Genomic DNA, 72,089 nt, shown 5'->3' with positions numbered 1-72,089 from the left:
AAAAAGAATGGGGCACAGTAGGAAGACTTCTGTGGGAAACTCTCATTAGGTTAAATGGTGAAAACTTGATGACAGATTGGAGAAGCAAATGAACCAAAATGAACCAAAAAATCCACTGGGATAAATTGTAAAAACTATTTCTTTATTTCTTCTTTATAAAACCAGTAACAGACACAATGGCATATTCAGAGAGTTATGGATGCACAAAATTTTGGATGTGCTGCTAGCACTTTAGCCTTTGGAACCGTGCATTGCCAGGTGAGCTGGATTATCTACTCAAATGTTTGATGACAGATTCCCTTTAAAAAAATAAAAAATGTTAGAAAAAAATGAAATTCTCTGTATCGCTATATTCTGACACTCATAACTTTTTGATACTTCGGTCTTTGGACCTGTGTAAGTTGTAATTTTCTCATTCCTATGATCATGGGTCATGTATGATAGTTTCAAGACTTTTAATTCAAATGTTGGAAAAGCATACTTTAGCAAGTTTTCTTCTGTTGTGATGTTTACGGCATGGGAAAAAATTTATATTTTGATATTTTGTCCATTTTTAGTCATGAGGACACAGTACTTGACATGCTTTTAAATTTGTTTGTTTATTTATACATGTGTTCAAGGGAAAAGCATTTGAAGTTTTAAGGTTTTTATTTTTTTAACTTTAAAAAATGTCTTTACTTTATATTGAGGCCTCTTATGGTCTTTGAACCTTAGAGTATCTGATGGCTCATAAAATTCTACTGTCATCTCTCCGGGCCTTGCCCCTGTTTGTTTACAGGGGCACAGAAGCTGCGCCTCGTCCACCCATCACCATATCCCAGCACTATATCAGGCGCTTAGATATGGGGTTAGGTGGGCATGACCAGAAGCTGGTGTGACAGAAGCTTCCATGCCCCTGTAAACAAACAGGGGCATGGCCTGGAGAGCCATGCATGGGGCAACAGGAGAGAACCTGGAGTTAAGTATGTGTTTATTTTTTTAGGAGCCTGCTTCTGACCACACAGCACTTTTTTATAGGTCTCGGGCAACCCCTTTAATATATATATATATATTAATTTATTTAGTTTTATTTATTGATAGACTCTCTTTGGCAATATTATTCTAGATAAATACAGAAGCTTAGTACTTTTTCTTTAATCCTTTAAGAGGACCTGACACCCATAAAAAAAACCCTAGGAGCTGCTTACTACTTACTTACTGCTCAGATGCAGCAGTGTTACATTGCTAGCATTATCAGAACTAGAGATGAGCGAAAATACTCGTCCGAGCTTGATGCGTACTCGAAACTGCTCATTGCTCGGACGAATACTTCGCCCGCTCGAGAAAATGGCAGCTCCCGCCGTTTTGCTTTTTGGCGGCCAGAAACAGAGCCAATCACAAGCCAGGAGACTCTGCACTCCACCCAGCATGACGTGGTACCCTTACACGTCGATAGCAGTGGTTGGCTGGCCGGATCAGGTGACCCTGGAATAGACTAGCCCCTGCCTGCTCTGCTCGGATCATTCTGTGTCTGGATGCCGCTAGGGAGAGAGCTGCTGCTGGTCAGGGAAAGCGTTAGGCTGTTCAATTAGAATAGTGTTAGGCAGGAGTGTTTCTACAAGAACCCAACAGCCCTTCTTAGGGCTACAATAACATTATACTTTTTTTTTTTTTTTATTTGCAGCTAGTACCATATTGTGAGGAATTTGCAGGGGGACTTGCTACCGTTGTGTTTAGCTCTTAGTGACACACATATCCACCTCAAACACCAAAGTGGAAAAATTTATTAGGGTTTGATTTCAATTAGGCACAGTCTGCCATTTACTTTTTATTTTACGTTTATTTTTTCATAACTCAGCGTCATCTCATCTGGCATAGCAGTGTGCTTTCATACTTGGCTAGAAAATAGCCATAGGAGAATCCAAACGGCTTACTTACGCCTACAATAGCGTTATATATATTTTATTTCTGGTTGATCTGCTGGTGGCTGTCCTTGCTGCAGTGCATCTACTACTATATTGTGAGGAATTTGTAGTGAAACTTGCGACCGTTGTGTTTAGTGCTTAGTGACGCACATATCCATCGCAACGACCGAAGTGGGAAAATTTATTAGGGGTTGGATTTCAATTAAGCACAGTCTGCCATTTCCTTTTTATTTTACGTTTATTTTTTCATAACTCAGCGTCATCTCATCTGGCATAGCAGTGTGCTTTCATACTTGGCTAGAAAATAGCCAAAGGAGAATCCAAACGGCTTACTTACGCCTACAATAGCGTTATATATATTTTATTTCTGGTTGATCTGCTGGTGGCTGTCCTTGCTGCAGTGTATCTACTACCATATTGTGAGGATTTTGTAGTGAGACTTGCGACCGTTGTGTTTAGCGCTTAGTGACGCACATATCCATCGCAAAGACCGAAGTGGGAAAATTTATTAGGGGTTGGATTTCAATTAGGCACAGTCTGCCATTTCCTTTTTATTTTACGTTTATTTTTTCATAACTCAGCGTCATCTCATCTGGCATAGCAGTGTGCTTTCATACTTGGCAAGAAAATAGCCATAGCAATAGGATAGCATTGTTTGGTTTTAAAAACTAAAAAACACAAAAAAAAACTAAAAAACACAAAAAAACACAAAAAAAAGTAAAAAAAAAATTAAAGTTATAACTTTCATTTTCAAAATGTTTAACCCTAGGGCTAGGGGTAGAGGACGAGGGCGGGGACGTGGGCGTCCAACTACTGCAGGGGTCAGAGGCCGTGGTCCTGGGCGGGGTGAGACACCACCTGCTGATGAGGGAGCAGGGGAACGCCGCAGAGCTACACTCCCTAGGTTCATGTCTGAAGTTACTGGGACTTGTGGTAGAGCACTGTTGAGGCCAGAACAGTGCGAACAGGTGATGTCGTGGATTGCCGACAATGCTTCGAGCAATTTGTCCACCAGTCAGTCTTCCTCGCAGTCCACCCATGTCACCGAAATCGGCACTCCTCCAGATACTGCACCTCAGCCTCCTCCCCCCCAGTCTGCCCCCTCCCAGGAAAATTTGGCATTTGAACCGGCATACTCTGAGGAACTGTTTTCTGGACCCTTCCCACAGTCACAAACCACTTGTCCGGTTGCTGCTGAGCAATTTTCCGATGCCCAGGTTTTCCACCAGTCGCAGTCTGTGGGTGATGATGACCTTCTTGACGTAGTGGAAGAAGTGTGTAAAGAGGTGTCGGACGATGAGGAGACACAGTTGTCAGACAGTGGTGAAGTTGTTGTCAGGGCAGGAAGTCCAAGGGGGGAGCAGACTGAGGGATCGGAGGATGATGAGGTGACAGACCCAAGCTGGGTTGAGAGGCAGGGTGAACACAGTGCTTCTGAGACGGAGGAGAGTCCTCGGCCAGAACAGGTTGGAAGAGGCAGTGGTGGGGCCAGACGGAGAGGCAGGGCCAGAGCAGGTGCATCAGCGCCAAATGTTGCCCGTAGTCAAGCTCCCGTGGCGAGGGCTAGATTTTCAGAAGTCTGGAGGTTCTTTAAAGAAACACCGGATGACCGACGGACTGTGGTGTGCAACCTTTGCCAAACCAGGATCAGCAGGGGTTCCACCACTACTAGCTTAACTACCACCAGTATGCGCAGGCATATGAATGCTAAACACCCCACTCAGTGGCACCAAGCCCGTTCACCTCCGGCCGTGCACACCACTGCTCCTTCCCCTGTGTCAGCTGATAGTCAGCCCCCTGCCCAGGACCCTGCCACAAAAACCCCATCGTCGCCTCCACGATCCTCCACAGCATCCACCAGCGTTCAGCTCTCCATACCCCAGACGCTGGAGCGGAAACGGAAATATAGTGCAACCCACCCGCACGCCCAAGCCCTTAATGTCCACATCTCCAGATTGCTTAGCCTGGAGATGCTGCCCTATAGGCTAGTAGAGACCGAGGCCTTTCGCAACCTCATGGCAGCGGCCGCCCCTCGGTATTCGGTCCCCAGCCGCCACTGCTTTTCCCGATGTGCCGTCCCAGCCCTGCACCAGCACGTGTCAGACAACATCATCCGTGCCCTGACCAACGCCGTTTCTGACAAGGTCCACCTGACCACGGACACGTGGACGAGTGCTGCCGGGCAGGGCCACTATATATCGCTGACGGCACATTGGGTTAACTTGGTGGAGGCTGGGACCGAGTCTGACCCTGCAGCTGGTCACATACTGCCGACGCCGAGGATTGCGGGGCCTACCTCGGTCCAGGTCTTTCAGGCATACTATGCCTCCTCCTCCTCCCACCCCTCCTCCACCTTCTCCTCCGAACTAGTATCCGTGGGCATGGCGCCATCAGTCGGTAGCTCTAGGCACAGCAGCAGTGCCGTCGCTAAGCGACAGCAGGCGGTGCTCAAACTGCTGAGCCTTGGCGATAAAAGGCACACCGCCCAAGAACTAATACAGGGCATCACAGCGCAGACTGATCTGTGGCTGGCACCGCTGAACCTGAAGCCAGGCATGGTTGTGTGTGACAACGGCCGTAACCTGGTGGCGGCTCTGCAACTCGGCAGACTGACACATGTGCCATGCCTGGCCCATGTGTTAAATCTGATAGTTCAGCGTTTCCTCAAGACATACCCCAATCTGTCTGATTTGATCACGAAGGTGCGCCGCATCTGTGCGCATTTCAGGAAGTCCAGCACAGATGCTGCCACTCTCAGGGCAGCGCAGCGCCGCCTCCAACTGCCCGCTCACCGACTGTTGTGCGACGTGCCCACGAGGTGGAATTCAACATTAACCATGTTATCCAGAGTTTACCAGCAGCGCAGAGCGATTGTAGACTGCCAGATGTCAACTTCCACCAGAACTGGTAGTCAGGTCAGTCAGCTTCCTCAAGTCTACAATGAGGAGTGGACGTGGATGTCTGATATCTGTCAGGTGCTGAGTAACTTTGAGGAGTCAACACAGATGGTCAGTGTAGATGCCGCCATCATCAGTCTCACCATCCCGCTGCTTGGCCTGTTGAAAAACTCTCTGATCAGCATGAAGTCGGAAGCTTTGCGCTCGTCACAAGAGACGGGGGAAGAAGATTCCCTTGTTGATAGCCAAAGCACCCTTAGGTCTGTTTCTCAGCGCATATCGGAGGAGGTGGAGGTGGAGGAGGATGAGGAGGAAGAGGAGGAGAATGTTGGCGAGACACAAGAGGGGACCATTGTTCAGTCCTTCACTGTTCAGCGTGTATGGGCAGAAGAAGAGGAGTTGGAGGAGTTGGAGGAGGAGGAAATGGACAGTCAGGCCAGTGAGGGGAGTGAATTCTTACACGTTGGTACTCTGGCGCATATGGCAGATTTCATGCTAGGCTGCCTATCCCGTGACCCTCGCGTTCAAAGAATTTATTCCAGCACCGATTACTGGGTATTCACTCTCCTGGACCCACGGTACAAGCAAAATCTTTCCATTCTCATCCCTGGAGAGGAAAGGAGTGTGAGAATGCATGAATACCAGCAGGCCCTGGTGCACAAGCTGAAACAGTATTTCCCTTCTGACAGCGCTAGCGGCAGAGTGCGTAGTTCTGCGGGACAAAAGCGAGGGAGAGTAGGTGAGCAGGCAGCTTGTCCAGCACTGGCAAGGGTACGCTTTACAAGGCTTTTGCCAGCTTTATGTCACCCCAGCAAGACACTGTCACCTGTCCCCAGTCTCGGCAGAGTAGGGCTGATCTTTACAGAAAGATGGTGAGAGAGTATGTAGCTGACCATACCATCGTCCTAAATGATCACACAGCTCCCTACAACTACTGGGTTTCAAAGCTGGACATGTGGCACGAACTGGCGCTGTACGCCTTGGAGGTTCTTGCCTGCCCTGCCGCTAGCGTCTTGTCCGAGCGGGTTTTCAGTGCAGCTGGTGGCATCATCACCGATAAGCGTACACGCCTGTCGACTGACAGCGCTGACAGGCTGACGCTTATTAAGATGAATAAAGCCTGGATTTCTCATAATTTCCAATCTCCACCAGGTGAAGGAAGCTCAACCTGAATAATTTATGCACTCCTCCTCCTCCTCATTTTCCTCCTTCTCCTCCTCTTTGTACACTAAAGCAGAGGAAACTGGCTATTTTTTGACAGGGCCCACTGGCTCTAGCTATAGTACTTTATGCATTTAATTTTTCTGGAGGGCCACCTACCCGGTCCTCTGTTTTAAACAATTTTTGGGAGTGCCACATACAGGCACTCAATCTATTCAATTTTTCTGGAGGGCCACCTACCTGCTCCCCTGGTTTGAAAACTTTTTTGGACTGCCACATACAGGCACTCAATCTATTCAATTTTTCTGGAGGGCCACCTACCTGCTCCTCTGGTTTGAAAACTTTTTTGGACTGCCACATACAGGCACTCAATCTATTTCATTTTTCTGGAGGGCCACCTACCTGCTCCTCAGGTTTGAAAACTTTTTTGGACTGCCACATACAGGCACTATCCAAATTAAATTGTCTCCATAGCAGCCTCCAAACGTTATCTCCATTGCTACCTCCAAAAGTCGTCCATATAGCTGCCTCCATACATCGTCCCCTTATCAAACGAGGTGTGTCAGGCAGAAATTTGGGTTGTTTTCATGGATTCCACATCAAAGTTGTTAACTTTGTCGCCACCCTGCTGTGTTATCCACAAAATATACTGGCAAACTTTTACCATTTACGGATATTTTTTCAGCGCTTCTTGCGCATCTGTTTACATTCCCATCACCCACCATATCCCAAACTTATAAGAACGCTACTACACTTAACTTGGTGCAGGCTGGGACCGAGTCTGACCCTGGGGCTGGTCATATACTGCCGACGCAGAGGATTGCGGGGCCTACCTCGGTCCAGGTCTCAAAGGCCTACTATACCTCCTCCTCCTCCCACCCCTCCCCCACCTCTTCCTCCTCCGAATTACCATCCTTGGGCGTGGCGCCATCAGTCGGTAGCTCTAGGCACAGCCGCAGTGCCGTCGCTAAGCGACAGCAGGCGGTGCTCAAACTGCTGAGCCTAGGCGATAAAAGGCACACCGCCCAAGAGCTATTACAGGGCATTCCACATCAAACTTGTTAACTTTGTCGCCACCCTGCTGTGTAATCCACAAAATATACTGGCAAACTTTTATCATTTACCGATATTATTTCAGCGCTTCTTGCGCATCTGTTTACATTCCCCTCACCCGCCATATCCCAAACTTATAAGAACGCTACTACACTTGATCTTATACAAAAGGTTCTTAGAAGTGCTGTTTGGGGAGTAGCCTAGAGACAGGGGCTTGGATTGGCGAAAGCTCGCCTGGAATCGGAGCGCCAGCTCCATCCCAAGATCCAACTAACATAGTTTTAACTGCAGCACCTTTAATCTACTACTAGTTCACTGCCTCCATAATAATAATAATAATCTTTATTTATGTAGCGCCATCATATTCCGTAGCGCTTTACAAATCATAGGAAACAAATACAAATGTAATGTAACAGAGCACAACATTTGTATGGAACAACAGGAGTGAGGTCCCTGCTCGCCAGAGCTTACGGTTTATGAAGATGATGGGGTAACACGAGGTAAAAGAATATTTAATGGTCAAGCCATTCTTCTTAGGGAATAGAACAAAATATAATAAATGGAATTGCTGTCGCTTGAACCACTCAGCCGTCATCTTATATACCAGGTCCAGGGTGAATGGGACTGCAGAGAAGTCTGGTGCCTGTTGGTTGCTGGATAACAGATGGGAGGACGACACAGGACGGGTTAGTAGAAGAGTTAAAACTTCATGCAGTTAATGAGTGTTATAGGCTTGCCTAAATAAATGGGTTTTAAGAGCACGTTTGAAACTTTGGAGGTTAGGTATTAGTCTGATAGTCCGGGGCAGAGCATTCCATAGAATTGGTGCAGCTCTAGAGAAGTCTTGGAGACGTGAGTGGGAGGTCCGCACTAGGGTAGAGGTTAATCTAAGATCACTGGCGGATCTAAGAGCACGGGTTGGGCGATAGACTGAGATAAGAGAGGAGAGGTAGGGGGTGCAGCATTATACAGAGCTTTATGGATGAGGGTTATTATTTTAAACTGTATTCAAAAGGAGACTGGCAGCCAGTGCAGCGACTGGCATGAACTGTAGGCATACATGGTTCTCTTATCAAACGAGCTGTGTCAGGCAGAATTTTGGGTTGTTTTCATGGCTTCCACAACAAACTTGTTAACTTTGTCGCCACCCTGCTGTGTAATCCACAAAATATACTGGCAAACTTTTATCATTTACCAATATTATTTCAGCGCTTCTTGTGCATCTGTTTACATTCCCCTCACCCGCCATATCCCAAACTTATAAGAACGCTACTACACTTGATCTTATACAAAAGGTTCTTAGAAGTGCTGTTTGGGGAGTAGCCTAGAGACAGGGGCTTGGATTGGCGAAAGCTCGCCTGGCAGCGGAGCGCCAGCTCCATGCCAAGATCCAACTAACATAGTTTTAACTGCAGCACCTTTAATCTACTACTAGTTCACTGCCTCCATACATGGTCCCCTTATCAAACGAGCTGTGTCAGGCAGAATTTTGGGTTGTTTTCATGGCTTCCATGTTAACTTTGTCGCCACCCTGCTGTGTAATCCACAAAATATACTGGCAAACTTTTATCATGTACCGATATTATTTGAGCGCTTCTTGCTCACCTCCTTTGGTTCCTCTCTGCCACCCATTGGTTTGAAGCCTGAGTCCATTTAGGGTATGTCGCCATGCCACTCTCTAGCCTGCCGCTGCCTCTGCATGCTGTCCCCTATAGTGTCAGGGTCAATTATTGGATGTTTTAGATGCTATCTAGCTTCATTCTGTCACTCTGTCATGGCCATGCTGTTGCCCATAATTTTGGCATAATGGTGCATTTAAGCAGCCTCAGAGGCATCCATTCATGCTGCCCCTGCTGTTTCCTGTCCATTTCCGTGGTGTTTCCATCCTTTTCTGAGGTTCCCAGGTGTTTGGCCAAGCTTCCCTGTGCAGAGCCTTGGTCCCCTTGAAAAATGCTCGAGTCTCCCATTGACTTCAATGGGGCTCGTTATTCGAGACGAGCACTCGAGCATCGGGAAAAGTTCGTCTCGAATAACGAGTACCCGAGCATTTTAGTGCTCGCTCATCTCTAATCAGAACCCTTCAATAAAGCTAGCTGACACTGCTGCGAAGAACAATAGAAATGCTGGACCACGCTCAAAGCGGTCTAACGTATTTATGAGGGGGCTGGACTATAAGGCGGGGAAGCCCCGCAGTCACCGCTGGCCTATGGAGTGGGCAGGGAGGTCCATGGAAGAGGCAGTGCCTCGGACCGCTGCCTCATGAAATGCCGGAGTACTTTGATTGTTGTCCGGCGTTCCTATTGTACAGCGCAGTGGTATCTGCTAGCTTTATCGGAGAGCTCTGGTTATCGGAGGTAACACTGAAACATCTGAGATAGCGCTTTAGTAAGCATCTTCTAGTACTTTTTTTTATGGGTCACAGGACCTCTTTAAAGTCCAGTTGATTGATAGATGTTACCTGCAAGTTGAACAGCTCTGCAATTTGCCATTTATTTAATTGATTATCTATCCTTGACAGATCATTGAGCTTCTCTTCCTGTTTGCAGGCCTTTGCCATGTCTATCGGTCACTTGGCATTGTTTTAGCTCAATCCCAGAGTACACAACTTCTTTAAGTAATATTTAAGTAATCACATGGAAATTAATTTGAATGCTATCATGGTAAGTGCAATTGTATGTTGTTTAAAGTATGCAACTAAATGTTATAAGATTTAGAGATCAATTCTTTTTTTTTTTTTGATCACAGACCCTAAAATATCTATTGAACTGTTATCTCCTCTTTAATCAGATGACTGAACCTTTTCTATTACCTCTCCATCCAGCAGTAGTAGTTTTTCTTAGTGTGACATATTTTAAAATGCAGTAATGAAAATATATGATGCAAATCTCTCACATATTCGTTACCTTTTTTATTGAAGTGTAATGATCATGGTAACATTTGTTAGTCCTCTTTAATTCAGCTAAAATGACTCTTTTCTGTTCCCCACTAATGGTGTTTTTCTGACACATTGGCTGCCAGTGTGACAGATGGTGTGTGAGATATCAGATTTTAGTAGCTTCATAGTATGTACCTGTTTTATTTTAGCTTGTACTGTAGACACTTTACATCAGTGATTTTCAACCTTTTTTGAGCCGCGGCACACTTTTTATACTTGGAAAATCCTGGGGCACACCACCAACCAAAATAGCACAAAATGACACTAAAACAGTCATATTATACATATAGTTAATAATATAGATTCTAAATTTATTTTACTCACTCAGTGTGAAACCTGGGCCTGTCTCAATAAACACAAAAGGGATATCCTGGCAGGAATGGTGGAAAGACACACACAAAGCTCTTCCTCAACAGTTCTCAGTTTCTCCCTGTTTTTAGTTTATGGTGCTGATTATTATGTGGCTCATATACTGCAAAATAAAGGGGTACAATGAGAAGTACTATGGCCATGAGGCCAGAGTACAAGTGCCAGCTCATATACTCAGCATATGAGCTGGTACTTGTAGTACTTCAGCCTCATAACTATAGTATTGCTCATTTTACATTTCTCATTGTTATATGCAGTATACTGGTGGAGTACTAAAAGTACCAGCTCATATGCTGAGTATTCTGCCAACAGTTCATATACTCAGGCTCATATAGTCAGCGTTATTGGTGGGCATTACCTTGGCGGTGAGCAAATGCGAGAGTCTCTCTGCTCTCAGGATGATGCGACGGCCTCGGTGATGTCATTTTGTCGCACGAGGTTCAAAGCTTGCGCATGTGTTATTGTACACGTCTCCTACATTGTAAGAAGCCGTGACTGCGGATCACTGCGCATTGCCGGGAAACAAAAGGGGGCACCATAGATTGGGGAACTTTCCCTGCGGCACACCCGACCATGTGTCGCGGCACACTAGTGTGCCATGCCACACTGGTTGAAAATCACTGCTTTTCATGATGCAACATACAGTTCAATTTTAAAAATGTAATTCTGAGCGATTATTTAGGCAAACTAAACTTGGAGAAGCAGCATATGAATGATGGGTGGCTTAATAAATATTAGTTGTTGAAATGTCAATGGTTTACAATATAACAACCTACTTTCTGGTATTTGAGATATGTTTTTTTTCATAATAGTCAAAAATGCATCAATGAATAATAATTAAATTCCAACACTTGTTTTACTGTGTGAAGGACAATTCTGGAATCTGCAACAAATACTTGCCAAATGCATAATTTTTCAATTACAGGATATCTCTATTGCTGTAAATATTCTATTTTAACTGGTAATATCTAGTTGTAAATGCAGAGTTCTAAGAATACACAGATCTGAATATTTATATTATTGAAAATACAATTATTTACTGCAACAATCATGTCAGGAGAATCAAAATAAGACTAACATTTTGTCCAATTTCAAAAGTAGATATAATAATAAAAGATTTTGTTCTGTCGGAGAAGTGCACCAAAGGGATCGGCAGGAAGTCTCTATGTGTTTGTTTTTGAGCTCGTCTTGGAATGCAAGCAGAGGGACCAATGCAGGGAGGAGCACAGTGCAGAGTCAGACAGGAGAACAATTTGTCCTGCCCGGTGCTAGACCTCTGATTTACGGTCGGATCTGGGACTACTGAAATTGTACACATCGGACTGATAGATACAGGTGGTAATTATATCTGTGAAATACTGTTAATTACAGTGAATTAGAGAATGTGTTATTTTGTTATCCTGAGTATATTTAAGTCTTGAGTATTTCATGGGAATATCCTTTAAGGTTCTTCTTAGCAAACTGTCCACATTATTTTCCTTTTTTGTCTGAAAAACAAACCAGCATGCCTTGCTAGAAGCATGCTGCACCACACAAAAGCACAGGGAGAAAGGTTTGTTTCTGTACTTTTTGCAGATGTAAATGGAGTGTGGCCAGAAAACTTGCAGCAAACTCTCACAGGATAGCGGGTGCACGATCTTAGTGAATTGTGGCAGAGTGTATTATAGTCGGAGTGAAAAAAAAAACACAACAACTTGTTAAACTGTGGGCTTCAAGGGCTTTAAAATGTTACACTGTAAGGGTGCAAAAATTGTTGGTATTTTCAGCCAGAACATTATTCACTAACCAGATAATTATTTGGGAATTGCATGCACTATTTTATAAGTTGCATATATACTGATGGTATAGCTATTATGCTATCAAAGAGTACTAAAGAATTATTCTAATTGTTTAGTCATTAAAACTAGCTATTTCGCTAGCAGGGATGAACAAGCAGTTTCCCCTTAAGAGAAAAAAATATTCTTAATTATTGCTTAGAGTTTGGGCCATTAGATTTGAAAGTATAAAATGCTAATAAATTTGCACAGACAAGAATAAAGCACTTTAATAAATTATAAATTCTCTGCCATGAGGATTAGTGCTATACAAAAGAATCAATTATCTGATAGGCTTCTTAGACACTACTTGACGAAGAAAGCTAAAGCATAACAGGTTATGAAATATTAGTCCAAACAATGATCTAATGAGGTACGCTTAAACAAGATTTTTATTTAAGCCTGAATCTGCTGCAGGAGGGCTGTTAATTTAGCATATACTTCTAAATTTAAAATATATACATTTTGCTCTTAAAAATACCTAATATAGACTATATTTTGAGACAAGTTCATTTTAGTTAAAGTATACAGTTTGGTCTAGGACCCCATTCAAGCAAAATTCAATGTAATTGTTTTGAGATCCTCTATCATAGAGTGCATCTCTCAGTATGAGGCTGGTGGCATAAGGTTATTTGTACAGTGTCCAGGTGTCAGAGTCAGGTGTCAATCTCAAGTGCTAGCAATCAAATATGCCATTATGTGATCTAAGACTATGACTTCTGACTATGTCCTAAAATGGACACTGTTTGATGCAGCGTAGCACAAACCTGTATCTATTTTTGTCTGCTTGCCTGTAAATATATTTGCTTAAAAAGTGTTTATTTGGATAAAGTAATGGATTGTTTATAAAGAGGCAGCTTCCAGAGAGCATAATGGGACAGTCACTGAAAAAACTAGTCTTTAAGAGGACCTTTCTCAAGGGGGATCTCTTTTTTGAAGGTTTTTGAATCTAAATTTTTATTCTACTCCTAGTCTTGGCTTTCTGTGTTACAATTTTAATAGTTTTTATCTATAACAATTTTGAATAAGGAATAGTTAAAATGGCAATAAGGTGTACAACAATAAATAAATTTAGGGTAAAAGCTAGGGGATTTTCTAGAGCCATAAGCCAGAAGAGTGTGTGCACAGGTAGGGAAAGGGTGTCTCTTTGAAAGTATTGAGGTGGAGTTGCAGCGTCAGGCCCCAGAGCTGGATCGTGGTCCAGATGAGATATGGAGATCAGGGAAAGAAAAAACGGGGTCAAATGGATAGACGCGCTACATCCAAATAAGGGTGATAGTATTATGACATTATCACCCTTATTTGGATGTAGCGCGTCTATCCATTTGACCCCGTTTTTTCTTTCCATGATCTCCATACAACAATAAATAATGGAATAAAACACAGCCAAAAAGATACCTCACAAAATCTGGAGTTTCCTTTTACTGTAATATTGGTTGGAAATTGAATAAATATGGAGCTTTACAAAGGATTTTCACTCCCTTCTTGTACTCTCCAGCTCAATGTTTGAATCATTTAAAGGGGTATCCCCATGAAGACAAGTTTCTTAAAAATACTCAGGATAACAAAATAACACATTCTCTAATTCACTATTAACAGAACTACAGCATTTCACAGATGTAATTCCAACCTGTCTCTATCAGTCTTGGTGTGTACAATTTCAGTTGCCCCTGGTTACCGACCTTGTACCTTCTGACTTTCGGGTGAGCAGCCATCTTGTCTGACGCTGTGGAGCTGAGCTGTTCTCTGCTTCCTGCAGCAGCTTCCTGCAGTGGCCTCTGGTGAGCTCACACAGATAGACACACATTGACATCCTGCCAGCAAACAACAGCAGCAGCAAGAGGAGAGCTACAGGCTACAGGCAGATAAGTTCTTTATCCGGGGAGGAAGATCTGACAGTGTCATTGTGTGTAGTATGCATCTCATCTCTCTTTCTATGTGTTACATACAAATAAAATGTTCAGAAACTAAGTGAAACTGTATATAAACCTGTAGCCTGATAATCTAACCACATTTTCAGCACACTGTATCTCACAGCACTACAGGGATCATGCAGTGTCTGCTTAAAGAGTACCCGCCCACACTCTTGGATTTTACACTGGCCATCACTGAGCAGCTAAAACAGCAATAAAATTGTAAATAGAGATGAGCGAGCACTAAAATGCTCGGGTACTCGTTATTCGAGACGAACTTTTCCCGATGCTCGAGTGCTCGTTTCGAGTAACGAGCCCCATTGAAGTCAATGGGAGACTCGAGCATTTTTCAAGGGGACCAAGGCTCTGCACAGGGAAGCTTGGCCAAACACCTGGGAACCTCAGAAAAGGATGGAAACACCACGGAAATGGACAGGAAACAGCAGGGGCAGCATGCATGGATGCCTCTGAGGCTGCTTAAATGCACCATTATGCCAAAATTATGGGCAACAGCATGGCCATGACAGAGTGACAGAATGAAGCTAGATAGCATCTAAAACATCCAATAATTGACCCTGACACTATAGGGGACGGCATGCAGAGGCAGCGGCAGCAGCGGAAGGCTAGAGAGTGGCATGGCGACATACCCTAAATGGACTCAGGCTTCAAACCAATGGGTAGCAGAGAGGAACCAAAGGAGGTGAGCAAGAAGCGCTCAAATAATATCGGTACATGATAAAAGTTTGCCAGTATATTTTGTGGATTACACAGCAGGGTGGCGACAAAGTTAAAATGGAAGCCATGAAAACAATCCAAAATTCAGCCTGACACAGCTCGTTTGATAAGGGGACGATGTATGGAGGCAGTGAACTAGTAGTAGATTATAGGTGCTGCAGTTAAAACTATGTTAGTTGTTTCTTGGCATGGAGCTGGCGCTCCGCTGCCAGGCGAGCTTTCGCCAATCCAAGCCCCTGTCTCTAGGCTACTCCCCAAACAGCACTTCTAAGAACCTTTCGGATAAGATCAAGTGTAGTAGCGTTCTTATAAGTTTGGGATATGGCGGGTGAGGGGAATGTAAACATCTGCGCAAGAAGCGCTGAAATAATATCCGTAAATGAAAAAAGTTTTCCAGTATATTTTGTGGCTTACACAGCAGGGTGGCGACAAAGTTAACAAGTTTGTTGTGGAAGCCATGAAAACAACCCAAAATTCTGCCTGACACAGCACGTTTGATAAGGCGGGCATGTATGGAGGCAGTGAACTAGTAGTAGATTAAAGGTGCTGCAGTTAAAACTATGTTAGTTGTTTCTTGGCATGGAGCTGGCGCTCCGCTGCCAGGCGAGCTTTCGCCAATCCAAGCCCCTGTCTCTAGGCTACTCCCCAAACAGCACTTCTAAGAACCTTTTGTTTTTAAACCAGAGGAGCAGGTAGGTGGCCCTCCAGAAAAATTGAATAGATTGAGTGCCTGTATGTGGCAGTCCAAAAAAGTTTTTAAACCAGAGGAGCAGGTAGGTGGCCCTCCAGAAAAATGGAATAGATTGAGTGCCTGTATGTGGCAGTCCAAAAAAGTTTTTAAACCAGAGGAGCAGGTAGGTGGCCCTCCAGAAAAATTGAATAGATTGAGTGCCTGTATGTGGCAGTCCAAAAAAGTTTTTAAACCAGAGGAGCAGGTAGGTGGCCCTCCAGAAAAATGGAATAGATTGAGTGCCTGTATGTGCCAGTCCAAAAAAGTTTTTAAACCAGAGGAGCAGGTAGGTGGCCCTCCAGAAAAATTGAATAGATTGAGTGCCTGTATGTGGCAGTCCAAAAAAGTTTTTAAACCAGAGGAGCAGGTAGGTGGCCCTCCAGAAAAATGGAATAGATTGAGTGCCTGTATGTGGCAGTCCAAGACATTTTTCAAACCAGAGGAGCAGGTAGGTGGAGCTCCAGAAAAATTGAATAGATTGAGTGCCTGTATGTGGCACTCCCAAAAATTGTTTAAAACAGAGGACCGGGTCGGTGGCCCTCCAGAAAAATTAAATGCATAAAGTACTATAGGTAGAGCCAGTGGGCCCTGTCAAAAAATAGCCAGTTTCCTCTGCTTTACTGTACAAAAAGCAGGAGAAGGAGGAAAATGAGGAGGAGGAGGAGGAGTGGATAAATTATTCAGGTTGAGCTTCCTTCACCTGCTGGAGATTGGAAATTAGGAGAAATCCATGCTTTATTCATCTTGATAAGCGTCAGCCTGTCAGTCGAGAGGCGTGTACGCTTATCGGTGATGATGCCACCAGCTGCACTGAAAACCCGCTCGGACAAGACGCTAGCGGCAGGGCAGGCAAGAACCTCCAAGGCGTACAGCGCCAGTTCGTGCCACATGTCCAGCTTTGAAACCCAGTAGTTGTAGGGAGCTGTGTGATCATTTAGGACGATGGTATGGTCAGCTACGTACTCCCTCACCATCTTTCTGTAAAGATCAGCCCTACTCTGCCGAGACTGGGGACAGGTGACAGTGTCTTGCTGGGGTGACATAAAGCTGGCAAAAGCCTTGTAAAGCGTACCCTTGCCAGTGCTGGACAAGCTGCCTGCTCGCCTACTCTCCCTCGCTACTTGTCCCGCAGAACTACGCACTCTGCCGCTAGCGCTGTCAGAAGGGAAATACTGTTTCAGCTTGTGCACCAGGGCCTGCTGGTATTCATGCATTCTCACACTCCTTTCCTCTCCAGGGATGAGAGTGGAAAGATTTTGCTTGTACCGTGGGTCCAGGAGAGTGAACACCCAGTAATCGGTGCTGGAATAAATTCTTTGAACGCGAGGGTCACGGGATAGGCAGCCTAGCATGAAATCTGCCATATGCGCCAGAGTACCAACGCGTAAGAATTCGCTCCCCTCACTGGCCTGACTGTCCATTTCCTCCTCCTCCAACTCCTCCAATTCCTCTTCTTCTGCCCATACACGCTCAACAGTGAAGGACTCAACAATGGTCCCCTCTTGTGTCTGGCCAACATTCTCCTCCTCTTCCTCCTCATCCTCCTCCACCTCCACCTCCTCCGATATGCGCTGAGAAACAGACCTAAGGGTGCTTTGGCTATCAACAAGGGAATCTTCTTCCCCCGTCTCTTGTGAGGAGCGCAAAGCTTCCGACTTCATGCTGACCAGAGAGTTTTTCAACAGGCCAAGCAGCGGGATGGTGAGGCTGATGATGGCGGCATCGCCACTGACCATCTGTGTTGACTCCTCAAAGTTACTCAGCACCTGACAGATATCAGACATCCACGTCCACTCCTCATTGTAGACTTGAGGAAGCTGACTGACCTGACTACCAGTTCTGGTGGAAGTTGACATCTGGCAGTCTACAATCGCTCGGCGCTGCTGGTAAACTCTGGATAACATGGTCAGTGTTGAATTCCACCTCGTGGGCACGTCGCACAACAGTCGGTGAGCGGGCAGTTGGAGGCGGCGCTGCGCTGCCCTGAGAGTGGCAGCATCTGTGCTGGACTTCCTGAAATGCGCACAGATGCGGCGCACCTTCGTGAGCAAATCAGACAGATTGGGGTATGTCTTGAGGAAACGCTGAACTATCAGATTTAACACATGGGCCAGGCATGGCACATGTGTCAGTCTGCCGAGTTGCAGAGCCGCCACCAGGTTACGGCCGTTGTCACACACAACCATGCCTGGCTTCAGGTTCAGCGGTGCCAGCCACAGATCAGTCTGCGCCGTGATGCCCTGTAATAGTTCTTGGGCGGTGTGCCTTTTATCGCCTAGGCTCAGCAGTTTCAGCACCGCCTGCTGTCGCTTAGCGACGGCACTGCTGCTGTGCCTAGAGCTACCGACTGATGGCGCCATGCCCACGGATGGTCGTTCGGAGGAGGAGGTGGAGGAGGGGTGGGAGGAGGAGGAGGCATAGTAGGCCTGAAACACCTGGACCGAGGTAGGCCCCGCAATCCTCGGCGTCGGCAGTATATGACCAGCCGCAGGGTCAGACTCGGTCCCAGCCTCCACCAAGTTAACCCAATGTGCCGTCAGCGATATATAGTGGCCCTGCCCGGCAGCACTCGTCCACGTGTCTGTGGTCAGGTGGACCTTGTCAGAAACGGCGTTGGTCAGGGCACGGATTATGTTGTCTGACACGTGCTGGTGCAGGGCTTGGACGGCACATCGGGAAAAGTAGTGGCGGCTGGGGACCGAATACCGAGGGGCGGCCGCCGCCATGAGGCTGCGAAAGGCCTCGGTCTCTACTAGCCTATAGGGCAGCATCTCCAGGCTTAGCAATCTGGAGATGTGCACATTAAGGGCTTGGGCGTGCGGGTGGGTTGCACTATATTTGCGTTTCCGCTCCAGCATCTGGGGTATGGAGAGCTGAACGCTGGTGGATGCTGTGGAGGATCGTGGAGGCGACGATGGGGTTTTTGTGGCAGGGTCCTGGGCAGGGGGCTGACTATCAGCTGACACAGGGGAAGGAGCAGTGGTGTGCACGGCCGGAGGTGAACGCGCTTGTTGCCACTGAGTGGGGTGTTTAGCATTCATATGCCTGCTCATACTGGTGGTAGTTAAGCTAGTAGTGGTGGAACCCCTGCTGATCCTGGTTTGGCAAATGTGGCACACCACAGTCCGTCGGTCATCCGGTGTTTCCTTAAAGAACCTCCAGACTTCTGAAAATCTAGCCCTCGCCGCAGGAGCCTTCGCCACGGGAGCTTCAGTAGTTGACACATTTGGCGCTGATGCACCAGCTCTGGCCCTGCCTCTCCGTCTAGCCCCACCACTGCCTCTTCCAACCTGTTCTGGTTGAGGACTCTCCTCCGTCTCAGAAGCACTGTGTTCACCCGGCCTCTCAACCCAGCTTGGGTCTGTCACCTCATCATCCTCCGATCCCTCAGTCTGCTCCCCCCTTGGACTTCCTGCCCTGACAACAACTTCCCCACTGTCTGACAACCGTGTCTCCTCATCGTCGGACACCTCTTTACACACTTCTTCCAGTACGTCAACAAGGTCATCATCACCCACAGACTGCGACTGGTGGAAAACCTGGGCATCGGAAAATTGCTAATCAGCAACCGGACAAGTGGTTTTTGACTGTGGGAATGGTCCAGAAAACAGTTCCTCAGAGTTTACCGGTTCAAATGGCAAATTTTGCTGGGAGGGGGCAGACTGGGGGGGGAGGAGGCTGAGGTGCAGGAGCTGGAGGAGTGCCGATTTCGGTGACATGGGTGGACTGCGTGGAAGACTGACTGGTGGACAAATTGCTCGAAGCATTGTCGGCAATCCACGACATCACCTGTTCGCACTGTTCTGGCCTCAACAGTGCTCTACCACGAGTCCCAGTAACTTCAGACATGAACCTAGGGAGTGTATCTCTGCGGCGTTCCCCTGCTCCCTCATAAGCAGGTGGTGTCTCACCCCGCCCAGGACCACGGCCTCTGACCCCTGCAGTAGTTGGACGCCCACGTCCCCGCCCTCGTCCTCTACCCCTAGCCCTCGGTTTAAACATTTTGAAAATGAGAGTTATAACTTGAATTTTTTTTTTAACTTTTTTTTTTTTTTTTTTTTGTGTTTTTTAGTTTTTAAAACCAAACGATGCTATCCTATTGCTATGGCTATTTTATAGCCAAGTATGAAAGCACACTGCTATGCCAGATGAGATGACGCTGAGTTATGAAAAAAATAAACGTAAAATAAAAAAGGAAATGGCAGACTGTGCCTAATTGAAATACAACCCCGGGCCCTAATAAATTTTCCCACTTCGGTCTTTGCGATGGATATGTGCGTCACTAAGTGCAAAACACAGTGGTCGCAAGTCTGACTCCAAATTGCTCACAATTTGCTAGTAGATGCACTGCAACAACTACAGCCACCAGCAGATCAACCAGAAATCAAATATATATAACGGTACTGTAGGCGTAATTAAGCCGTTTGTATTCTCCTATGGCTATTTTCTAGCCAAGTATTACAGCACACTACTATGCCAGATGAGATGACGCTGAGTTATGAAAAAAATAAACGTAAAATAAAAAAGGAAATGGCAGACTGTGCCTAATTGAAATACAACCCCGGGCCCTAATAAATTTTCCCACTTCGGTCTTTGCGATGGATATGTGCGTCACTAAGCGCAAAACACAGTGGTCGCAAGTCTGACTCCAAATTGCTCACAATTTGCTAGTAGATGCACTGCAACAACTACAGCCACCAGCAGATCAACCAGAAATCAAATATATATAACGGTACTGTAGGCGTAATTAAGCCGTTTGTATTCTCCTATGGCTATTTTCTAGCCAAGTATTACAGCACACTACTATGCCAGATGAGATGACGCTGAGTTATGAAAAAAATAAACGTAAAATAAAAAAGGAAATGGCAGACTGTGCCTAATTGAAATACAACCCCGGGCCCTAATAAATTTTCCCACTTCGGTCTTTGCGATGGATATGTGCGTCACTAAAACACAGTGGTCGCAAGTCTGACTCCAAATTGCTCACAATTTACTAGTAGATGCACTGCAACAACTACAGCCACCAGCAGATCAACCAGAAATCAAATATATATAACGCTACTGTAGGCGTAAATAAGCCGTTTGTATTCTCCTATGGCTATTTTCTAGCCAAGTATTACAGCACACTACTATGCCAGATGAGATGACGCTGAGTTATGAAAAAAATAAACGTAAAATAAAAAAGGAAATGGCAGACTGTGCCTAATTGAAATACAACCCCGGGCCCTAATAAATTTTCCCACTTCGGTCTTTGCGATGGATATGTGCGTCACTAAAACACAGTGGTCGCAAGTCTGACTCCAAATTGCTCACAATTTACTAGTAGATGCACTGCAACAACTACAGCCACCAGCAGATCAACCAGAAATCAAATATATATAACGGTACTGTAGGCGTAATTAAGCCGTTTGTATTCTCCTATGGCTATTTTCTAGCCAAGTATTACAGCACACTACTATGCCAGATGAGATGACGCTGAGTTATGAAAAAAATAAACGTAAAATAAAAAAGGAAATGGCAGACTGTGCCTAATTGAAATACAACCCCGGGCCCTAATAAATTTTCCCACTTCGGTCTTTGCGATGGATATGTGCGTCACTAAGCGCAAAACACAGTGGTCGCAAGTCTGACTCCAAATTGCTCACAATTTGCTAGTAGATGCACTGCAACAACTACAGCCACCAGCAGATCAACCAGAAATCAAATATATATAACGGTACTGTAGGCGTAATTAAGCCGTTTGTATTCTCCTATGGCTATTTTCTAGCCAAGTATTACAGCACACTACTATGCCAGATGAGATGACGCTGAGTTATGAAAAAAATAAACGTAAAATAAAAAAGGAAATGGCAGACTGTGCCTAATTGAAATACAACCCCGGGCCCTAATAAATTTTCCCACTTCGGTCTTTGCGATGGATATGTGCGTCACTAAAACACAGTGGTCGCAAGTCTGACTCCAAATTGCTCACAATTTACTAGTAGATGCACTGCAACAACTACAGCCACCAGCAGATCAACCAGAAATCAAATATATATAACGCTACTGTAGGCGTAAATAAGCCGTTTGTATTCTCCTATGGCTATTTTCTAGCCAAGTATTACAGCACACTACTATGCCAGATGAGATGACGCTGAGTTATGAAAAAAATAAACGTAAAATAAAAAAGGAAATGGCAGACTGTGCCTAATTGAAATACAACCCCGGGCCCTAATAAATTTTCCCACTTCGGTCTTTGCGATGGATATGTGCGTCACTAAAACACAGTGGTCGCAAGTCTGACTCCAAATTGCTCACAATTTACTAGTAGATGCACTGCAACAACTACAGCCACCAGCAGATCAACCAGAAATCAAATATATATAACGGTACTGTAGGCGTAATTAAGCCGTTTGTATTCTCCTATGGCTATTTTCTAGCCAAGTATTACAGCACACTACTATGCCAGATGAGATGACGCTGAGTTATGAAAAAAATAAACGTAAAATAAAAAAGGAAATGGCAGACTGTGCCTAATTGAAATACAACCCCGGGCCCTAATAAATTTTCCCACTTCGGTCTTTGCGATGGATATGTGCGTCACTAAAACACAGTGGTCGCAAGTCTGACTCCAAATTGCTCACAATTTACTAGTAGATGCACTGCAACAACTACAGCCACCAGCAGATCAACCAGAAATCAAACATATATAACGGTACTGTAGGCGTAATTAAGCCGTTTGTATTCTCCTATGGCTATTTTCTAGCCAAGTATTACAGCACACTACTATGCCAGATGAGATGACGCTGAGTTATGAAAAAAATAAATGTAAAATAAAAAAGGAAATGGCAGACTGTGCCTAATTGAAATACAACCCCGGGCCCTAATAAATTTTCCCACTTCGGTCTTTGCGATGGATATGTGCGTCACTAAAACACAGTAGTCGCAAGTCTGACTCCAAATTGCTCACAATTTACTAGTAGATGCACTGCAACAACTACAGCCACCAGCAGATCAACCAGAAATCAAATATATATAACGGTACTGTAGGCGTAATTAAGCCGTTTGTATTCTCCTATGGCTATTTTCTAGCCAAGTATTACAGCACACTACTATGCCAGATGAGATGACGCTGAGTTATGAAAAAAATAAACGTAAAATAAAAAAGGAAATGGCAGACTGTGCCTAATTGAAATACAACCCCGGGCCCTAATAAATTTTCCCACTTCGGTCTTTGCGATGGATATGTGCGTCACTAAAACACAGTGGTCGCAAGTCTGACTCCAAATTGCTCACAATTTACTAGTAGATGCACTGCAACAACTACAGCCACCAGCAGTTCAACCAGAAATCAAATATATATAACGGTACTGTAGGCGTAATTAAGCCGTTTGTATTCTCCTATGGCTATTTTCTAGCCAAGTATTACAGCACACTACTATGCCAGATGAGATGACGCTGAGTTATGAAAAAAATAAACGTAAAATAAAAAAGGAAATGGCAGACTGTGCCTAATTGAAATACAACCCCGGGCCCTAATAAATTTTCCCACTTCGGTCTTTGCGATGGATATGTGCGTCACTAAAACACAGTGGTCGCAAGTCTGACTCCAAATTGCTCACAATTTACTAGTAGATGCACTGCAACAACTACAGCCACCAGCAGATCAACCAGAAATCAAATATATATAACGGTACTGTAGGCGTAATTAAGCCGTTTGTATTCTCCTATGGCTATTTTCTAGCCAAGTATTACAGCACACTACTATGCCAGATGAGATGACGCTGAGTTATGAAAAAAATAAACGTAAAATAAAAAAGGAAATGGCAGACTGTGCCTAATTGAAATACAACCCCGGGCCCTAATAAATTTTCCCACTTCGGTCTTTGCGATGGATATGTGCGTCACTAAAACACAGTAGTCGCAAGTCTGACTCCAAATTGCTCACAATTTACTAGTAGATGCACTGCAACAACTACAGCCACCAGCAGATCAACCAGAAATCAAATATATATAACGGTACTGTAGGCGTAATTAAGCCGTTTGTATTCTCCTATGGCTATTTTCTAGCCAAGTATTACAGCACACTACTATTCCATATGAGATGACGCTGAGTTATGAAAAAAATAAACGTAAAATAAAAAAGGAAATGGCAGACTGTGCCTAATTGAAATACAACCCCGGGCCCTAATAAATTTTCCCACTTCGGTCTTTGCGATGGATATGTGCGTCACTAAGTGCAAAACACAGTGGTCGCAAGTCTGACTCCAAATTGCTCACAATTTGCTAGTAGATGCACTGCAACAACTACAGCCACCAGCAGATCAACCAGAAATCAAATATATATAACGGTACTGTAGGCGTAATTAAGCCGTTTGTATTCTCCTATGGCTATTTTCTAGCCAAGTATTACAGCACACTACTATGCCAGATGAGATGACGCTGAGTTATGAAAAAAATAAACGTAAAATAAAAAAGGAAATGGCAGACTGTGCCTAATTGAAATACAACCCCGGGCCCTAATAAATTTTCCCACTTCGGTCTTTGCGATGGATATGTGCGTCACTAAGCGCAAAACACAGTGGTCGCAAGTCTGACTCCAAATTGCTCACAATTTGCTAGTAGATGCACTGCAACAACTACAGCCACCAGCAGATCAACCAGAAATCAAATATATATAACGGTACTGTAGGCGTAATTAAGCCGTTTGTATTCTCCTATGGCTATTTTCTAGCCAAGTATTACAGCACACTACTATGCCAGATGAGATGACGCTGAGTTATGAAAAAAATAAACGTAAAATAAAAAAGGAAATGGCAGACTGTGCCTAATTGAAATACAACCCCGGGCCCTAATAAATTTTCCCACTTCGGTCTTTGCGATGGATATGTGCGTCACTAAAACACAGTGGTCGCAAGTCTGACTCCAAATTGCTCACAATTTACTAGTAGATGCACTGCAACAACTACAGCCACCAGCAGATCAACCAGAAATCAAATATATATAACGCTACTGTAGGCGTAAATAAGCCGTTTGTATTCTCCTATGGCTATTTTCTAGCCAAGTATTACAGCACACTACTATGCCAGATGAGATGACGCTGAGTTATGAAAAAAATAAACGTAAAATAAAAAAGGAAATGGCAGACTGTGCCTAATTGAAATACAACCCCGGGCCCTAATAAATTTTCCCACTTCGGTCTTTGCGATGGATATGTGCGTCACTAAAACACAGTGGTCGCAAGTCTGACTCCAAATTGCTCACAATTTACTAGTAGATGCACTGCAACAACTACAGCCACCAGCAGATCAACCAGAAATCAAATATATATAACGGTACTGTAGGCGTAATTAAGCCGTTTGTATTCTCCTATGGCTATTTTCTAGCCAAGTATTACAGCACACTACTATGCCAGATGAGATGACGCTGAGTTATGAAAAAAATAAACGTAAAATAAAAAAGGAAATGGCAGACTGTGCCTAATTGAAATACAACCCCGGGCCCTAATAAATTTTCCCACTTCGGTCTTTGCGATGGATATGTGCGTCACTAAGCGCAAAACACAGTGGTCGCAAGTCTGACTCCAAATTGCTCACAATTTGCTAGTAGATGCACTGCAACAACTACAGCCACCAGCAGATCAACCAGAAATCAAATATATATAACGGTACTGTAGGCGTAATTAAGCCGTTTGTATTCTCCTATGGCTATTTTCTAGCCAAGTATTACAGCACACTACTATGCCAGATGAGATGACGCTGAGTTATGAAAAAAATAAACGTAAAATAAAAAAGGAAATGGCAGACTGTGCCTAATTGAAATACAACCCCGGGCCCTAATAAATTTTCCCACTTCGGTCTTTGCGATGGATATGTGCGTCACTAAAACACAGTGGTCGCAAGTCTGACTCCAAATTGCTCACAATTTACTAGTAGATGCACTGCAACAACTACAGCCACCAGCAGATCAACCAGAAATCAAATATATATAACGCTACTGTAGGCGTAAATAAGCCGTTTGTATTCTCCTATGGCTATTTTCTAGCCAAGTATTACAGCACACTACTATGCCAGATGAGATGACGCTGAGTTATGAAAAAAATAAACGTAAAATAAAAAAGGAAATGGCAGACTGTGCCTAATTGAAATACAACCCCGGGCCCTAATAAATTTTCCCACTTCGGTCTTTGCGATGGATATGTGCGTCACTAAAACACAGTGGTCGCAAGTCTGACTCCAAATTGCTCACAATTTACTAGTAGATGCACTGCAACAACTACAGCCACCAGCAGATCAACCAGAAATCAAATATATATAACGGTACTGTAGGCGTAATTAAGCCGTTTGTATTCTCCTATGGCTATTTTCTAGCCAAGTATTACAGCACACTACTATGCCAGATGAGATGACGCTGAGTTATGAAAAAAATAAACGTAAAATAAAAAAGGAAATGGCAGACTGTGCCTAATTGAAATACAACCCCGGGCCCTAATAAATTTTCCCACTTCGGTCTTTGCGATGGATATGTGCGTCACTAAAACACAGTGGTCGCAAGTCTGACTCCAAATTGCTCACAATTTACTAGTAGATGCACTGCAACAACTACAGCCACCAGCAGATCAACCAGAAATCAAACATATATAACGGTACTGTAGGCGTAATTAAGCCGTTTGTATTCTCCTATGGCTATTTTCTAGCCAAGTATTACAGCACACTACTATGCCAGATGAGATGACGCTGAGTTATGAAAAAAATAAATGTAAAATAAAAAAGGAAATGGCAGACTGTGCCTAATTGAAATACAACCCCGGGCCCTAATAAATTTTCCCACTTCGGTCTTTGCGATGGATATGTGCGTCACTAAAACACAGTAGTCGCAAGTCTGACTCCAAATTGCTCACAATTTACTAGTAGATGCACTGCAACAACTACAGCCACCAGCAGATCAACCAGAAATCAAATATATATAACGGTACTGTAGGCGTAATTAAGCCGTTTGTATTCTCCTATGGCTATTTTCTAGCCAAGTATTACAGCACACTACTATGCCAGATGAGATGACGCTGAGTTATGAAAAAAATAAACGTAAAATAAAAAAGGAAATGGCAGACTGTGCCTAATTGAAATACAACCCCGGGCCCTAATAAATTTTCCCACTTCGGTCTTTGCGATGGATATGTGCGTCACTAAAACACAGTGGTCGCAAGTCTGACTCCAAATTGCTCACAATTTACTAGTAGATGCACTGCAACAACTACAGCCACCAGCAGTTCAACCAGAAATCAAATATATATAACGGTACTGTAGGCGTAATTAAGCCGTTTGTATTCTCCTATGGCTATTTTCTAGCCAAGTATTACAGCACACTACTATGCCAGATGAGATGACGCTGAGTTATGAAAAAAATAAACGTAAAATAAAAAAGGAAATGGCAGACTGTGCCTAATTGAAATACAACCCCGGGCCCTAATAAATTTTCCCACTTCGGTCTTTGCGATGGATATGTGCGTCACTAAAACACAGTGGTCGCAAGTCTGACTCCAAATTGCTCACAATTTACTAGTAGATGCACTGCAACAACTACAGCCACCAGCAGATCAACCAGAAATCAAATATATATAACGGTACTGTAGGCGTAATTAAGCCGTTTGTATTCTCCTATGGCTATTTTCTAGCCAAGTATTACAGCACACTACTATGCCAGATGAGATGACGCTGAGTTATGAAAAAAATAAACGTAAAATAAAAAAGGAAATGGCAGACTGTGCCTAATTGAAATACAACCCCGGGCCCTAATAAATTTTCCCACTTCGGTCTTTGCGATGGATATGTGCGTCACTAAAACACAGTAGTCGCAAGTCTGACTCCAAATTGCTCACAATTTACTAGTAGATGCACTGCAACAACTACAGCCACCAGCAGATCAACCAGAAATCAAATATATATAACGGTACTGTAGGCGTAATTAAGCCGTTTGTATTCTCCTATGGCTATTTTCTAGCCAAGTATTACAGCACACTACTATTCCATATGAGATGACGCTGAGTTATGAAAAAAATAAACGTAAAATAAAAAAGGAAATGGCAGACTGTGCCTAATTGAAATACAACCCCGGGCCCTAATAAATTTTCCCACTTCGGTCTTTGCGATGGATATGTGCGTCACTAAAACACAGTGGTCGCAAGTCTGACTCCAAATTGCTCACAATTTACTAGTAGATGCACTGCAACAACTACAGCCACCAGCAGATCAACCAGAAATCAAATATATATAACGCTACTGTAGGCGTAATTAAGCCGTTTGTATTCTCCTATGGCTATTTTCTAGCCAAGTATTACAGCACACTACTATGCCAGATGAGATGACGCTGAGTTATGAAAAAAATAAACGTAAAATAAAAAAGGAAATGGCAGACTGTGCCTAATTGAAATACAACACCGGGCCCTAATAAATTTTCCCACTTCGGTCTTTGCGATGGATATGTGCGTCACTAAAACACAGTGGTCGCAAGTCTGACTCCAAATTGCTCACAATTTACTAGTAGATGCACTGCAACAACTACAGCCACCAGCAGATCAACCAGAAATCAAATATATATAACGCTACTGTAGGCGTAATTAAGCCGTTTGTATTCTCCTATGGCTATTTTCTAGCCAAGTATTACAGCACACTACTATGCCAGATGAGATGACACTGAGTTATTAAAACAATAAACGTAAAATAAAAAGAAACTGGCAGACTGTGCCTAATTGAAATACAACACCGGGCCCTAATAAATTTTCCCACTTCGGTCTTTGCGATGGATATGTGCGTCACTAAAACACAGTGGTCGCAAGTCTGACTCCAAATTGCTCACAATTTACTAGTAGATGCACTGCAACAACTACAGCCACCAGCAGATCAACCAGAAATCAAATATATATAACGCTACTGTAGGCGTAATTAAGCCGTTTGTATTCTCCTATGGCTATTTTCTAGCCAAGTATTACAGCACACTACTATGCCAGATGAGATGACGCTGAGTTATGAAAAAAATAAACGTAAAATAAAAAAGGAAATGGCAGACTGTGCCTAATTGAAATACAACCCCGGGCCCTAATAAATTTTCCCACTTCGGTCTTTGCGATGGATATGTGCGTCACTAAAACACAGTGGTCGCAAGTCTGACTCCAAATTGCTCACAATTTACTAGTAGATGCACTGCAACAACTACAGCCACCAGCAGATCAACCAGAAATCAAATATATATAACGGTACTGTAGGCGTAATTAAGCCGTTTGTATTCTCCTATGGCTATTTTCTAGCCAAGTATTACAGCACACTACTATGCCAGATGAGATGACGCTGAGTTATGAAAAAAATAAACGTAAAATAAAAAAGGAAATGGCAGACTGTGCCTAATTGAAATACAACCCCGGGCCCTAATAAATTTTCCCACTTCGGTCTTTGCGATGGATATGTGCGTCACTAAAACACAGTGGTCGCAAGTCTGACTCCAAATTGCTCACAATTTACTAGTAGATGCACTGCAACAACTACAGCCACCAGCAGATCAACCAGAAATCAAATATATATAACGGTACTGTAGGCGTAATTAAGCCGTTTGTATTCTCCTATGGCTATTTTCTAGCCAAGTATTACAGCACACTACTATGCCAGATGAGATGACGCTGAGTTATGAAAAAAATAAACGTAAAATAAAAAAGGAAATGGCAGACTGTGCCTAATTGAAATACAACCCCGGGCCCTAATAAATTTTCCCACTTCGGTCTTTGCGATGGATATGTGCGTCACTAAAACACAGTAGTCGCAAGTCTGACTCCAAATTGCTCACAATTTACTAGTAGATGCACTGCAACAACTACAGCCACCAGCAGATCAACCAGAAATCAAATATATATAACGGTACTGTAGGCGTAATTAAGCCGTTTGTATTCTCCTATGGCTATTTTCTAGCCAAGTATTACAGCACACTACTATTCCATATGAGATGACGCTGAGTTATGAAAAAAATAAACGTAAAATAAAAAAGGAAATGGCAGACTGTGCCTAATTGAAATACAACCCCGGGCCCTAATAAATTTTCCCACTTCGGTCTTTGCGATGGATATGTGCGTCACTAAAACACAGTGGTCGCAAGTCTGACTCCAAATTGCTCACAATTTACTAGTAGATGCACTGCAACAACTACAGCCACCAGCAGATCAACCAGAAATCAAATATATATAACGCTACTGTAGGCGTAATTAAGCCGTTTGTATTCTCCTATGGCTATTTTCTAGCCAAGTATTACAGCACACTACTATGCCAGATGAGATGACGCTGAGTTATGAAAAAAATAAACGTAAAATAAAAAAGGAAATGGCAGACTGTGCCTTATTGAAATACAACACCGGGCCCTAATAAATTTTCCCACTTCGGTCTTTGCGATGGATATGTGCGTCACTAAAACACAGTGGTCGCAAGTCTGACTCCAAATTGCTCACAATTTACTAGTAGATGCACTGCAACAACTACAGCCACCAGCAGATCAACCAGAAATCAAATATATATAACGCTACTGTAGGCGTAATTAAGCCGTTTGTATTCTCCTATGGCTATTTTCTAGCCAAGTATTACAGCACACTACTATGCCAGATGAGATGACACTGAGTTATTAAAACAATAAACGTAAAATAAAAAGAAACTGGCAGACTGTGCCTAATTGAAATACAACACCGGGCCCTAATAAATTTTCCCACTTCGGTCTTTGCGATGGATATGTGCGTCACTAAAACACAGTGGTCGCAAGTCTGACTCCAAATTGCTCACAATTTACTAGTAGATGCACTGCAACAACTACAGCCACCAGCAGATCAACCAGAAATCAAATATATATAACGCTACTGTAGGCGTAATTAAGCCGTTTGTATTCTCCTATGGCTATTTTCTAGCCAAGTATTACAGCACACTACTATGCCAGATGAGATGACGCTGAGTTATGAAAAAAATAAACGTAAAATAAAAAAGGAAATGGCAGACTGTGCCTAATTGAAATACAACCCCGGGCCCTAATAAATTTTCCCACTTCGGTCTTTGCGATGGATATGTGCGTCACTAAAACACAGTGGTCGCAAGTCTGACTCCAAATTGCTCACAATTTACTAGTAGATGCACTGCAACAACTACAGCCACCAGCAGATCAACCAGAAATCAAATATATATAACGCTACTGTAGGCGTAATTAAGCCGTTTGTATTCTCCTATGGCTATTTTCTAGCCAAGTATTACAGCACACTACTATGCCAGATGAGATGACGCTGAGTTATGAAAAAAATAAACGTAAAATAAAAAAGGAAATGGCAGACTGTGCCTTATTGATATACAACACCGGGCCCTAATAAATTTTCCCACTTCGGTCTTTGCGATGGATATGTGCGTCACTAAAACACAGTGGTCGCAAGTCTGACTCCAAATTGCTCACAATTTACTAGTAGATGCACTGCAACAACTACAGCCACCAGCAGATCAACCAGAAATCAAATATATATAACGCTACTGTAGGCGTAATTAAGCCGTTTGTATTCTCCTATGGCTATTTTCTAGCCAAGTATTACAGCACACTACTATGCCAGATGAGATGACACTGAGTTATTAAAACAATAAACGTAAAATAAAAAGAAACTGGCAGACTGTGCCTAATTGAAATACAACACCGGGCCCTAATAAATTTTCCCACTTCGGTCTTTGCGATGGATATGTGCGTCACTAAAACACAGTGGTCGCAAGTCTGACTCCAAATTGCTCACAATTTACTAGTAGATGCACTGCAACAACTACAGCCACCAGCAGATCAACCAGAAATCAAATATTTATAACGCTACTGTAGGCGTAATTAAGCCGTTTGTATTCTCCTATGGCTATTTTCTAGCCAAGTATTACAGCACACTACTATGCCAGATGAGATGACGCTGAGTTATGAAAAAAATAAACGTAAAATAAAAAAGGAAATGGCAGACTGTGCCTAATTGAAATACAACCCCGGGCCCTAATAAATTTTCCCACTTCGGTCTTTGCGATGGATATGTGCGTCACTAAAACACAGTGGTCGCAAGTCTGACTCCAAATTGCTCACAATTTACTAGTAGATGCACTGCAACAACTACAGCCACCAGCAGATCAACCAGAAATCAAATATATATAACGGTACTGTAGGCGTAATTAAGCCGTTTGTATTCTCCTATGGCTATTTTCTAGCCAAGTATTACAGCACACTACTATGCCAGATGAGATGACGCTGAGTTATGAAAAAAATAAACGTAAAATAAAAAAGGAAATGGCAGACTGTGCCTAATTGAAATACAACCCCGGGCCCTAATAAATTTTCCCACTTCGGTCTTTGCGATGGATATGTGCGTCACTAAAACACAGTGGTCGCAAGTCTGACTCCAAATTGCTCACAATTTACTAGTAGATGCACTGCAACAACTACAGCCACCAGCAGATCAACCAGAAATCAAATATATATAACGGTACTGTAGGCGTAATTAAGCCGTTTGTATTCTCCTATGGCTATTTTCTAGCCAAGTATTACAGCACACTACTATGCCAGATGAGATGAGGCTGAGTTATGAAAAAAATAAACGTAAAATAAAAAAGGAAATGGCAGACTGTGCCTAATTGAAATACAACCCCGGGCCCTAATAAATTTTCCCACTTCGGTCTTTGCGATGGATATGTGCGTCACTAAAACACAGTAGTCGCAAGTCTGACTCCAAATTGCTCACAATTTACTAGTAGATGCACTGCAACAACTACAGCCACCAGCAGATCAACCAGAAATCAAATATATATAACGGTACTGTAGGCGTAATTAAGCCGTTTGTATTCTCCTATGGCTATTTTCTAGCCAAGTATTACAGCACACTACTATTCCATATGAGATGACGCTGAGTTATGAAAAAAATAAACGTAAAATAAAAAAGGAAATGGCAGACTGTGCCTAATTGAAATACAACCCCGGGCCCTAATAAATTTTCCCACTTCGGTCTTTGCGATGGATATGTGCGTCACTAAAACACAGTGGTCGCAAGTCTGACTCCAAATTGCTCACAATTTACTAGTAGATGCACTGCAACAACTACAGCCACAAGCAGATCAACCAGAAATCAAATATATATAACGCTACTGTAGGCGTAATTAAGCCGTTTGTATTCTCCTATGGCTATTTTCTAGCCAAGTATTACAGCACACTACTATGCCAGATGAGATGACGCTGAGTTATGAAAAAAATAAACGTAAAATAAAAAAGGAAATGGCAGACTGTGCCTAATTGAAATACAACCCCGGGCCCTAATAAATTTTCCCACTTCGGTCTTTGCGATGGATATGTGCGTCACTAAAACACAGTAGTCGCAAGTCTGACTCCAAATTGCTCACAATTTACTAGTAGATGCACTGCAACAACTACAGCCACCAGCAGATCAACCAGAAATCAAATATATATAACGGTACTGTAGGCGTAATTAAGCCGTTTGTATTCTCCTATGGCTATTTTCTAGCCAAGTATTACAGCACACTACTATTCCATATGAGATGACGCTGAGTTATGAAAAAAATAAACGTAAAATAAAAAAGGAAATGGCAGACTGTGCCTAATTGAAATACAACCCCGGGCCCTAATAAATTTTCCCACTTCGGTCTTTGCGATGGATATGTGCGTCACTAAAACACAGTGGTCGCAAGTCTGACTCCAAATTGCTCACAATTTACTAGTAGATGCACTGCAACAACTACAGCCACCAGCAGATCAACCAGAAATCAAATATATATAACGCTACTGTAGGCGTAATTAAGCCGTTTGTATTCTCCTATGGCTATTTTCTAGCCAAGTATTACAGCACACTACTATGCCAGATGAGATGACACTGAGTTATTAAAACAATAAACGTAAAATAAAAAGAAACTGGCAGACTGTGCCTAATTGAAATACAACACCGGGCCCTAATAAATTTTCCCACTTCGGTCTTTGCGATGGATATGTGCGTCACTAAAACACAGTGGTCGCAAGTCTGACTCCAAATTGCTCACAATTTACTAGTAGATGCACTGCAACAACTACAGCCACCAGCAGATCAACCAGAAATCAAATATATATAACGCTACTGTAGGCGTAATTAAGCCGTTTGTATTCTCCTATGGCTATTTTCTAGCCAAGTATTACAGCACACTACTATGCCAGATGAGATGACGCTGAGTTATGAAAAAAATAAACGTAAAATAAAAAAGGAAATGGCAGACTGTGCCTAATTGAAATATAACACCGGGCCCTAATAAATTTTCCCACTTCGGTCTTTGCGATGGATATGTGCGTCACTAAAACACAGTGGTCGCAAGTCTGACTCCAAATTGCTCACAATTTACTAGTAGATGCACTGCAACAACTACAGCCACCAGCAGATCAACCAGAAATCAAATATATATAACGCTACTGTAGGCGTAATTAAGCCGTTTGTATTCTCCTATGGCTATTTTCTAGCCAAGTATTACAGCACACTACTATGCCAGATGAGATGACGCTGAGTTATGAAAAAAATAAACGTAAAATAAAAAAGGAAATGGCAGACTGTGCCTAATTGAAATACAACACCGGGCCCTAATAAATTTTCCCACTTCGGTCTTTGCGATGGATATGTGCGTCACTAAAACACAGTGGTCGCAAGTCTGACTCCAAATTGCTCACAATTTACTAGTAGATGCACTGCAACAACTACAGCCACCAGCAGATCAACCAGAAATCAAATATATATAACGCTACTGTAGGCGTAATTAAGCCGCTTGTATTCTCCTATGGCTATTTTCTAGCCAAGTATTACAGCACACTACTATGCCAGATGATATGACACTGAGTTATTAAAACAATAAACGTAAAATAAAAAGAAACTGGCAGACTGTGCCTAATTCTACTCAAACCCCTAATAAATTTTCCCACTTTGGTGTTTGAGGTGGATATGTGTGTCACTAAGAGCTAAACACAACGGTAGCAAGTCCCCCTGCTAGTTCCTCACAATATGGTACTAGCTGCAAATAATAAAAAAAAAAAATTATAACGTTATTGTAGCCCTAAGAAGGGCTGTTGGGTTCTTGTTGGAGAATCACTCCTCCCTAACAGTAAGCTAATAGAACACCCTAACGCTTTCCCTGACCAGCAGCAGCTCTCTCCCTAGCGGCATCCAGACAGAGAATGATCCGAGCAGCGCGGGCAGCGGCTAGTCTATCCCAGGGTCACCTGATCTGGCCAGCCAACCACTGCTATCTACGTGTAAGGGTACCACGTCATGCTGGGTGGAGTGCAGAGTCTCCTGGCTTGTAATTGGCTCTGTTTCTGGCCGCCAAAAAGCAAAACGGCGGGAGCTGCCATTTTCTCGAGCGGGCGAAATACTCGTCCGAGCAACGAGCAGTTACGAGTACACTAATGCTCGATCGAGCATCAAGCTCGGACGAGTATGTTCGCTCATCTCTAATTGTAAAGTAAGGGGTTAAAAATTATCTTTATTGTGGGGATTGAAAGTTGCAAAATTTGTTTTGTGGGAAACCCCTTTAATAGTTCTACTGATTTGGTTGGAATTTTTTCTGTAGCCTCCACCCTACCTATGAAGAAGAATAAATTCCAGGTGAAAGACATTTTATATTATGTAAAATTGCAGTTGCTGTAGCATAACTAACAAAGAGACGGCTATAATTTATATGTCCACTGAGCATCACATAATCCCCTGTGAATGCTAGATCAGTTAGTCAAGATGGAATGGCTTACTGGTTTTGAAATACCAAGTTTTTCAAATATTCATAGTTCATTCATGTTATGAACCAGCAGTCTCTGTTGATCCAAACCACAAAGCTTTAACCAGGTCCCCAACAACACGTTTTGTCTGCGGCTTAAATCTTGTTTTTGATTTCTTTTTTCCAGTCACATGGAGCTTGTTTGTTGCAAGACTTCTCTAGCTGTTACTCCCCTTATTTTCTCCTCTGGCCAAAATGCTCCTTTTGTCTATTAAATTTTTAAATTTTTTTCCTCTTACTAAAGAGGCTTTGTGTGAAAAAATAGGTATAACAATAATCACTGCTTTCCAACATAAAAATGCTGATTTGATATTAGTAACGAATTGCTAAAATGTAATTGATGGAAGGTTCTTTGTAACTCTTATTCGATTTGTAGAACTGAGCAATGTATAAACACAAGGAGACAGTTCCAAGCAATGATAGATTGGTTTCATTCTGTATTTGGTATAATATTTGTTTTTGAGTGGTCAACAAGTATACTCTTCTTGATATTGGAATAAAAGTTTTTGTTTTTATAATCTCCAGGGAAATACTGCTGGCTGCACAGATCTAGCAAATCAATCAATAATATTAGTAACTAATACTGTATAATACATTTTAACAATCACATCACAAAAACAATAGCAGATTTAAGTATAGCTCATATTACACTTAGAGCAAGTATCTCAAAGATAATAAAATACTACAATATATACACTCACCGGCCACTTTATTAGGTACACCTGTCCAACTGCTCTTTAACACTTAATTTCTAATCAGCAATCACATGGCGGCAACTCAGTGCTTTTAGGCATGTAGACATGGTCAAGACAATCTCCTGCAGTTCAAACCGAGCATCAGTATGGGGAAGAAAGGTGATTTGAGTGCCTTTGAGCGTGGCATGGCTGTTGGTGCCAGAAGGGCTGGTTTGAGTATTTCAGAAAATGCTGATCTACTGGGATTTTCACGCACAACCATCTCTAGGGTTTACAGAGAATGGTCTGAAAAAGAAAAAACATCCAGTGAGCGGCAGTTCTGTGGGCGGAAATGCCTTGTTGATGCCAGAGGTCAGAGGAGAATGGGCAGACTGGTTCGAGCTGATATAAAGGCAACAGTGACTCAAATCGCCACCCGTTACAACCAAGGTAGGAAGAAGAGCATCTCTGAACGCACAATACGTCAAACTTTGAGGCAGATGGGCTACAGCAGCAGAAGACCACACCGGGTGCCACTCCTTTCAGCTAAGAACAGGAAACTGAGGCTACAATTTGCACAAGCTCATCGAAATTGGACAGTAGAAGATTGGAAAAACGTTGCCTGGTCTGATGAGTCTCGATTTCTGCTGCGACATTCGGATGGTAGGGTCAGAATTTGGCGTCAACAACATGAAAGCATAGATCCATCCTGCCTTGTATCAACGGTTCAGGCTGGTGGTGGTGGTGTCATGGTGTGGGGAATATTTTCTTGGCACTCTTTGAGCCCCTTGGTACCAATTGAGCATCGTTGCAACGCCACAGCCTACCTGAGTATTGTTGCTGACCATGTCCATCCCTTTATGACCACAATGTACCCAACATCTGATGGCTACTTTCAGCAGGATAATGCGCCATGTCATAAAGCTGGAATCATCACAGACTGGTTTCTTGAACATGACAATGAGGTCACTGTACTCAAATGGACTCCACAGTCACCAGATCTCAATCCAATAGAGCATCTTTGGGATGTGGTGGAACGGGAGATTCGCATCATGGATGTGCAGCCGACAAATCTGCGGCAACTGTGTGATGCCATCATGTCAATATGGACCAAAATCTCTGAGGAATGCTTCCAGCACCTTGTTGAATCTATGCCACGAAGAATTGAGGCAGTTCTGAAGGCAAAAGGGGGTCCAACCCGTTACTAGCATGGTGTACGTAATAAAGTGGCCGGTGAGTGTAGCAATAGTGACAATTATAAAAAATATTGTATATTACCATGAGGTATGTATCTCTTATCTAATGTACCTAAAATATAATAAATTATTTTTGTAACTGTACATGTTGTTGTCCTATCCTACCACCCACCAAGTCCCCAGTAAATAAACTCAGTAAAAAATAAATATAAAGAGAACATAAATAAAATATTCAAATTGAGACTAAAGACTTGTAGATAACATTCCTATATTGCCTGTGTTCATCAATAAAGTTACATATAAGTTCTAGAGATTTTTTTTTAAAGCACAAAATGTTTAATCGACTTGATTTAGAAGATTTACTAAAAATGCCAAAAAGGCTAGACACTTATCACTGTGACTAATGGTGAATTATAAATATATAATGCTATAAGATTATCTATGAGGGGCTTAGCTTACTCCTAAATTATTTGCAATTACAAGTGAGGCCACATCCCACGCTTTCGAAACTATGCCACTTATATTCAAGCCATAAAAATTTTTAAACAGTCACTTCACATATGTGGTTCAAGGTATGTTTGATGGTTTGTTGATGGAAATTAAAGCAGAATTGGGGGACTTTATGCTTAAAAGGAACCTGTCACCAGGGACCTAATTTTTCACTAAAGACAGGTAGCAGAAGCTTATTACACCTGCAGTGCAAATCTGCCTTTCTGCCTTTTCTATGCATTTGCATTACAATATAATTGTGTATTATAACTCACTCTTGCATCCTGACAAAATCCTGGGGTAGTCACAGGGGCTGGACTTTGGTTTAGATGCATTTCAAAAAACAACATGTGCCTTGCCTGTGTTGCTCCTCAGAGCTTGGCCCCCACCTTTGTGCTCCTGTCTAGCTCCTCCTCCTGCTTCTTCTCAGAGGTCACAGGCTGGTCAGCCTGACATCAGTGGGGAGGGACAAGCTGTACGGGTGCACAAACATGGAGACAGTCTGCAGCTTAGACAAGTCACATGTTGTTTTTTTGAAATGCATGCAAACCAAAGTCCAGCCCCTGTGACTACCCCAGGATTTTGTCAGCATGCAAGAGTAAGTTATAGCACACAATTATATTGTAATGCAAATGCTTAGAAAAGGCAGAAAGGCATGTTTGTACTGCAGGTGTCATGGGCTTTTAGAATCTGTGTTTAGTGAAAAATGAGGTCCCTGGTGACAGGTTCTCTTTAATATATCTCTTTCAATGTCTCAACCTATTAGCATAAGTATTCAATTTGTTGATAAAACATTAAATCATAAAATGTTTTATCCTGTGTCAAGCATGTTTAACGTTTAAAATGGTGCGGCATTGGTGAGAACCGTGACACAGCCGTATGAGTCAGTAGAGTAAATACTGTAGCAATTCATTTTTTTTAAAATGTTTTATCCTGTGTCAAGCATGAGACTTGAAGTTTCTAGGAAACATTTTTACTTTATGCTTTGGTCAACAAGATTTAACCCCTTAGCGCTCTGCGCCGTAGCTGTACTGCGCTGAGTCCCGCGAATAGCGCTCAGCGCAGTACAGCTACTGCGCAGAGACGATGCCGGTTCAGCGCTGTATAGCAGCCGAACCGGCATCGTTAGCCGCGGGATTTCAACGGAAATCTACCGTTGACATCCCCGGCTAACACCCGCGGTCGGAGTGGGCTCCGATCGCGGGTGTTTAACCCGTTAAATGCCGCGGTCAACGCGACCGCGGCATTTAACATGCCTTCTGGGGGTCTTTACCCCACGATCGGCCCCCCCGCACCGTTTTCAGGGGGGCCGATCGCTGTTTTGGCACCTCTGGGGTCCGATCGGGACCCCAGAGAAGCCTGGAGGGTTTACCTTTAAGATGGCGTCTGTGACGTCATCTTAAAGGCAAAGTGTCAGCCTATGCATCTGCATAGGCTGGCACTGATAATACCCTGCAATACATTAGTATTGCAGAGTATTATCAAGAACAAGCAATCAAATGATTGCTTGTTCATATCCCATGGTCGATCAAGTAAAAAATGTACAAAATAATGTTTTTCAATAAAAAATTACTTTATAAATCACTAAAAATGCCCATAAGCCCCAAAACATATAAAGAGACATATAACACTCAAAAAAGTCTAAATCATAACACAAACCCCACATATATAGTATCACCGCGTCCGTAACAATCCATAGAATAAAACTAAATAACTATTGAACCCATATGATAAACGCCGTAAAAAAAAAACGTTAAAAACCCGCCAAAAATTATGATTTTTACCTATTATATCCCACTAAAAATGCAATAAAAAGTGATCAACAAAACATATGTACTCCAGAATGATATTGTTGCAAAGAACAACATGTCCTGCAAAAAACAAGCCATCACACCGCTCTGTAGCCAAAAACGTAACAATGTTATGCCACTTGGAAGACGGCGATGCAAAAATGATAGATTTTTCCCCACATTAGGGTTTTATTTGGCAAATTTAGTAAAACATAAGAAAAAATATTCATGTCTGGCATCCCCGTAATCGTATCGACCCATAGAATAAAGATAACAGGAGTATTAGGCTATACGGTGAACACAAAAAAAAAAAAAAGTAAAAAATCCAGTACAGAATTGATGCTTTTCTACTCATGACCTCAAAAAAAGTTCCAAAATTTTCAACAATAGGTGATACCAACCCCAAAATGGTAACACTGGAAAAAGCACCTCGTCCCGCAAAAAAAATGCCATCACATGGCCCAAATAACGGAAAAGCGAAAATGTTATAGCCTTCAAAAGGGGGCAACCAGAAAACTAAAATCCTGGCAGCTGCAGGGTGCTCCTTCCCTTCTGCGCCTTGCTGTGCCCCCATAACACAAGCCACAGCCACATGTGGGGGGTCTCTGCACTCAGGAGAAATTGTAGAACAAATTTTATGGTGAGCTTTCTCTTTTTATCTTTTGGAAATGTGTAAATTTTAGGGCTAGATGAACGTATAACCGACAAAATTTGACCATTCTAAATTTCACCGCCATTTTGATTCAATTACTATGAAGATCTCAAGGGGTTAACAATCTTTGTAAAAGCGGTTTCTGATAGTTTGAGGGGTGCAGATTTGAAAATGGGTTGGTTATATAGGGGGTTTTGTTGCTTAATATGTAAAATTTGATTTCAAACAGTATTTATCCCCAAAATAGTCAATTCCGAAAATACGGAAAATCGCTATTTGATTTGTAGGCCGCGTGACGTCAAAATAAATTATCCAAACATTTCAAAAATCATGAAAATGTAAAGTAGACAAATGGGAAATGTTATTCTGCAAGTTATTTAGGTGGTAAATTTATCTGCCTGAAAACGCGGTGATTTTGAATTTCGAAAATGGCAAATTTTTCTAAAAATTCATCATTTTTTTCTTTTTTTGTAAATAAACGCAAAACGTATCGGCCAAAATTTACCACTAAAATGAAGTACAACATGTGGGGAAAAAACAATCTCAGAATCGCTTTGATAAGTAACAGTGTTCAAAAGTTATAACCATATAAAGAGACGCAGGTCAAATTTCAAAAAAAAGTTGCGAGCCTTAACCTGCAAACAGGCTGCGTCCTTAAGGGGTTAATTAACTTACAGTATATAATATAATGGTGTGAGCATGCTCCATGCAGCCGTTAATATAAAGTACATGTCAGTAGAGCAAATACTGCAACAATTCAGGTTTTTTTTAAATATAAGTTGTCTTAAGGAATTTTTTTTAATTTATAAAAAAATAGGTCATTATCTGATAATAGATTCCTCTCTTTAAAATAGTTTGTAGCCCTTGGAGGTTTTGCAAAGGTTTCTTAGCAGCAGTACCGTGGAGACAGATGATAAATTTAGTTGTTGCCCAGGGATAGTTAACATTATCCTAAATTTGGTCTATGAAATCACTTTGAATGTTGATTTTCAAAATGTCTCTGTCTCCATACTTGTCAATATGACACAACCTACTGAAATGTAATAACCTTTTAACTATATCTATATGGGAATGCAGGTCTCTAGTTATTCTCCATCACTGACTGTTTTTTACTAAATTTTAATAAAGTTATCACTTTTAAGCTATAAGTAGTAAGGAAAAATGTAACTCTTATTAGTACTTGAACTAAGTTCTTCAGTAAGCATACATATTAGATATTGGCTATTATTGTAAAAGGAATATGCTCCTAATTTTACCTTTAAAAATGAATTGTACAATCAAAACAGATTGATATTTACTTATGTTATTTCCAAAAACTTTTACTTCATTCAAAATACAATTCTGAGTTGGAAATACAGTTAGTTAATATAGTAAATGGCTGAACTGCTGCAGTGTAAAATATAGGTTTGTCGTTGCAAATTAGCTCTGTAGCCAAAATGAGGTATATGTGTTAAAGTGAGGCTAAGGTGTAAGTGAGGTTAAACTGGAGCGTTCCTACTGGGCCTGAGACTACTCTCTCAGGCCTAATTAGCATAAACCTATGATACCCTATAAGCCTCTGGGCTCCCACAGTGGTTAGTAAATGCAGCAAAAATCCTCTGGTTACACCTGTCATAAAGGGTGTTAACCCTTCATTTGCCACTGACAAAGCTGCTGGTGGAGGTAAAAAGCCAGCGGTACATGGGCTACGCCATCTTGGCTTTGATCGTCACTCCCCGTGATGTCATCCCTGTGATGTTATCCCCAGAGATTGCCAAATAATCCCCTCCCTATACATAACTGACAAACTTTCAAGAAACCTGTGACATCATTTGGAATAATAGCCTAACCAGTACATCTCTTTCAAAAGGAATAAACACCAAGCTGCAGCCAGTGGTTAAATATCATTGCATCTTCGAAGTGCAGCAAAGGGATTGGTTTGTATAAGTGAGAAACCAAATAAGTGGGTCAGGAATTGGATTAAACTCGTAATAAATATAGCTTTTGCAGGTGCACAGAGCTGTATACCATCTCACATGGTTTCTTAAAAATCAGGAAGTTTTGTTTATTGAGTAGTGTTATTTATGGTGGGATTAGAAGCAATGTTTTCCTTTTACCACACTGGAAAACTAATATGTTTAGTCCTTACCCAGAACTTTGGCCTTTAAGACATTATATGTCACAGGCAATCACCATAAGGATTTTAATTGACTTATGTAATAGCAGTCATTCTTCACTGTTCTTACTGTGTGGTATTGATTAACTTAAAATATTTTGGGGAGAGGTAGAATCATAAAGGCAATTCAATAATTATTTTAATTTTTAGCTTTTTCTTTGTCCATCATGAGGTTTATTTAACAAACTTATTACTGTGGTCCTTGTTACTGTTCTATTATGTGGGTTGTGGATAATTGAATGGCTTTATTTTTTACTGTGAAAAATGATTGGAAGCCATGATTAACCTTCATTTTGCAAACTAGAAGTCCGAGTCAACATTAATTTTGGTAACTGTGGGGTTAAATGGTCATGAATTCAGTTATCTTTGCCCCTGAAGTGCTACTGACTGTTATAGTCATTACAGTGTGTGTGCTCATATCATCTACTTGTGAGCAATCATATCTACATTTTATTGTTGAGAATACTGCAATTACATGAATTGGTTATGTTCATATACTATAGGGTATAGGATTTAAAATATACTTGATTTTTCATACTTGATTTATACAAAAGGCTGACATCAATTGCTTCATCAATTTATGTTTTTATATACAGATTTTTATTTACAATGTCTATACTGGAATCTTTTACTAATGAAATAGTGTATTTATACTTAATTTTATTCAAGAATGAGCTTAGAGCACAGTACAACCATGTCAAATTATGGCAAAGAATAACAGATAACATTTTCATAACAAACTGTATGAGAACATCATTAGTTCCAAATGGAGGAAGATGTATCTAGCTTATTAAAATCTTTACTGATTAAACAACGACCTTTGAAGTGTAAGGAAAAAATAGAAATTGACCAAAAATTGTAAACACAAAGAGAACAAGACTGTAGAAAAATAAGTAATTATTTATTTTAAAAATAAGAGTGCATAACCATTACCAGCAAACACTAACTGACAGGAAAACAAAGTTATCAACTATATGACAAAAGTGATGGCTTTGTAATTTAATATGTTGCAGTGCAGAAAGCTGAGATTTTAACCCCTAGGCGCACCAGGACGTTATAGTACGTCCCGGTGGCTAGATACTTAGCGCACCAGGACGCACTATAACGTCCTGCTTCTGGCACCGGCTCACGAACGGAGCCGGTACCAGAAGCAGCGGCTGTCAGCTGTCTAGTACAGCTGACAGCCTGCGCTAACACCCGCGATCGGAGCCGACTCCGATCGCGGGTGTTAACCCCTTACACGCCGCGGTCAAGCATGACCGCGGCGTGTAAGGGTCTTCCCCCTATGGATCGGATCCCCCGTGCCGCTTACCGGGGGATCCGATCCTCTCCTGGGCAGCTCCGAGGACTGGCATGTGCCCCGGAGCTGCCCGGTTTCCATGGCAGCCAGAACCCTTCCGGGTCTGACTGCAAACTGTCTGAGCATGCGCAAGCATGCTTAGACAGTTTACACTGCTCTACAATAAAATAGTATTGTAGAGCAGTGTATTGAACTTAAACCAGTGATCAGAGTATCACTGGTTTAAGTTCAAGTATGTAGAAGTAAAATTATGCAAAAACACTTAACACTACACATTATAATAAATAAAAAATAAATACATAAAAATATAAGCCCCTAAAATGTCACTTTCCCATAAAAACACTTAATAAAGTATAAAAAACATAAAAACACAAAAAACCCCCGCATGTTTGGTATTGCCGCGTCCGTAACAATCTGCATAATAAAACAGAATCATTACTGGACCCGCACGGTAAACGCCGGAGGAAAAAAACGCAAAAAAGTTCCGAAAAAAAGATAATTTTTAATTAATACCCTATAAAAAATGCTCTAAAAAGTGATTTAAAAATTTTATGCACTCTAAAATAAGCCCACTAAAAAGAACAACTGTTCTCGCAAAAAATAAGCCCCTAACCAGATTTGTCAGCCAAAATATAAAAAAGTTATGCATATGAATAGATGGTGATGCTAAAATGAATAAGATTTTCTCCAAATTAGTTTTTATTCAGTACAATTGAATAAAATACACAAAACCCCCACATATTTGGTATCCCTGCGTCCGTAACAATCTGCATAATAAAACAGAATCGTTATTAGATCCGCAAAGTGAACCCCGTAAAAAACAACCTCAAAAAACTCTCTCTGAAAAAAAGATGATTTTTTATTAATGCCCTTTAAAAATGCTCTAAAAAGTGATTTAAAAAAGTTACGCAATCTAAAATAAGACCACTAAAAAGAACAATCCTTCTCGCAAAAAATAAGCCCTTAAACAGATTTGTGAGGTGAAAAATAAAAAAGTTATGCATATGAAAGACGGTGATGCTAAAATTAACAACAATTTTGCCAAATTACTTTTTATTCAGTAAAAATGGGAAAAAATAAAAAATATATATAAATGAAGTATTTTTGTAATCGTGGCGACCCATAGAATAAAAATAATATACTATTTTTATGGTATGGTTAACGGCCAAAAAAAAACACATAAAAATGTTCCTAAAAATTGACGATTTTCATTTCCTCCACCAACAAAGCTTTAATTAAATCTCACCAATTAGCTATAGGTGCCCCAAAATTATGTACCAGAAAAGTGCATCTCATGTGGCAAAAGAAATAAGCCCCTATAGGTCCTCAATAAAAAAAGAAAAAAATTATAGCCTGTACAATGTGACATAGCAAATCGGATCTGGATGGCGCCTCCTTCCCTCCTATGCCCAGGCGTGCGCCCATACAGCAGGTTACCACCACATATAGGGTATCGGTGTACTCGGGAGAAATTGGGTAACAAACTTTGTGGAGCCTTTTTTCATTTAATCCATTGTAAATGTTTAATTTTCCACCCAAAATGAGTGTATTGTGAAAAAATATTACAATTTTCAGACTGCACCTCCGTTTTGTTTTAACCCCTATAAAACACCTAAAGGGTTAACAAACTTCTTAAAAGTGGTTTTTCATACGTTGAGGGGTGTAGTTTCCACAATGGGGTAATTTATGAGTCTAGCTATTATTTAGGCCTCTCAGTGTCAATTAGAAGTTGAGCAGGTCCATCTAATTACGGGTTTTGGTGATTTTACAAAAAATTTGAAAAATGATACCTAAATTCTGAGCCTCATAACATTCTAGTAAAATATGTGGAATCTTAAAAAAACCATGCCAACATAAAGCAGACATTTGGGAAATGTAAGTTATGAATTTATTTGGGTGCTATGACTATCTGCATCAAAAGTAGAGAATTTAGAACGTTGAAAATATAGAATTTTTCCAATTTTTTGCCAAATTTTGTTTTTTTTCATAACTAAACGCAAAAGATTTCATCCAAATTTTTAAACTAATTTGAAGTACAATGTGTCACGAGAAAACAATCTCAAAATCCCCTGGATTTCTCATAGCGTTCCAAAGCTATAACCACTTATAGTGACACAGGTCAGATTTGAAAAATGGGTCCGCGTCCTTTAGGCCAAAAGATGCTGTGTCCCGTAGGGGTTAATAGACTATGTTTAGCAATAGATTATGTTTGGCAATTGAAAACCCCAAAGAAAAAAATATATATACCAAACTACTAACCATCCAAAGCAAGAAATTGTGGTGACACTTTCTGACTTTCAGAATTTCTGTATAATATCCACTGGTAAAGACTACAACATTTCCCAGGTTCCCACTATCCATTTAGTGGAAATAAGATCAACCTGAAAACTGGTTCCTTCTATCTTGGGGATACATGGTTGCTACATGGGCTACTTCTACAGAACATTTGGCAATCAAGTTGTCAAACTCATGGGTCAAAATTTCCAAAAAGAGGAATGACACAAATAAAGTTTTTCATACATGAGTGTACAGAGGTGATGGTTAAATGATTTTGATTATCATATTTTTAATTTAGAGCCATTGCCCCATCCGTTTCAGAAGTGAGAACTGACTATTAAGATTTTGTGTTTTCAAAAATGTTGATGTCATTTTATTACTAAATGTTTAATAATGAAGCACCGGTTAACATGACATGCGTAACTGGTTAATATTCTGTTTCATATTGCTTTTTGGTGCATTTATTCTCCTGAAAACCTTTATTGATTTGTAACACACCCGCCTCAGTCAGACTGTGCTCTGATTTACTAATACATTAGCCTGCTGTGATTGACAGACCCTCTCTCCACTCTCAGTGCCATTGTGTCTTATGTCAGACTGAAACTACCGGTAAGGTAGTGTTCACATTCTAATACTGGAGCAATCTTGAAAAATTCTTAAGTTATGGAGGCTGAAATTTAACACTGGAATAAATCCCTTTGTTTTTTCACAAATCATAGAGTTCTGCCTATCTATTTATCTATCTAGAAAAAGTAAAACAATTCAGCTGCACCAGTTAAGAAAACATCGGGTGCTCAACCTTCAGGTTTGTTAAATCCTTTGACATATAAAAATCAAAAAATGGTAGCACTCCAAGTTCTTGTGAAAAAGGAATTCTTTTATTCAGGGTTGGACTGGCCCACCGGATTACAGGAGAAACCTCCGGTGGGCCCTGAGTACTGACGCTGACTTCAGAATTGGAGTCGGGATGCCGGGGCCATCGGGCGCTGGCGGACGCTGTTTCTGCAAGCACCCGATGTCAGCTGGGAGTTGGACACTCCCCAGCAGGGCCGCTGGCAGAGACGCGCTGCGCACAACAATGTTGTACGCAAGCGCGGCCCCCGCCAGCATCATAGCGCGGACGCCGTGAGTTCTTGTGAGGGAAGGAGTGAGGGAAGGAGTGTGCGGCGCCTTACAAAAGCGCGCGCGCATAACAGCTTCCACCCGGAGCCAGAGGTGACTGTATTGGGGGGGGGGGGGGCTGTGACTGTACTGGGGGGGGGAGGTCCTGTGACTATACTGGGGGGAGGCCCTGTGACTGTACTGGGGGGAGTCCCTGTGAATGCACTGGGGGGAGGACCTTTGACTGTACTGGGGTGAGGAGAGGGGTGAGGCCCTATGACTATACTGAGGGGAGCCCTGTGACTGTACTGGGGTGGGGGGGGCTGTGTCTGTACAGGGCTAGGGAGAGGGGTGAGGACCTGTGACTGTACTGGGGGGAGCCCTGTATATGTACTGGGGTGCGGGGGGCCCTGTATATGTACAGAGGTAAGGAGAGGGGTGAGGACTTGTGACTGTACTGGGGGGGGAGGAGGCCCTGTGACTGTACTGGGGCAGGGGTAGGACCTGTGACTGTACTGGCCACGATAAGGATACTGGCTATAGAGGGGTCATCATTGGAAAATTGCCTACTTTGGGATACTGATTTACTGTTTATGAAGTAAGGAGCCTAAAATCGACAGAAAAAGGGCCCGGCAGCTTAGAAGCTGCCATGAAAGGCTAGGTCGTAGAAGAAGATGAAAGTAAGATTTAGAGTAAGTCCTGCTATTACCCCTAAACTCACAATTCTGCAGCATCTCTCATGTGCTGTGACTTTTATGAGGAAAAATAAGACTTTTACTTAACCCCTCAAGGACTTGGCTCTTTTTGGTTTTTGTTTTCCTGTTATTGCTCCCTACCTTTAAAAATCTATAAATTCTTTAGTTTTCCATGTACAGAGCTGTGTGAGGGCTTGTGTTCACTTCATAGTGATGGTAAATAATATTCCATGCTTTTTCTTTTATGGGGGGTAATGGGGATCATGGGGATAACAAATTTGTATAGGTTTTATAATATATTCATACATTTACAAAAATTAAAACCTGCTGTACAAAACAAAAATTCTTCATTTTGCCATTTTCTGGTGCTAAAAACTTTTTCGGTGTATGTGTGTGTGTGGTGTCAGCCCTCTCTGTCCTCCCTCTCCCGATGTGCGCCATGCTGTTAGGGCTCACGTCAGAAAGGGGTTAAAGAGCTACATGGACTGACATACTCAGACAGACATGTCAGGAGTGATGTCAGATCTGTATTGTCCGGTGACTATTGCTGCACAGAGCTTCATCCACCCATATAGTCGTTAGTGTGATAACACTCTGCAGAGCCCCCTTTGTAGAAATACTATTTGACCGCTAAAAATTCACGGTTTAGATCTCATGTGTCTCATTTTAACAAGTTAGTAGATTTACAACCATGTCACCTGTGTTGTTCTAACTAAGCTTTTTTTCTGTTTGTATGGAGCATATTCTGGCGCTGTAATTCTGATGTGTATAGTGAACTTGGCTGAATGCTGCAGTTATGTACTGAGCTTGGTTCTGGACCTGTATCTAATGTTAGATGGTTCTAATAAATCCGCCAGAACGTGTTTTACACTTCAATTAGGAGTAGTCAGGTATTCTCTCATTACATAAAGGGTGGGTCCCGCAAAAAAATTTCTCTGGTGGGCCCAAGGTACTCCAGTCCGACACTGCTTTTATTCCAAAAATGCTATGTTTCAGCTCCCATATCTGGAACCTTTCTCAAGGCTTGGGAAAGGCTCCAGATATGGGAGCTGAAACATAGCAGTTTTGGAATAAAAGAATTCTTTTTTCACAAGAACTTGGAGTGCCACCATTTTTTTATTTTTATATTTATCTAGCTACCTATCAATAAATTGATCCTTTACTGGATTTATGCTGTATGCCAGAAGTTTGGTAGGCTTATAAATAGTTTCAAAATTGTAAAATAAAGATTATATTAATATAAAAATATGTATATTAAGCATTGAGAAACCAAACAGTTGGAGTTTCACAATGCTCAATTAGTTGCATCTGACTCATTTGGGAGTATAAGATGAATCATTTAGTCCATTCATTTTGTAGTTTCTAAGTAGGATTTTTTTTCACTGCTTGTATCATGCTTTGAATACCCAGTGGGTAAAGTATTGACATAATGGACTGTTTTGTAAATTATCTTCACAACCCACATTACCGTATTACCTGCATTGCAAAATGCTGTTTATGAGTATCATATGTCACAATAAGTTTAAATAGAAACAAGCAAGTAATTGCCTTTAATTCCCTACTGAACATGGGCTTTCTATGAGCCTGATGCTCCCATACCATCACCAAAACCAAGATTCCTCATCTCTTTCTCCGTTGAATACATCTTTAATAGAGATGAGCGAGCACTAAAATGCTCGGGTACTCGTTATTCGAGACGAACTTTTCCCGATGCTCGAGTGCTCGTCTCGAATAACGAGCCCCATTGAAGTCAATAGGAGACTCGAGCATTTTTCAAGTGGACCAAGGCTCTGCACAGGGAAGCTTGGCCAAACACCTGGGAACCTCAGAAAAGGATGGAAACACCACGGAAATGGACAGGAAACAGCAGGGGCAGCATGCATGGATGCCTCTGAGGCTGCTTAATCGCACCATTATGCCAAAATTATGGGCAACAGCATGGCCATGACAGAGTGACAGAATGAAGCTAGATAGCAAGTAAAACATCCAATAATTGACCCTGACACTATAGGGGACGGCATGCAGAGGCAGCGGCAGCAGCGGCAGGCTAGAGAGTGGCATGGCGACATACCCTAAATGGACTCAGGCTTCAAACCAATGGGTGGCAGAGAGGAACCAAAGGAGGTGAGCAAGAAGCGCTCAAATAATATCGGTACATGATAAAAGTTTTCCAGTATATTTTGTGGATTACACAGCAGGGTGGCGACAAAGTTAACATGGAAGCCATGAAAACAACCCAAAATTCTGCCTGACACAGCTCGTTTGATAAGGGGACCATGTATGGAGGCAGTGAACTAGTAGTAGATTATAGGTGCTGCAGTTAAAACTATGTTAGTTGGATCTTGGCATGGAGCTGGCGCTCCGCTGCCAGGCGAGCTTTCGCCAATCCAAGCCCCTGTCTCTAGGCTACTCCCCAAACAGCACTTCTAAGAACCTTTTGTATAAGATCAAGTGTAGTAGCGTTCTTATAAGTTTGGGATATGGCGGGTGAGGGGAATGTAAACAGATGCGCAAGAAGCGCATGATGCGCATGGAGCTGGCGCTCCGCTGCCAGGTGAGCTTTCGCCAATCCAAGCCCCTGTCTCTAGGCTACTCCCCAAACAGCACTTCTAAGAACCTTTTGTATAAGATCAAGTGTAGTAGCGTTCTTATAAGTTTGGGATATGGCGGGTGAGGGGAATGTAAACAGATGCGCAAGAAGCGCTGAAATAATATCGGTAAATGATAAAAGTTTGCCAGTATATTTTGTGGATTACACAGCAGGGTGGCGACAAAGTTAACAAGTTTGATGTGGAATGCCCTGTAATAGCTCTTGGGCGGTGTGCATTTTATCGCCTAGGCTCAGCAGTTTGAGCACCGCCTGCTGTCGCTTAGCGACGGCACTGCTGCTGTGCCTAGAGCTACCGACTGATGGCGCCATGGCCACGGATGGTAATTCGGAGGAGGAGGAGGTATACTAGGCCTTTGAAACCTGGACCGAGGTAGGCCCCGCAATTCTCTGCGTCGGCAGTATATGACTAGCCCCCGGGTCAGACTCGGTCCCAGCCTGCACCAAGTTAAGTGTAGTAGCATTCTTATAAGTTTGGGATATGGCGGGTGAGGGGAATGTAAACAGATGCGCAAGAAGCGCATGATGCGCATGGAGCTGGCGCTCCGCTGCCAGGCGAGCTTTCGCCAATCCAAGCCCCTGTCTCTAGGCTACTCCCCAAACAGCACTTCTAAGAACCTTTTGTATAAGATCAAGTGTAGTAGCGTTCTTATAAGTTTAGGATATGGCGGGTGAGGGGAATGTAAACAGATGTGCAAGAAGCGCTGAAATAATATTGGTAAATGATAAAAGTTTGCCAGTATATTTTGTGGATAACACAGCAGGGTGGCGACAAAGTTAACAACTTTGATGTGGAATCCATGAAAACAACCCAAATTTCTGCCTGACACACCTCGTTTGATAAGGGGACGATGTATGGAGGCAGCTATATGGACGACTTTTGGAGGTAGCAATGGAGACAACGTGTGGAGGCTGCTATGGAGACAATTTAATTTGGATAGTGCCTGTATGTGGCAGTCCAAAAAAGTTTTCAAACCAGAGGAGCAGGTAGGTGGCCCTCCAGAAAAATGAAATAGATTGAGTGCCTGTATGTGGCAGTCCAAAAAAGTTTTCAAACCAGAGGAGCAGGTAGGTGGCCCTCCAGAAAAATTGAATAGATTGAGTGCCTGTATGTGGCAGTCCAAAAAACTTTTCAATCCAGAGGAGCAGGTAGGTGACCCTCCAGTAAAATGGAATAGATTGAGTGCCTGTATGTGGCAGTCCAAAAAAGTTTTCAAACCAGAGGAGCAGGTAGGTGGCCCTCCAGAAAAATTGAATAGATTGAGTGCCTGTATGTGGCACTCCCAAAAATTGTTTAAAACAGAGGACCGGGTCGGTGGCCCTCCAGAAAAATTAAATGCATAAAGTACTATAGCTAGAGCCAGTGGGCCCTGTCAAAAAATAGCCAGTTTCCTCTGCTTTACTCTACAAAGAGGAGGAGAAGGAGGAAAATGAGGAGGAGGAGGAGTGGATAAATTATTCAGGTTGAGCTTCCTTCACCTGGTGGAGATTGGAAATTATGAGAAATCCAGGCTTTATTCATCTTAATAAGCGTCAGCCTGTCAGCGCTGTCAGTCGACAGGCGTGTACGCTTATCGGTGATGATGCCAATAGCTGCACTGAAAACCCGCTCGGACAAGACGCTAGCGGCAGGGCAGGCAAGAACCTCCAAGGCGTACAGCGCCAGTTCGTGCCACATGTCCAGCTTTGAAACCCAGTAGTTGTAGGGAGCTGTGTGATCATTTAGGACGATGGTATGGTCAGCTACGTACTCCCTCACCATCTTTCTGTAAAGATCAGCCCTACTCTGCTGAGACTGGGGACAGGTGACAGTGTCTTGCTGGGGTGACATAAAGCTGGCAAAAGCCTTGTAAAGCGTACCCTTGCCAGTGCTGGACAAGCTGCCTGCTCGCCTACTCTCCCTCGCTACTTGTCCCGCAGAACTACGCACTCTGCCGCTAGCGCTGTCAGAAGGGAAATACTGTTTCAGCTTGTGCACCAGGGCCTGCTGGTATTCATGCATTCTCACACTCCTTTCCTCTCCAGGGATGAGAGTGGAAAGATTTTGCTTGTACCGTGGGTCCAGGAGAGTGAACACCCAGTAATCGGTGCTGGAATAAATTCTTTGAACGCGAGGGTCACGGGATAGGCAGCCTAGCATGAAATCTGCCATATGCGCCAGAGTACCAACGCGTAAGAATTCACTCCCCTCACTGGCCTGACTGTCCATTTCCTCCTCCTCCAACTCCTCTTCTTCTGCCCATACACGCTGAACAGTGAAGGACTCAACAATGGTCCCCTCTTGTGTCTCGCCAACATTCTCCTCCTCTTCCTCCTCATCCTCCTCCACCTCCACCTCCTCCGATATGCGCTGAGAAACAGACCTAAGGGTGCTTTGGCTATCAACAAGGGAATCTTCTTCCCCCGTCTCTTGTGACGAGCGCAATGCTTCCGACTTCATGCTGATCAGAGAGTTTTTCAACAGGCCAAGCAGCGGGATGGTGAGGCTGATGATGGCGGCATCGCCACTGACCATCTGTGTTGACTCCTCAAAGTTACTCAGCACCTGACAGATATCAGACATCCACGTCCACTCCTCATTGTAGACTTGAGGAAGCTGACTGACCTGACTACCAGTTCTGGTAGAAGTTGACATCTGGCAGTCTACAATCGCTCGGCGCTGCTGGTAAACTCTGGATAACATGGTCAGTGTTGAATTCCACCTCGTGGGCACGTCGCACAACAGTCGGTGAGCGGGCAGTTGGAGGCGGCGCTGCGCTGCCCTGAGAGTGGCAGCATCTGTGCTGGACTTCCTGAAATGCGCACAGATGCGGCGCACCTTTGTGAGCAAATCAGACAGATTGGGGTATGTCTTGAGGAAACGCTGAACTATCAGATTTAACACATGGGCCAGGCATGGCACATGTGTCAGTCTGCCGAGTTGCAGAGCCGCCACCAGGTTACGGCCGTTGTCACACACAACCATGCCTGGCTTCAGGTTCAGCGGTGCCAGCCACAGATCAGTCTGCGCCGTGATGCCCTGTAATAGTTCTTGGGCGGTGTGCCTTTTATCGCCTAGGCTCAGCAGTTTGAGCACCGCCTGCTGTCGCTTAGCGACGGCACTGCTGCTGTGCCTAGAGCTACTGACTGATGGCGCCATGCCCACGGATGGTAGTTCGGAGGAGGAGGTGGAGGAGGGGTGGGAGGAGGAGGAGGCATAGTAGGCCTGAAACACCTGGACCGAGGTAGGCCCCGCAATCCTTGGCGTCGGCAGTATATGACCAGCCGCAGGGTCAGACTCGGTCCCAGCCTCCACCAAGTTAACCCAATGTGCCGTCAGCGATATATAGTGGCCCTGTGCGGCAGCACTCGTCCACGTGTCCGTGGTCAGGTGGACCTTGTCAGAAACGGCGTTGGTCAGGGCACGGATGATGTTGTCTGACACGTGCTGGTGCAGGGCTGGGACGGCACATCGGGAAAAGTAGTGGCGGCTGGGGACCGAATACCGAGGGGCGGCCGCCGCCATGAGGTTGCGAAAGGCCTCGGTCTCTACTAGCCTATAGGGCAGCATCTCCAGGCTGAGCAATCTGGAGATGTGGACATTAAGGGCTTGGGCGTGCGGGTGGGTTGCACTATATTTGCGTTTCCGCTCCAGCGTCTGGGGTATGGAGAGCTGAACGCTGGTGGATGCTGTGGAGGATCGTGGAGGCGACGATGGGGTTTTTGTGCCAGGGTCCTGGGCAGGGGGCTGACTATCAGCTGAAACAGGGGAAGGAGCAGTGGTGTGCACGGCCGGAGGTGAACGCGCTTGTTGCCACTGAGTGGGGTGTTTAGCATTCATATGCCTGCGCATACTGGTGGTAGTTAAGCTAGTAGTGGTGGAACCCCTGCTGAGCCTGGTTTGGCAAAGGTTGCACACCACAGTCCGTCGGTCATCCGGTGTTTCCTTAAAGAACCTCCAGACTTCTGAAAATCTAGCCCTCGCCGCGGGAGCCCTCGCCACGGGAGCTTCACTAGTTGACACATTTGGCGCTGATGCACCTGCTCTGGCCCTGCCTCTCCGTCTGGCCCCACCACTGCCGCTTCCAACCTGTTCTGGTCGAGGACTCCGTCTCAGAAGCACTGTGTTCACCCGGCCTATCAACCCAGCTTGGGTCTGTCACCTCATCATCCTCCGATCCCTCAGTCTGCTCCCCCCTCGGACTTCCTGCCCTGACAACAACTTCCCCACTGTCTGACAACCGTGTCTCCTCATCGTCGGACACCTCTTTACACACCTCTTCCAGTACGTCAAGAAGGTCATCATCACCCACAGACTGCGACTGGTGGAAAACCTGGGCATCGGAAAATTGCTCAGCAGCAACCGGACAAGTGGTTTGTGACTGTGGGAAGGGTCCAGAAAACAGTTCCTCAGAGTATGCCGGTTCAAATGCCAAATTTTCCTGGGAGGGGGCAGACTGGGGGGGAGGAGGCTGAGGTGCAGGAGCTGGAGGAGTGCCGATTTCAGTGACATGGGTGGTCTGCGTGGAAGACTGACTGGTGGACAAATTGCTCGAAGCATTGTCGGCAATCCACGACATCACCTGTTCGCACTGTTCTGGCCTCAACAGTGCTCTACCACGAGTCCCAGTAACTTCAGACATGAACCTAGGGAGTGTAGCTCTGCGGCGTTCCCCTGCTCCCTCATAAGCAGGTGGTGTCTCACCCCGCCCAGGACCACGGCCTCTAACCCCTGCAGTAGTTGGACGCCCACGTCCCCGCCCTCGTCCTCTACCCCTAACCCACGGGTTACACATTTTGAAAATGAGAGTTATAACTTGAATTTTTTTTTTAACTTTTTTTTTTTTTTTTTTTTTTTTTTTTGTGTTTTTTAGTTTTTAAAACCAAACGATGCTATCCTATTGCTATGGCTATTTTCTAGCCAAGTATGAAAGCACACTGCTATGCCAGATGAGATGACGCTGAGTTATGAAAAAAATAAACGTAAAATAAAAAAGGAAATGGCAGACTGTGCCTAATTGAAATACAACCCCGGGCCCTAATAAATTTTCCCACTTCGGTCTTTGCGATGGATATGTGCGTCACTAAGCGCAAAACACAGCGGTCGCAAGTCTCACTCCAAATTGCTCACAATTTGCTAGTAGATGCACTGCAGCAAGTACAGCCACCAGCAGATCAACCAGAAATTAAATATATATAACGCTACTGTAGGCGTAAGTAAGCCGTTTGGATTCTCCTATGGCTATTTTCTAGCCAAGTATGAAAGCACACTACTATGCCAGATGAGATGACGCTGAGTTATGAAAAAAATAAACGTAAAATAAAAAAGGAAATGGCAGACTGTGCCTAATTGAAATACAACCCCGGGCCCTAATAAATTTTCCCACTTCGGTCTTTGCGATGGATATGTGCGTCACTAAGCGCAAAACACAGCGGTCGCAAGTCTCACTACAAATTGCTCACAATTTGCTATTAGATGCACTGCAGCAAGTACAGCCACCAGCAGATCAACCAGAAATCAAATATATATAACGCTACTGTAGGCGTAAGTAAGCCGTTTGGATTCTCCTATGGCTATTTTCTAGCCAAGTATGAAAGCACACTACTATGCCAGATGAGATGACGCTGAGTTATGAAAAAAATAAACGTAAAATAAAAAAGGAAATGGCAGACTGTGCCTAATTGAAATACAACCCCGGGCCCTAATAAATTTTCCCACTTCGGTCTTTGCGATGGATATGTGCGTCACTAAGCGCAAAACACAGCGGTCGCAAGTCTCACTCCAAATTGCTCACAATTTGCTAGTAGATGCACTGCAGCAAGTACAGCCACCAGCAGATCAACCAGAAATCAAATATATATAACGCTACTGTAGGCGTAAGTAAGCCGTTTGGATTCTCCTATGGCTATTTTCTAGCCAAGTATGAAAGCACACTACTATGCCAGATGAGATGACACTGAGTTATTAAAAAAATAAACGTAAAATAAAAAGAAACTGGCAGACTGTGCCTAATTGAAATCAAACCCCTAATAAATTTTCCCACTTTGGTGTTTGAGGTGGATATGTGTGTCACTAAGAGCTAAACACAACGGTAGCAAGTCCCCCTGCAAATTCCTCACAATATGGTACTAGCTGCACTACTAGTGCCAGCAAGCCCAGCCACAAGCAAATAAAAAAAAAGTATAACGTTATTGTAGCCCTAAGAAGGGCTGTTGGGTTCTTGTTGAATCACTCCTGCCTAACACTATTCTAATAGAACACCCTATCGTTTTCCCTAACCAGCAGCAGCTCTCTCCCTAGTGGCATCCAGACACAGAATGATCCGAGCAGCGCGGGCAGCGGCTAGTCTCTCCCAGGGTCACCTGATCTGGCCAGCCAACCACTGCTATCGACGTGTAAGGGTACCACGTCATGCTGGGTGGAGTGCAGAGTCTCCTGGCTTGTGATTGGCTCTGTTTCTGGCCGCCAAAAAGCAAAACGGCGGGAGCTGCCATTTTCTCGAGCGGGCGAAGTATTCGTCCGAGTAACGAGCAGTTACGAGTACGCTAATGCTCGATCGAGCATCAAGCTCGGACGAGTATGTTCGCTCATCTCTAATCTTTAAACATGCTAAGGACTATAAAACAGCATGTGTCACCAGTAAAGGCTGACAATTTTTGCAAGCGTCTTCTAAAAATATATTTCTACAATAAATTTCTGCTTATATACGGATGACAGACGATGTCACAAACTGCGCTTTAAATCACCTGTTCTTTGATGTCTGCTTGCCATATAACTCTGATGACTTGGTTGGATCTTGTTCTGGTCTGCTATTCTTCAAAACACTACAAGTTTCTATAATCTCCAAAAAAAACACCAGTGTTTACAAAATTTGACACACCTATTTCACATACAGATTGTGTATTCAGCCTTTTGCCTCTTAGTTCAAAGCTTGTCAAAGAAGATTCACACTTTTAGGCATGAACATACATAGGGTAATGTATGAAGGATTTGTACCTGTCCCTGTTTGTTGTTCCTGGCTTCCCTTGGTTTTATCTAATACCTTCTATACGTCTATTCTCCATATCTGTACACATCTATCTATCTGTTTCACATCTGGTATTTACAGGCAAATATTTAGGGTGTTTATAAAGCCTGAAAACATGGCATAGCAAGTACAGTACAGAGATTATTTTCAACAATGGCACCAGCTCAATACTTCATATTGGGAACTATTTTTGCATATTGATAAAAAAAATTTAATTTTCACTGTGCACCAGAAATTGCATATTACTTTTAGAAGTACCCATGGGGTCAAAATGCCTTAACACCCATTTATAAATTTTATTAGCTTTTAGTTTCCAAAATCTCATTGGGGCTCATTTACTTACCTGGTCCAGTCGCGATCCCGGGGTGCAATGTCCTACAAGGATTCGGGTCTGCTGGGATTCACTAAGGTCGTGCACTCGATATCCTGCAGGTGTCACATTCTTCTTCCTGGTGCATGTAAGTGCTTGGCTTGCAACATAATTTGTTTTTTACATTACACGTTTTTTTTCCAAATTCGCTGGGTTCTCTGACGGTCATGCCGCCCGATTTCTGTCGCGTGAAAGCCAGAGCCGATGCACCACAATCCAATCGCGTGCGCCAAAATCCTGGGGCAATTCGGTACAAAATGGAGAAATTCGGGAAACCCGACAAAAGTGGGGCATTCGGACCCTTAGTAAATGAGCCCCATTATTTGAATCCATTGTTCTGATATCTTGCAGGCTCTGTAGATATGTAAACATGTAACACCTGAGAGTTTAAAATATGGCTAAACAGAGAGCACACGGGTAGTCAGTATCCTAACACAGATAGGGAAATTACTTCATTAAAATTTCGCTTGCACTAGTGGGGTTACCTTCTGGTGGCAATTATTTATAGGGGATGACTGCACTAATAGATCAAGTGGCAGAGGACTATTAAACTAATAAAGACAATTCATTACTAGGTGTGGAACCACTAAATCAATGGGCTCTTTATTATAAGTGGAGAGTAGTCAACTTGGATGAGGATATTTACTACAAAAGGAGGGGGGGTCACAATTAAAATAAAGAAGTGCCTATATTATAAGGTTGAATAGGTGACAAGAGGTTTTCTAGGAGGCATAAAGGGTGTTTAATTTTTGATCACTTGTGCAGTATATCTGTATTTCGGAGAGAATTTGTTACATTTGTGCCTGTGTCATCCTCTGTCTATAGAATACAGTTTGCTTCATTCTGCTTCTTCCTAGTGTGAACAATTGTGTATTCATTCTCTTGACAATCTTAATTGATTTGTACCACAACTATCTCCCACAGACCCTGCTCTGATTCACTAATCATAGCAGGTAACCTGCTGTGATTGACAGAATCTCTCTCCATCAAATCACCCTCCACACCCGGATAATGGATTCTCATATAAGGGGGATCAGTACTCTTTACCTGCTATAGCATTGTACTTAGTAAGCTGTTCTCTATTCTAGTATCTTTGAACCTTCAACCGGATTCTTGACTATCCGTTTGCCTAGTTATTTTGTACTTTTTTGTCCTCTTGGTATTGACCTGTATTTGGCCCCTATTATTTTCGTTTCCTTATTTTCACTATAGTGCAGGTAGGGAACATTAACTAGTTGTCAACCTTCCACCTAGGTTAGGCCAGGCATGTCCATAAGGGCAGCTGGTAAAGGTGTTTAGTCTCCGGATCCTCTGTCAGTGTTGCTAGTCTGTTAAATGACTCTACATTTTCAACAATCTGTATGGATCATTTTCTCCTTTAATCTGAAAAAGAAAAAATTAAGACCAAAATTATGATCCTTCTGAGCCAATCTTAGTGTATTTTAATTTGTTGGAGGTTCTGACTGTTGTGCTATCTCAATTACTTTACAAACGTCTTATGACACTTAAAAACCTATTCTTCTCACTGCTGTATAGCCAAAGAACAAATTAACTATGTGTAGGTTGCATCTCTCTATATCAGAATAAGTTGAGATGCCTTTCCATGGCCGTTGGTCTGTTCATGGTATTCAGGGCTTGTGCAGGATTTTGGCAGAGAGGCGCCGGCTTTCACACAGCAGAAATTGTGGGGCGGGCCATCGGACGTTCTGGCTGATTCGGACTGAGCGTGGAATTTAGGATAAAAATTGTGTCGCAACCAATGCACTTACATACAGCGGGAAGAAGATGGTGAGCTCCAGGGGACCTGAGTGGAGAAGCAACAGGTGCAGGATATCGGGCGCACAATGTTAGTGAATCAGTGAATCGCGGCACAGTGTATTGTCATCGGATAATGCACTTTTGTGAACTCCTTCGGACGGGTAAGTAAATGTGCCCCATTATGTCAACATATAGCAGAGATTTGGTGAATACTATTCTGTAACAAGAGTGCTAATACCAATTTAAAATAATTTTTTTATATTTCCATGTTTTCCTGGAAATTTCATAAAGATTTATAAATTATAATATTTAATTTTTACCACCCATTAAATGACTTATCAAGATTGTTTTAGTTTTATTTGTCTGTAATGACATGTGAATAAGGGAGATAAATGAATTCACTAGATGAATTGAAAATTAAAGATTAGATTAAATATTAAAAGTAGAACTGACTAAAGCTGAAATAAAAAAAGGAAAGTGCTTGTAAATTAGTTGAAAAATATGCATTTTAAAAGATAAATAATCTCTTTAAACTATTTGTTATAAAATGTAAAGGGATTGTCTCTCTTAGACAACATCATAGACTGACTATTAGGAGCAATAAAATGGCCCCCACTGACATCCTTTTGTGAAACTGTAAATCCATTTGTCAGGACTCAGGCTGTGTGGATCCACTGGACCACCACGGGAGGTGATACTAGCTGTCACCTGGGAGCGGAGTCTAAGTGGCACCTGGTCTCCACCAGAGCCCGCTGCAAAGCGGGATGGACTTGCTGCAGCAGGGTACCACCAGGTCGCTCCACAGGTGCAACTAGCTCACGGTGGCAGCCGAGGTCAAGTTACCTTAACGGAAGACTGTCCCGTGGTCGGGTCCAGGCACAGGACAGGGCAGAGATGCAGGGTCAAGTCCAATCTGGGGTCAGCAATGGGAGGTTCAGGCAGATGGGAACAGGAACACAGGCACACGGGACAAAGGAACACAGCAACACAGGAAAACTGGTAACACAGGAACACGGAGGGACTCTGGTAACACAGGAACACGGCAACACAGGACTCAGGAGCAGGAACACAATGGGACGCAGGAATACACAGGAACACACAGCAATGCTGGAGGCACAGGAACGCAGGAGACACAGGAATGCAGAATAAATCGCTAGGAAATTTTCCATAAGGCTGTGAGGCACAAAAATTCCAGCATGGGACACAGGGAGCACCCGTGACAGTATCTCCCCCCCTTCAGCCTCCCCCTCTTCTTGGACTGGAGGAATTTTTGCAGAATACCAAGATGTTATCCTTTGGCTCTCAGGATCTTTCCTCTGGCCCGAACCGCTTCCAGTCAACAAGGAAGAAACGCTTCCCTCTAACTGTATTCATATCAAGAACCTCCTTTACCTCGAAGACATTGATGGAATCAGCCTCAGGAGCAGGAGAAGGCACTTGCTGAAAGAAATGGATCCAGATGACTAGTTTCAGGAGAGAAACATGGAAGGAATTTGGTGATGCGCATGGAGGGAGGAAGGTGCAGCTTGTATGTCACAGGATTAAGGTGCTTTAGTACCTCAAATGGACCCAGGAAACGAGGACCAAGCTTATAGTTGGGTATCGTCAAACGGACATACCTGGAAGACAGCCATACTTTGTCCCCTGGAGAGAAGACTGGAGGAGATCTGCGCTTCATGGCTGCCTGCGTTTTGGTTTGAACGGATGCCCAAAACAAAGATTTACATGTTTGCTCCCAGATGGATCTGAGATTTCGGACCAATTCCTCCACAGCAGGAACATCAGACCCCTCAGCAAGTGGGAGAGGAGGACGAAGATGTAGTCCTAAAAAAATAAAAAATGGAGCAGAGCCGGCAGATTCAGTGTCCAGCGAGTTGTAAGTGAATTCCGCCCTAGTGAATTCTGGCACGGGTGTGCCAGTGACCCAGGTGAAAGGTCGCAAGCGCACCCGTGATACCTTTATTTCTTTGCCACAGTAAAACTCATAAAACCAGCATGAACCAGGAGCAGTCTCCACCTCTTGGATTCCTTTTAACTCTTTCAATACCAAAACAACAGAATGGGACATCTCTCAGCTGTGAACTTCTACAAAGTACCTAGATGCATTTCACAGACTTTTTTCAAAGCTGTACTGGTGATGCCATTAAGGAGTTCCCTAATACTGCGTTTTAAGCTGTGAGATATACAGCCTACATATAACATATTATATAAGGTGCATGAAATACCATAAATTACATTTCTAATGTTGCAATTTATGTAACTGTTTAATCTATGTACAGAACCTGTTGTTTGAAGAATAATTTCTTTTTTATAATTAAATTTTGGCAACATATGCACTTGCTGGCATCACAGAAAAAAACACCCCTTGGTGGCCAACTATGTGTTTTTATTGTTTTTCCTAGACTGGGTGACAGTTGGGATTTTAAAGTTGGGGTTCTTTTGGATGAAAACCTACAACCTTTTTTCAAAATTTATTTCAAACGACCATCTTAGTTGTGCAACGGTAATTTTTGTTTAACTATTTGGCATATTGTATTATATTCTTTACTATATGTGGTGAAAAAAGTTGGGATATTATGAACTTCCTTGTTTGCCTCTTTAGTGCTGAGTAAGCTATCTCTCGTCTTGTTGTGACTATGAAACTTTCTTATATGGTGAGTTTTAAATCCAAAAATGTGATTTCCCTTGGATGCCATTGATATGTAAAATACAATTCCAAAGGATTCCTGTTCAGGTAATGAATAATTCTGGTATGGCCACCATATAAGAAAACCATATAATGATGACATAATAAATGTAGTGGCCATACCAGACCAAAGAATGGGCAATGGGATTATCCTCCACAAAGTCAAATATCTCTTCCCATCATGCAATGAACAGGTGGGCCAATGAGGGCGTCTAGGCATGTTAGCTCACAGCAGAGATGTGTTCCATTTCTGTTGTTTTGTTATTGAATGAGTTAAAAGGAATCCAAGGCGTGGAAACTTTAGGAGAAAACTTCCCAACAGAGAGGGCTATAAGACTCTGATGTAAATTCCTTCAATTCCATATGGTTTGAATGCAAGAAACAATATTATATCCATATATTAGTTTCAATATACCATTGCTTCTATATATAAAATGGGTGATAATTATCAGGTCCTCTATCCGTAGAAGCTCTGAAATAATTGCAGATACTTGTGAATATTTACCCCAATCCACCACCGTAAATGGGTGTGAAGGGGGGCGGGGCCGGCTGGGAGTGGGCTGGCGCTGGGCGTTACTGCACCCACACCTGTGCACTCACTGAAGCCGGGGAATTTTCACATGTGAATGTGAATGTGTAGATAAACACTGTGCAGGTCCCCGATGGATACCGAAGCCTCTTGATTTATCGGGCTGCACAAGAGCATGAGTGCCGGTAAATGATAAATATCTCCCAATGTTTCAATTGCTGTTTTTATATATTTTTATTTGTATGTATTGAATCTATGTTTGTTCCAGTCGGCATTCCTCTGGTGGTAAGATAGGGGGAAGGGGAGAGTATCCTCTCTGCTTTTTCAGGCTTTATCAGCCACTGTGGCATGCCAACACTTTCATCTATGACTGACTCGTTTCTGATCCTTCCGGATTGGATTGTTAGTCACTTATTCATGCTGGTTTCATGGCTTTCACTGTGGCAAGGAAATAACAGATTGGCAGTGCAAACCATTTTATTCCTTCTAACAGTTTACAACTGGTGAAAGTGGATCTCCACCAGGCCTTGCACCAAGGCAGATGAGACTTGTAATCATTTTCTGCATAATAGACTGACGTCCTAGTATGAGCCAGAGAAATAAGAAACAAACAAAGAGGACTAGGCCACTCATTTTGATACCATTAATTAAAACTTTCTTCAGATTATGATATGAAAGTGACAGCTTTAATAGCATAAGTGATATAGGCAGTTTCTTCAAGCAATAGTGTATACTCAAAAGGTTTACAAAGACCTCACATGCCACAATCAATTTAAACTCATGAGGGCTCATTTACTAAGGGTCTGGGGACCTCACAAACGTCAGATATTCCGACGATTACTGTTTTGCGCCGTCTTTAAAAGGGGATTGTGGCGCACGTGATCGGATTTTGGTGCAAACGCGCCAACTTTCATGCAACACAAATCGGGGGGCAGGCCGTTGGACGATCCGACGGATTCGGACTAAGCGCGGAATTTAACATTTGAATTTGTGTCACAAGCCATGCACTTACATGCATCGAGAATAAGATGGTGAACTACGGCGGACCTGAGCGGGAAAGCGACGCATGCAGGAAATCAGGCGCATGATCTTAGTGAATCGTGTTGGAGTCCATGATCATCGGACAACACACAGCGGGGATCACGCAAGGGACGGGTAAGTAAATGTGTGCCATGAAGTCTTCCCTCCCACTCACTGGTTTGTAATTTCACTGAGTGGAGGTTTTCCATATAGTAATGTGGGATAACCCTACTCTCAGCCAGATATATTTCTATGAATACCTTTAGCAAGCCCCACAAGTCTTTGCAAAAGACTCTCATAAATATGATATTGCCTCCATTCATCTGGGAATGTCTCTATCTACAATTGCATACTAGCCACAATGGTGGTATACCTAGGATTGGAGCTCCTATGAGATTTAGTTTGATTCACTTAGTTATGATCATGGTTATAATTTTGAAAAGGACAGGAAAGCTATTCCCTATGATCATAACTAAATTTTGCAAGCTCTGCGAAGTGCTGCAGAATCTGTAGGCACCATATAAATAAAGGAATTATGTCAGGATCGGGGTAGTGGACCCACTGTACAACCGCGAGCGATGACGAAAGTCAACATCTGGGAGCGGAGTCGAAGTGGCACCCAGCTTTCACCAAAGCCCACCACAAAGTGGGTTGGACTTGCTGCAGCATGTTACCACCAAGTCGTTCCACAGGCATGACTTGCTCGAGCTGGCAGCCAAGGCGAGCTACAGAGTCACCAGGCAAAATCGGAGTCATTATCAGGCGGAAGGTCAGAACAGATGGCAAAGGAGTTGGGGACGTAGTGGAAAGGCAAGATAGGTGACAAAGAATCTAAATCAAGAACGTAGCAAAAGGTCACAGCTGGTAAGACACAGATAATCAGGGAACGCTTTCTAAGCGCGTAAGGGCACAATGATCCGGCAGGGGTCACAGGAAGAGGCTGGCTATTTATGAATTGTCAGGTGGCCGGGGTGCAGGAGCGAGGAGACTGTTGCTGGAGCACAGCTAGGTAAGTGAAGCTGCTGACATGAGGGGGCCCCGGAAGGCACACGGGTCGCAAGAGCACCCGTGACAGTGCCCTCCTCTTCGTCCTCTCCCTCTTCTTGGTATGAAGAAACCTCTGCAGAAGGGCATGGTCCACGATGTTGTCCTTAGGCTCCCAAGACCTCTCTTCCAGACCGAACCCCTTCCACTCGATAAGAGAGAACCGCTTTCCTCTGACCTACTTTATATTCAGGACCTCTTTTACCGCATAGACATCGGTGGCATCAGCCTCAGGAGCAGGAGGAGGTACCTGTCAGGAGAAGCGGTTCAGGATGACTGGCTTCAGGAGAGAGACAACACCAGGATATCGTCCAGGTAGACCATGACACAGGTATATAGCAAGTCTCAGAATATTTCATTGACAAACTCCTGGAATACAGCTGGTGTGTTACACTCCAAACGGTATGACGAGATACTTGAAGCGTCCATCACAAGTATTGAAGACGGTCTTCCACTCATTGTCTTCGCAGATACGGATGAGCTTATACTCCCCATGTAGGTCTAGTTTGGTAAAAACCTTGGCTCCATATAGGCATTCGAAAAAGTTCTGTTATCAAAGGCAATGGGTAGTGATTCTTCACGGTGATCTTGTTAAGGCCGCAATAGTCTATACATAGACAGGGTGAGACATTATTTTTGGCCACAAAGAAGAAACCTGAACTGGCAGAAGAGGACTTGCTTATGAACTGCAGGTTCTCCTTCATGTGGGCAGACGTGTTTTAGTCACAGAAAGTCAATACACCCGACCCCATGGAGGAGACTTGCATGGCAACAGGTCTATAGGACAGCTTCTCTGATAAAACATTGACAAAGTCCATTTATGGAGCGAGGAGACCCACCAGAGGCTTGAAGGACATTGGGGAAGACATGGTGGACATGGGACAAGGTACCACCAAGCAGCATGACTGGCATTACAGTCCCCAGCGGAGAACTTCTCCAGACTTCCAGTTGAGCACAGGTGCGTGGTGCTGCAACCATGGAAGACCCAGAAGGATGGAAGTTGTGACTCAGGGTAGCACATAAAAAAACATTCTCTCCCTGTGCAATTCCCGACTTGCAGACAGAGAGGCTCAGTGCAGTACTGGATCACAGAGGATCTGCCCACTGCCGGACTGTCTTGTGCAGTCAGTGCGTCTTTGAACCTACCATACAGTCCTTTTTAAAAGTGGCATTCACAGCCGTGTCATTCCAAGAAAGTTTGGAAGCCAGAGTACAGAATTGAACCATGTAGTCGCCAACAGACAAGTCCCCTTGATGCAAATTCATCAGGTCTCAGCAGAAGATACCAGGACTGGTTCCTCAAATACGGACCAGAATTCCGTGAGTAATGCAGTGATGTTGGAAGTGAACGGGTCGTTCCTGTCCCAGAGGGGGTGGCTCATGCCAGGGCTTTCCCAGAGAGTAGACTGACCACAAATGTCACCTTAGACCATCACTGTGGCGAACTGCATTGGCCTCAGCTTGATGTGCAGAGAGCACTGAATGATGAAGCCCCTGCGTGATTTGGCTTCTCCATCATATTGAATAGCATGTAAAAATGCAGTCTTGGTTCAGTAGAAGACAGTGTAGCTGCTGTGATAGAAGGTTCCGTAGGAACAGGATACTGCTGCTGGTTGACCAGTAACTGATGCATGATGCTGGTGAGCTAGGAGAGTTGTTGGTCTTGCACGGCAATCTGCTGGGACTGCTAAGCCATAATAGTAGTGAGGTCAGCCAGTTTGGGCAGCGGGACCTTGCGGGTTCCATGACCGGATCTTACTGTCTGGATCGGGGTAATGAACCCACTGTACCACTGCGTGCGATGATGCAAGCCGATACCTGGGAGCAGAGTCTAAGTGGCACCCGGTTTTCACAAGAGCTCGCCGCAAAGCGGGTTGGACTTGCTGCGGCGTGGTACCACCCGGAACATGGGTTGCAGGAGGACCCGTGACACATTATTATTATTATTATTGGGTGGTACATAATTAGGAATTATGTCTATGCTGTTTGGAATTACCTATAATTATTTTGTCTGATTTTCCCTCTGAATGTCAGGACAAAACCTCCCTTAACCTGTGGTTAGCATAACGCCTTACATTTGCTGCTCAGGATATGAAGGGTTACCAAGTCCTTGTGAGGCGTGAAAACTCCATTTCTCTACAGAAGCCCTACAGTAAAATTCTTGGACAAAGTATCCTGCTGCCCCCTCCCCCCCACTCCAGTGAGCTTTATGGCACTTAAATGGCTGTATTATTGGCATACACATGTTCCTATTCAGACCCTACATTTTGGGAGTAATGGTGATTTTTAATCAATAAAAATTACAATATTTCTTTTACTATTACAGAATGGTATAGATAAAGTCTGGTGGCTGTAAGATCTCTATGGTGCCATTTATGGTGCCACTTTTCAAATAAATTAAGGTTCAGCTATGTGAAAATGTGTATTCGATTGGGCTTTCTAACAGTTATCTATTTTATTAAGAAAGGTGTTAAGAAAGATGACAAAAATACAGTATAGAGGCAGTTTTCTAGCTAGTTAGTTATCACCAATATGAAATCTATATGTTTTTTAAGGTTTCACTTTGGCAAATAGGTATATTTCTTCAGGTTTTACTTTTTGGTGCAAAGTTATTAAAATTTTGCCACATTACAAATTTTTGTTAAAAGAGTGCTGTTAAAAAGATAGAACAAAAGTAAATGCATTGGAACATCCTAGTGCTTTCCTGCTTAATACTTAAAGGGGTTTTCCCAAGAAGGCAAGTTAGGGCCTATGCATGGGATATGCGACCAACCCCTCACCGCTCCTTAGACTAATGGAGCAGGCGGCCGCGCATGACCATTCTGCTCCACTAATTTCTATGGAGCTGACGGAGATCACCTAGGGCCTAACTTGCCTTTGTGGGAAAACCCCTTTAAGTGCTTAACTAATAAAATGCCTGGTCTTTATGTGCAGACATGGGGATTTTAATCTTCTAATTCTTAATGTTGGTTTCACTATGAGCTTCACATTATGTGTTCGGTAGAGGAGGTGACTGGTAAACTAGAACTTAAATAAATGATTACACCAGAGGGCTTTAGTTATAATTTGTCACCTCCTTATGTTGGAAGCAAAAGCTGTTCTGAAAACATGGAGCAAACCAAAATAAATTTGCATGGAGCATTCATAAAGAGGTTGAAAACTATTAAACAAAATGGAACAGCTTTCTAAATACTTCACTTATGGTGTAGTAAAGAAAGTCTACCACCTCCTCCAACTCAACCAGAAACAACAACCACATTCCATTGACACTTTCTCCCTTATCACCGACACTAGTTTTCAGCTCAATGACCAGACTCGATTTTTCAAATCTGACATGTCTCACGATAATTGGTTATTGCTTCGGAACGCTTTAACATATCCAGGTGATTTTGAGATTGTTTTCTTGTGACACATTGTACTTCATGTTAGTTGTAAAATTTAAGTGATAAGTTTTGCGTTTTGTTCAGAAAAAAAGTGAAAATTTGGCAAAAGTTTGCAAAAATTCTTCATTTTCCAAGTTTGAAATGTTCTGCTTACCAGACAGGAAGTAAAACTACCCAAAAAGCTTGATAATTAACATTTACGGAATGTCTGCTTTATGATGAGATGATATTTTATCTATCCTCTCATTTTTCTAGGATGTTATGAGGCGCAGAACTTTAGGTGCGATTTTTCTCATTTTCATGAAAATTGCCAAAACTCACATTTTGAGGGACAACTCATCTTCCAAGTGGCCTAAATAATAGTAAAACCCCCTAAATTACCCCACTATAAAAATTTCACCCCTTACCGTATGTAAAACAACTTCTGTTGAGTCTATTAACCCTTTAAGTGTTTCACATGGGTTAAAACAATATGGACCTGCGATTTAGAAACTTTAGAATTTTTTTGGAAAATACATTAATTTAGGCCAAAACTGACAGTTTCATAATAAATTAAATGATGAAACGCTCTGAAATGTTTGATGCCCAATTTCTCCCGAGTGTACTGATACCCCATATGTGGTGGTAAACTGCTGTATGGGCACACGCCCGGGCATAGGATAGAAGCAGCGCTATTCACAGCGGATTTGTATTATCACATTGTACAAGCTATATATATTTTTTTTTTTTGTTAATGTGAACATATGAGGGCTTATTATGTACAGGATGAGATACAATGTATAGATAATTTATTTAGGGGGTCTATAGCTTATTCATGAGATTTTATTAACTATTTCAAGGGGGACACAAACAAAATCATCAATTTTTATTTTGGATTGTTAGCACTTTTTTCTCCCCGCTCACCATAACGTAAAAATAATATTTTATCTTTATTCTCCGGATCACTACAATTACGGTGATACCTCATTTATATAGTTTTTCTTATCTTTGCTTAATTTTACTAAGCAAAACCAATATTGGTGGAAATCTCATTATTTTTATTATTGACAACTTTTCAGGGCCCTAACTTCTGTATTTTTATGTTTTCAGATCTGGTTGAGGACTTATTTTTTTGCAAAAAGAGTTATTCTATTCAGTCCTATCATATTAAGGAACATAGCTTTTTTGATCACTTTTTAGAAAAAATTTTTGTGATGGTGTTTGATGAAAAATTGTATATTACGGGAAGTTTTTTGTGTTTTTTTTTACGTCATTCATCGAGCGGGTTCAATATTGATTTAGATTTATTGTACAGATTAATACAGACGTGGTGATACCAAATATGTACATATTTTTGTGTTTTATATACTTTATTTGCATTATATGTGTAACTGGGGATATTATGGGACTTTTATTGTATTTATTTATTTAATTCTTACTATAAAATGATTTAATCTTTTTATTTTACTGTTTTTACATTTTCCATTCTTTGGCTTGAACAATCGATCATCCGATCGCTTGTTCAAGCCTTCACACTGCAATACACTTGTATTGCAGTGTATAGTGTAAGTAACTGAGCATGCTGAGCATGCTCAGTTACTTACAGCCGGCTCCTGCCCGGAAGGCAGAACCCGGCGAGAACAGGAGCCGGAAGCCTCAGGTCACTCGCCGGACCCGGGATCAGCGGCAGGAGGGATCGGATCCCCCAGGGTGTTAGTGCAGGGTCTGGGCTGTGATATCCCAGCCCGACACCGGCGAGACCTGGTGTCCCAAAATCTTCTTCTGACGCGCCGCCGTAGAAAGGCGTCGCATCAGAAGAAGTACCCTTAATGACCACCGTAGAATCCTGATACGACGGTCATTAAGGGGTTAAAGTAAAATCAGTTAAAATATTCAAATTAGTTTCTCAAAGGACCAAGATCATACTTGCTGATATATCTTCTTTTTCAGGCTGCCAAGCACCAACAAACGGCAAATATTTACACAATGGGGCCCATTTACTAAGGGTACAAACTCCGCACTTTCATTTTGCGCCGAGTTGCCCCGGGATGGCGCACGCGATTGGATTTTGGCGAATGGACCCCAGCTTGCACGCAACAGAAATCAGGGGACATGGCCGTCTGACAACTGCGGAATTTGAAAAAGGATTTGGGTCACAAGATCAAGCACTCACATGCACCGGGAAGAAGCATGTGAACTCCGGCGGACCTCGGCGCACCAGCGACACATGCAGGAACTCGGACGCACGATGTTAGTGAATCACGCCGGACCCGATTCCTCGTTGGACAACGCACCGCGGGATCGTTATGGGACCGGGTAAGTAAATCTGCCCCAACGATTGTCAAAACCTTGCAGAAAAGAAGTTTAGAAAAAAAAATCCGTGCACCAGCAGGTAAAGCCCCATACCTATTGCACTAAGAAGATAATTTGCATTGATATAAACATTTCTCTAAAATGAGAGGTCATTGGGAAAAAGGAGATCTGGAAAACTTATAAAGTGCACTATACATTGTTGTTTATACTTGTGAGCGAATTAGTTGGTGGAGCCTCATTTCAGTAAAAAACGTAAGCACTAATCATGACTAAGATGTGTAGTGATGAGCCGACCCAACATTAACATTCAGGTTCAGGCTACAGGTTCAGCCATGCAATTTGTGAAAGAACAGCCAATCTGGCAAATTCACGCCCAAATTCAACTATACATTGCTATGATTGAACTGGGTGCAATGGAGCCTGCAGTTTAATTTGTTTCAATATGGGAACCACAGAAAGAATTGACACATTGAGCACACTTACTAAGGGTCAGTGCGGCGCATTTTCGATCGGGTTTGCATCGCATTTTAATCGTGCAGACTTGAATGCGACACAAATCGGGGGCGTGGCCGACGGACAATCTGACTGATTCGGACTAAGCGCGGGATTTACAATTTAAATTGTGTCACAAGATAATGCACTCACATACACCGGGAAGAAGAAGATGAACTCCGGCGGACCTCAGCGGGGAAGTGACAGATGCAGGAAAATGGACACACGATCTTGAAGAATCGCGCCAGACTTCATCCTCGTTGGAGAACACACCTTGGGGATCGTGACAGGACCGGGTAAGTAAATATGCCCCATTGATAGCTCTTTCTCAAACCCAAACTCGAATGCGAATGTTGTGTTACTCTAAGTTGTTTGGATCTACAGGAACAGCATAGCTATATTGTTTCTTTAACTTTTATTTAAATTTATCAGTTACATAAACAGCGTAGAATAGTCATATTTGCCTGTTTCAGCTACTCAGACCATATTGGAGTGATGGGGACAGGACTATTCTCATCTTAACCCTTTAAACACATTGGGGCACATTTACTAAGAACAGGGTAAACTGCACTAAATACAGTTTGCTTGTGTATAGTGCAGGGTGCTCCAGATTCAAGATTTCTGCTGCCTGTTTTTCATGAGTATGGCTCTTCCTGCACTGCCCCGAGTTCACCAACATTTTTGTACCTTTACATACGGCATGCAGCACAATTCTGTCCGACTTTGCATGAAAAATGTGGCACACGGACCGACTGAGCACCCCCTAATTTGTGTCTCATGGTCCCAGTGCAGCTGCGCCACAAAACAGTCGAGTGTGACACACATAAATACCTCTGTGCAAGCATGTACAATAAAATGGACTCAATAGCCTGTTGGTACAGTTTCCTTTTTACTTGTTAGACCTTTTGGAACAACATATAAACAATTTATCTCATAAGCTATGGTAATGTTAGTGTGGTGGGGGTGCTCTTTATAGGGAAAGGTGCTTCACTATTATAAAATCGAATCAAATTTATCCTTTCAAGCAAAATGAAAAAAAAAAATATTTTAATTGAGTTTCCATTTAAAAGTGCAGTTTAAATATTTTATTCTGTAGTTGTGGATAAACTACTTTTTAAAAGTCAAAGTTCCAGGATGCAAACGGGTATAAAAATGGGTACAGTCAACAAATAAGCTGATCTTCTTTTAAAAAGCAAAACCTTACAATACAGTTTTGCTCGGTAGAGGCAACAATGGGAACCCCATGGTGCTTCAGCTAAGTTTA

Source organism: Engystomops pustulosus, chromosome 2 (assembly GCF_040894005.1).
Source record: "Engystomops pustulosus chromosome 2, aEngPut4.maternal, whole genome shotgun sequence".
In the NCBI taxonomy this organism is placed as follows: Eukaryota; Metazoa; Chordata; class Amphibia; order Anura; family Leptodactylidae; genus Engystomops; species Engystomops pustulosus.
The sequence above is the reverse complement of the archived record's forward strand: the minus strand, read 5'-3'. Positions refer to the sequence as shown.